This window comes from Salmo salar, chromosome 11 (assembly GCF_965601325.2).
Source record: "Salmo salar chromosome 11, fSalSal1, whole genome shotgun sequence".
Classification (NCBI taxonomy): Eukaryota; Metazoa; Chordata; class Actinopteri; order Salmoniformes; family Salmonidae; genus Salmo; species Salmo salar.
The window spans coordinates 104,303,401-104,375,489 of NC_138301.1; the positions used below are offsets into that span (position 1 = coordinate 104,303,401).

The following is a 72,089-nucleotide window of genomic DNA, read 5'->3' on the forward strand; positions in this document are numbered from 1 at the left end:
TAGTTTATCTAATCTGCTGTGTTACGCTACTACACTTTGTGACTATGGTCAGTAACAGTGTCTATTAAAAGACTCATGTATGGTCATGTGTGAATTGAGAATGGTAGATTAAGTCAGTAGTTCTACATTTTCTACTCAGGGACCTCCAGCTGTTCCAGAGCTAGCACACCTGATTCAATTAGTTAATGAACACAATAATAAAACCTATGGAATTTTAACAATATAATATGGCTTTTGAACCACAACTAAAAACCCTGTATGGTTCTACAAAGAACATTTGAGATTGAGAAAAGTTCTTTATAGAACCATTCTCCGTAAAGGTTCTATAAAGATCTTAAAAAAGGATTCTATATAGCCTCAAAAAGGGTTGTAACCGTAGAAGAAGCCTTTTTTGGGGATATATATAGAACCTTTTTTTTAAAGGTTCTTTGTAGAACCTTAGGAAATAGTTATTTATAGCACCATACATATTCCATTTAAAAACTTATAAGCATGATTCTTTATAGAACCTTCCAAAAAATATTCCATATACCACCAAAAAGGGTTCTGCTTTGGTTACAAGTCAAAGAACCCTTATTTGGCACCATATCGAATAATTCACTTGTAGTGTGTGTTTGGAGGGCAGGGAGCGACTGGTGCTCTGGTGACTGGGCTCATTGTTGTCTTAACAGGATGTTTCACAAAATGGGAACTCAAGAGCTACCGCCATATTGAACTAGTAGCCTACCTGCTTTTTATTAAAATACCGAAGCACCAATCCTTCCCTCTTAGAAAAAAAGGTTATATCTATAATCTTAAATGTTTCTTTGGCTGTCCCCATAGGAAAACCCTTTGAAGAACCCACACTCCACAGAGAGTGTGACAATGTGGCAACATAAGACAGAGTGAGGAAAACCACAAAGTAACATCAGTCTACGTACCTGCTGTGGCACCATGGAGGTTTTGGAAATAAAATTCCACTGGATGATGAGGTCACTGGTTTTCTGCTCAGTGGTAACAAAGGTGCACTGGAGAAGAGCACTTTCACCCTTTGTCACGTTCTCAAACTTTTGGGGAACCGTCACTGTGATTAAATGCCCACAACCTAAAAAAGGGTTAATAAATATATTTATGTACTTTTATTCGGTTTGAATGTTATTCTTTAATATCAGACCCCAAACAATCCAAAACGTGCCCAGAGTCCCATTTGTAAGAGCAAGAGATATGGGTACCAAATCCTTTCACATTACTGAAATATCATTATTATTATTTATTTCATAATACATGAACATGTAACTCACCCATCATGCCGAGCAGCAGCACCATTTTAAGTGTGGAGGACATTTTAAACGAAATGTTGGCTCTTATTTCTGTCTCCTTCAATAAGCCAGTCAAGAGTGGTATTGCTCACACTACCTCAAAATCCCTCACCTTTCCCAGTTCTTACCTATCAACTAAGTTGTAATGGGCAACGCCTAGGTAGAGCGTACTGTACAAGCTTGTGGGGACTCTGTGGTAGTGTACAGGCTAATTTTGTGCCTGTAGACATCATGGGGGTGTTCAAGGTGTGTGCACAGGCTTGTTTTCCTTATCACCTAGACTGGGCGGGAATACTCTCCGACTGTTATTTTTCAAAATGTGGATTTGCATTTCCAAATTAGCGCCATTTGTTCCTACTTCAATCTTTAGACTTACAGGGAGGCCATGATGTCTGTGCTAAAGAATATAGGACACAATTAAGTGTATGTTTTTGCACTTTACACTATCAGATGTTCTCTACATAGTACAGTACAGTATATATTAGTTCTGTTTTCTCCTTTTAGTCTGTTTACCTTATTGCAGTGGCCCACTAGTTATTGACAGTGACATTGACAATTAGTCAGTACTTGGGCTGATGCTCATCTCTCCCTCTTATATGCTCTAAATGTACCTTGTAAGTCATTCTGGGTCAGGGCTTCTGACAAAGGAATTAATGTAATGTAATCTCCACCTGGCCTTTATCTCCTGCCCTGAGAGGGAGTGAGCCAGAGCACTACAATACGCTGCTTATCTCTGGGGAGTTTACTCCCTGCCGTTGGCACTGAGTTATTAATGCCAGTTTCGCCCGTCACTCTGCTCATGCTAAGAGCTCGACACGGCGGTACACTCTTAGAAAAAAAGGTGCTATCTAGAACCTAAAAGGGTTATTCAGCTGTCCCCATAGGAGAACCCTTTTTGATTCTAGGTAGAACCCCTTTGGGATCCATAAAGAACCCTTCATACAAAGGGTTCTACATGGTTCTTGGTAGAACGCTTTTGGGATCCATAAAGAACCCTTCATTTAATTGTGAATAATTATAATAAAGTGACATAAGAAATTAACGATGTGGAAAATGTTGATCAGCAGTGAAAAAGGGGAAGGGGGATGTAGAGGGTGATGTGAAGAATGGAGGTGGATGTAGAGGGAGTGGGAGGGAATCGGCTCATTAGGCACAGAGCTCATATACGTCTTCCAAGGTGTCATACCATGACCATCATCAGGATGTATGAAAAGGATCATCATAAACAGCACATTAAATGTTAGAGCAAAGTGTGTCCATGTTACAGTTACCATGTTACCATGTTACTATGTTACAGTTACCATGTTACAGTTACCATGTTACCATGTTACCATGTTACTATGTTACAGTTACCATGTTACTATGTTACAGTTACCATGTTACCATGTTACTATGTTACAGTTACCATGTTACTATGTTACAGTTACCATGTTACTATGTTACACTTACCATGTTACTATGTTACAGTTACCATGTTACCATGTTACCATGTTACTATGTTACAGTTACCATGTTACCATGTTACTATGTTACAGTTACCATGTTACAGTTACCATGTTACCATGTTACCATGTTACTATGTTACAGTTACCATGTTACTGTGTTGCAGTTACCATGTTACTATGTTACTATGTTACAGTTACCATGTTACCATGTTACTATGTTACAGTTACCATGTTACCATGTTACCATGTTACCATGTTACTATGTTACAGTTACCATGTTACCATGTTACCATGTTACCATGTTACTATGTTACAGTTACCATGTTAGTATGTTACAGTTACCATGTTACAGTTACCATGTTACTATGTTACACTTACCATGTTACCATGTTACCATGTTACTATGTTACCATGTCACAGTTACCATGTTACTATGTTACAGTTACCATGTTACTATGTTTCAGTTACCATGTTACCATGTCACAGTTACCTTGTTACTATGTTACAGTTACCATGGCACTATATTACAGTTACCATGTTACCATGTTACTATGTTACAGTTACCATGTTACTATGTTACAGTTACCATGTTACCATGTTACTATGTTACATGTTACCATGTTACCATGTTACTATATTACAGTTACCATGCTATGTTACTGTTACCATGTTACCATGTTACCATGTTAGTATGTTACAGTTACCATGTCACCATGTTACCATGTTACCATGTTACTATGTTACAGTTACCATGTTACCATGTTACTATGTTACATGTTACCATGTTACCATGTTACTATGTTACAGTTACCATGTTACTATGTTACAGTTACCATGTTACTATGTTACAGTTACCATGTTACTATATTACAGTTACCATGCTACTATGTTACTGTTACCATGTTACCATGTTACTATGTTACAGTTACCATGTCACCATGTTACTATGTTACAGTTACCATGTTACCATGTTACTTTGTTACAGTTATCATGTCTCCATGTTACTATGTTACAGTTACCATGTTCCTATGTTACCATGTTACTATGTTACAGTTCCCATGTTACCATGTTACTATGTTACAGTTACCATGTTACCAAGTTACTATATACAGTTACCATGTTACAGTTACCATGTTACCATGCGACTATGTTACCATGTTACCATGTTACCATGTTACTATGTTACAGTTACCATGTTACCATGTTACTATGTTACAGTTACCATGTTACTATGTTACTATGTTACAGTTACCATGTTACCATGTTACCATGTTACCATGTTACCATGTTACAGTTACCATGTTACCATGTTACCATGTTACTATTTTTACATTTACATTTACGTCATTTAGCAGACGCTCTTATCCAGAGCGACTTACAAATTGGTGCATTCACTTTATGATATCCATGTTACAGTTACCATGTTACCATGTTACCATGTTACCATGTTACAGTTACCATGTTATCATGTTACTGTGTTACAGTTACCATGTTTCTATGTTACAGGTACCATGTTACCATGTTACCATGTTACTGTGTTACAGTTACCATGTTACCATGTTACTATGTTACAGTTACCATGTTACTATGTTAATAGTTACCATGTTACCATGTTACCATGTTACAGTTACCATGTTACTATGTTACCATGTTACAGTTCTGCTGGGTTGTATGAAAATGGATTCTGACCATCGTGAATAAAATCTTATCAAACGGCATGACTAAACACACACAGTAGGTATGCTGAACGAAAAGAAAACAAAAAGGTTAATCATTGACATCTCAAGGGCCTTACTGGTGTGGCCCTGCTAGCTCCTTCTCTAGTCTATGCAAACTGAAACTCAGGAGTATGCGTACACGGTGCTTTGCACTGAATGTGCCATACAGTATGATTACCTGCAAAGGCATGGAGAGAGTGAGGAATGAAAACATTGTTGTTGTTGTTTTTTAATGTTCTTGTTGGAGGTAACTTTTTAATGCCCAACAAAGACTGGATCCCTGTTATAATTACAATAACTGTTTTTCACCAATTAAATCAAAGAACTCAGAGCTACATCCTTCAAACATGTTTTGCCCCATCTGTTGTCTGACTTCTCTATTCTTATCATCTTTCTTTTTCTTTTCAGACCATGGTCAGGAATCCAATGGAATCTGAGAGAATCCCAAGTTCTCGAATGCAAGGAATTCGCATACTCTGAGTTGGTATTCAAAATTTCCCCACAGAGGTTGCAGGGCCTTACCAGCTAGAGACTGCAGGCCCCTCTCAGCTAGAAACTTCTGGGGCCTCCCAGCCAGAGACTACTGGGCCCAGTTACCATGTTACCTGCAGGGCCCTCCAAGCCCGTCCAGGGAATCAAGAACCTCTCCTATGCATTCGTACCTGGGTATAAGGTGGTTGACAGGTCATCAATCAAAAGACGCCATGAAGAGTATGATAATGAAGAGGAAACGTTCCAAAGACAACAGCCTCACATAAAAAACTCCTCACAGATACTTAGTTTAGCCACACAAATCTGACAGAGCTTCATGTAAATGACATGGGCAGACATACCAAATAGGGTATAGCAGATCAAACTAGCTATGTGTTTCAGTCACCGAATCCTGAAGAGAGCCCGTGGCCTTGCTCAATCAGTGATGGAAGCGGAGAAAGACTGTGGTAATATTTACGACTTGGTAACCAGTCTGAGTGGTTACAGCGGCAGTCCTACTGTCATGCCGAGCCTGGCTGTGAAGATGTCCTTACCAGTGGTACCAGCCAATGTGGATCCAGAGGAAGACCCCTGCACGCTGGTCCTACACCCCAAGAAACGCTGGGAGAGGCCCTGTTTGGCTGATGCAGCATATTTAACTAGTTTAATAAAGCTATCTATTAAAACGCTGCTTGTGACCTCTCCTCTCTCTCTCTGTCCATTAATAACATCATAAAAAGAGGCCCTTAACTCTTTCAGGAGTCGTGACGTGGTCTTAAATTCCAACGTGGCCCTTGTTCATATTTGAAACCGCTCTCTTGCACTCATTGATTTTTATGGTCTCTTAAAATGATCCCAATCAACTAAGTGTCAATGTTTAGTGATATGATAAACTATACTGGCTCCCTGAAACGCAGAGAGCAGAAGGGCCTGACTCTTACTGTGCTTTGATGAGAATAGTAGCCTGGAGGACACAGTGTGCAGGTCTGCCCGTAATTATTTATAATCATTTCATATTAGATTTGATTAGGTAACGAAGACGTTGATCTTGGCTGCTGTTGTTGTTCATCCAGAGCGGCTGGTAAGAGATTTGATTTAGCGGCGGTGTAGTTAGATAATCTGCCAACAGAGAGCAGTGTTAGCTGCTGAATGATGAGTAAGAGGGAAGGCCATTTGGGAGATGGAGGTGCTGGGAGCTTGAAGCGAGCGATGACAACAGAGACAAGAGCGCCTCTCTGTCCTCAACACGGCTCACTCCTTGCCCCTCCTCCTATCGTCCCAGCAGCCTTGGGAAAACAGGCCAAACATTTAGCATGACTTCACACTGTCCCTACAGCCACTGAAAATACCATCGTCACAAAATAGAGACGGGACACATTGCAAATTCACATTTGTGACAACACACAACTACACACAACCATGTACAAACTCTCACTAGATTGTTAAAAATAAACATTCAGGACCCCCCCTACTGAAAGCCAAATACAATGCCACTGAAACATCGTCCTGCATTGCTGTCAACTGCAGGGGTGCAATATTGTTTTATTGGAATTATTGTAGTTATTTCGTTTGAAGCAAGCTAAAATAAGAGGAACATAAACAGAGACAGAGTCAGCCTTTCTAGTCTTTTTCCCATCTCTGCTATTCCAAGTGTATTTGTAGAGGTCTCTTTGTATATGCTGAATAAATATGGAAGAGAGCATGAGAAAAGGAGAGCGATATAGAGAAATAAAGAGAGAGGAAGAGAGAGAGAGAGCTAGGGACATGGGAAGAGAAACACATAGACCCAACAGTGCAGCGATGGTCACATTGTATTGGATAAAAGAGCTGTGTCTTAATATTTTATTAGACACATTCCATCTCCACTCCCCCTCATTTCTCCACTCTCTCTGCTCAACCCCAAATCAGACATTTTACATTTTTACAGTCTTTAGCAGACGCTCTTATCCAGAGCAACTTACAGTAGTGAATGCATACATTTCATAGAATTTCATACATTTTTTTTTCTGTGCTGGCCCCCCGTGGGAATCGAACCCACAACCCTGGTGTTGCAAACACCATGCTCTACCAACTGAGCTACAGGGACTCCAAAGGCAAAACATTTCAAAATGGATGGACATCCCTGAGTGAAGTGACCTCTCCCTCTGAGAGACAAGATACACCATGGCCAAAATCAGAACATTGATTCTCCAAAAGAAAAAGCATCAAGGACATGTATTCATAAAGTCACAAGTTAGAAAATAGGTTTTTACTGAGAACATTTTGATCTCTAATTTGATACAAAGGTTATTTGAAAGACCATAGTTACCAACGTGTGTTTTCAATAATTGGGAGTTGGGGATACGACTGTACATATGAAGGTGTCATTTTCTCTCCCACTACTATAGCACATTCCAGAGAAGCATGATGAGTCCTTTGGAAGTCTTGAATATTTCTGGCCTCTAACAAGATATGTCATTCCCTGGAGCAGTTTTCCAAGTCTATTTATAAGTCAACTCAAAAGGACAGCAAAGATCTGTCTCCATGAGATATTTGAATAGATGATGCTCGGTGGCTTTTTCAAGCAAATTGTGAGGACTACTTGCCTTGTGTTTTGTGCTTTACAACAATGCAGGTGAGCTTTACATCAGGGGTAGACTGGGACCAAAACTCGGCCCTGGCATTTCTAACACACCGGACCATTTTCTTTTGTTGAGGCCTCGACACCTCAACACTCCTCAAAGCCCACATCATCAGCCAGATCATTATAATTTTGCAGGGGAAAAAAAACGACGTTTGACACGGCAACTGGGCTAAAAACAGACCAGCCCATTTGGCATTTGTCCGAAATGCCAGATGGCCCGTCCACCCCAGCTTTACATTTTAAGCAAACATCTCCATTCATCACATATGATGGCATGATAGTGTCAGGCCAATGATGACCACAGTTTTTAATTTATTGTCATGATATCATCATCATGTATACAACTATACATTGAGTATACCAAACATTAGGAACACCTTCCTAATACTGAGTTGCATTCGTCGGGGCATGGACTTTATAAGGTGTTGAAAGTGTTCCACAGGGATGCTGGCCCATGTTGACTCCAATGCTTACCACAGTAGTGTCAAGTTGGCTGGATGTCCTTTGGGTGGTTGGCCATTCTTTATACACATGAGAAACTGTTGAGCGTGAAAAACCCAGCAGTGTTGCACTTCTTGACACAAACCGGTGTGCCTGGCACCTACTACCATACCCCATTCAAAGGCACTTACATTTTTTGTCTTGCCCATTCACCCTCTGAATGGCACACATACACAATCCATGTCACAATTCTCTCAAGGCCTAAAAATCTGTCTTTAACCCGACTCCTCCCATTCATTTACACTGATTGAAGTGGATTTAACAAGTGACATCAACAAGGGATCATAGCTTTTCACCTGGATTCACCTGGTCAATCTGTGTCATGGAAAGAGCTGGTGTTCTTAATGTTTGTATGCTCTGTGTATGTATGTCCACCAATGGTAGAACAATAGTTTTTTACATATAATTTTGTAAAAATTGGATATTTCCACTCAACCCCAGACTGTGCAGGGTTATGGTTAGCTTTGGTTATGACACAATAGATCAAAATACATCACTGCAGTAGAAAGTGTAAGCCATGAAGCTAAATCATCCTCTGCTTTCTGACCCTTTTCTGCTTTTTCCCCTCAGTGGAGCAGTCATCAATTTCTGGCCCATGTTAATGCACCCTTTCAATATTTGATGTTTTTATATGGAGTGCTGACAATAGAACATGGAAATGGAGGGCACATTTTGCCGATCTAGTTCAATGGCTCTGTATCCATATTCTTAACAGAGCAAGGCACTCCAATCCTCTGAGTGCTTCTCCTCTACTGGGGCCATTTTCAAAGTTTAGAGGCTCTGTGTGTTTGTGAATGAGAATCTTTGTCTCATGTAAGTATCAATGTGCTATCTTCACAAGACCAGATAGATGACACTGGCCACATGCTCTTTGTCCTCAACAATCTCTCCAAATATCTTCACCACTCCAGATACAACAACACAGGGAACAGGACTCTGCTGCTGTTTAATTATTTGTCATTTTTATTTTATATTATTTATTTTTTATATTTTTCTTCTTAACTTCTTAAAGCATTGTTGGTTAAGGACTTGTAAGTAAGCATTTCACTGTAAGGTCTACACCTGTTGTATTCGGCGCATGTGACAAATAAAACTTGATTTGGAAAATGAACCAGAGAACACAAAATGATCTTAAGGATCGTAGACAACAGTTAGTGCTAGGTGTCTACCTTAAAGTCTCCACCTCTCTTCACACAGAGTTTGATGTTTGGCCAAGATTGGGTATGAGGGGTAAGCTGTGCTATGGCTTGAGTTGAATAAGGGGCAAACATTACACTTCTCAGCAGGAGTCACTTTGTGTCTTTATTCAGGAAATAGGTCATGAATGGAGGTATCCTCTCATTAATGTGTCATGGTTGTAATCTAATTAAAATCTGGTACAAGAAGAAACTCTCTTGTCTTTTCCTTTACTTGTACTCAAGTCTGTCTTCATATCCCGACAGCCCTTATGAGAAAGCAACACACCAACAAATAGGTGTAACCTCCCACGACAGCTTGGAATTGCAACGGTAAAGAACTTATTACATTTTTCAATAGATTTTTTTGCAACTGAGTATTTTATTTACCTTTTGGGGACTAACACAATAAAATAAATTAATCAAAATGTAAATTAAACAATAGATATTAGTCCTCAAAGGGCAAACGAAAAGACACTGTCATTCTTTACTGTATAAGCCTTTATTAGTCAAAAGTCAGTTGTTTGAATGATAACCCTTTTTATACCACATACTTTAACACCTTGTATTTGTAAAAAAACACATTTTGCTCAAACACCTAAAAAAGCTGATTGACACTATAACATTAATTGGCATAGACAAAAAAAGGAAATACGACTTCATATTATAGAAATGTTGATAGAAAACTCATACCCCAAATGAAATAAAACACCTCATTAGATAACTGACCAAAATAAAGCGCTCAATGAGAACAAAACAATTACAGTACAAAAACTAAATCCATTTTACTTCCAGGGCAGGTTGCAAGTAGAAATACATTTTCTTTTTATGAGAAAACCACAACTGCAGTAATAATAACAATCCATAACAAAATGCAACAAAATACAGCCAATTACAAAAAAAATATATAAAAAAATAACAATAATAATACTGATTAAAATCTTTGAAATAGATAAGGGTTGTTGGCCTTTAAATCTGTTTAGCCAATTTTTACAGAATTTTTTCCCTAGCTATTTGTTTTGCAAGTATGTTTTCCCTGGTAAAATCTCCTTGAAAAGGGAGGTATACTGATGTATAATTGGGACTCAGCACAACCTCCTGCAAGTATCATCATAATCAGCAGCAGACCAGAACCCCCCAGTCCAGAGGCAACTCATTTAAGAGAGACGGCTGGGAATACCCACTCAGCATGCAATCCCATGGCTTAAATTCAGATGCTACTGGTGAGCTTCCTTTACATCCTTTGTAGCTGGAGGGTGATTGATGTTAGTGCTAAAGCTAAACTTGATAAAACTACAGTTTGTACTTGGTGTATCGATTCCAAATTGTATGTGCTACACATTAAGTAAAAATGATAGATAGGTACATATTGTTCATGTTAACGATGAATCAGATAATGTACATTCTATTTTTTTGTTTTTCTCCAGTTTTATTGAATGTATAGTTTGCTTTACAGTGTTTTGTCAAGCTGGCTGTAAAACAAGTGCAACTAGAGCATGTAAACACTGGGTCCTTCCTTTCCTGGCTGTGAGAATGAAACTGATGAACAGTGTGGAATAGAAAAATACGAAAATAAACCTCTCCAAACTTAGGTCATGCAAAACAAAACCTTTATATTCTCTTCTTAAAATGTAATTTTTTTAGGCTTTGTTTGCAGAAATATGCCAATGCTATAGAAGCTGTCCATGCCATTAGCAGTGAAGCTAGCTGCTATTATGAACTTCCCTGTTTTTTTTTTCATGCATTAAGAAATATTTAGCGAAAGATAACATATTTACAGTACAATTCACATGTAATTACACATATACACAAGAGGCAAGAAAATTCCCATTGGAATGAGTTCAACAGTTTCTTTTTACCTCCACTACTCCTTGTACATTAATGTGTCAACAAAATAGATGTGGCATAACCAAAATAAATCATCACATGAAAAATGTGTTTCCTCACAGCTTTCAAAAAACATGAACGTGGTTTACATTTCCACATATAGTAGGTGTGAGTTCAATGTAATGAGGATATTTACTGCAAGCATGCAAGGGTTTCCATACGGACCAATCATTAGTGCTTTTTGTAAAATTAAGGAAGTTATGTTTTACTGTATGTTACAGGAAAGAATACCTGTCGTTATGTGTGAAAAGAAAGAAATGCATGAGCTATCTAGTGCATTTAAGTAAAATTCAGATCAAATGGATTATTTGGATTATTTCCAATCAAAAGGGCAAAATCTTCTACTTTTACTTGATATGTTCACTATGCCGTTTAAATGCAAATGCTAAACTACTACATCTTCCCCTAAATTGTTTGTTGAGTTGGATAGCTTTATATATTGTCTTCTTGTTTTTCAAAGCTTTGTATAGTATGCTTTTGTAAGACTTGTTTGGCACTTTAAATAATTGAATTCATTGTATTGCTATTGAAAATTTTCACAAAATGTTTTGGTGAACTCCATCTTGAGGCTATGTAGGCCAGGTGGATTTGTTATTTTGCTCAAGACTTACTTGGCCAATTGGGGGTGGGGAAGTTTATCTACACTGAACAAAAATATAAACGTAACATGTAAAGTGTTTGTCCCATGTTTCATGAACTGAAATAAAAGATCCCAGAAATGTTCCATACGCACAAAAAACATATTTCTCTCAAACGTTGTGCACAAATTTGTTTACATCCCTTTTAGTGAGCATTTATTTTTTGCCAAGATAATCCATCCACCTGACAGGTGTAACATATCAAGAAGCTGATTTAACAGCATGATCATTACACAGGTGCACCTTGTGCTGGGGACAATAAAAGGCCACTCTAAAATGTGCAGTTTTATTACACAACACAATGCCACAGATGTCTCAAGTTTTGAGGGAGCGTGCAATTGGCATGCTGACTGCAGGAATGTCCACCAGAGCTTTTGCCAGAGAATGTAATGTTCATTTCTCTACCATAAGCCGCCTCCAACGTTGTTTTAGAGAATTTGGCAGTAGGTCCAACTGGCTGCACAAATGCAGACCACGTGTATGGCGTTGTTTGGGCGAGCAGTTTGCTGATGTTAACATTGTGAACAGAGTGCCCCATAGTGGCGTTGGGGTTATCGTTTGGGCAGGCATAAGCTATGGACAATGAACACATTTGCATTTTACAGATGGCAATTTGAATACACAGAGATACCGTGACGAGATCATTTTTTAAGGTATCTGTGACTAACAGATGTATATCTGTATTTCCAGTAGATAGATTAGGGCCTAATGCATTTATTTCAATTGACTGATTTCCTTATATGAATGTAACTCAGTAAAATTGTAGAAATTGTTGCATGTTGGGTTTATATTTGTGTCCAGTATAGCATGACGTTTGATATCCAGTGGGCTCCATCCATCCAGCCCTTAACACACCATAGGTGGGAAAAATGTGTAGTACTCGTATTGACCACTGAGAGATGAAAATCAACAGAGCTCAACATTTTATTTACAGGCTGTGGACAATAACAAAATAACAAAAACTGCAAGATGGTGCCAGATCTAGATGCTTTCTGTCTAAGATCTGTTTGGACATCTGGGCCTACTCTGACGATATGATCAGATTTTTCGATGTCTCCAATGAGAAATTAAGGACTGAGCGAACAATATCTTACAGTAAATGCAACATGGCACTGGGTTCATTCTGAATTCTGAAGGCTAAAGCCCATATAATGCCATCTTAACCATGACACAATCCATGTTAAAACCATTAATGGGAATCCTAACGACACTATCAAACCTACATCCTTATATGTGACACCACAGGGGTCGTTTGCCAAAAGGAGATGTATGGTTACAACAACAGTTATGTCATGTTTATGAAGTATTATGTAGACTAATCTGACATAGATCAATAGGGTGCAGAAGCTCCTTCAAATCTGACGCCAGGTTCCTGAGTAACGGCGAGTGACGTCATACTTCGGCCCCCTACAGATTAGTATCATCCACTGATTCTGCTTTAGATTAAACAGAAACTCCCCTTTTTAACTTTTAGTCCCAGTAGCTACTCTGTACTGCTTCATTTTCTGCTGTAGTATAACCTGACACTGCAGGTTAGATTTAGTGCAAACTCTGGTTACTTTCTCTCAAATGTGTTGCAAAGGCTAATCGTCATCGGTGGCACAACTACCACTGTGACAGGTAGAATATTGGAGTGTTATCCAACCATATAGATCCTATTAAAGTATTATAATTCCTAATACTATGCATCCAACTTACTGGGGTTAAAAGTGTCAAGATCCAAGATCCAAGATCTGGTCTCTGCTCCATACTACAGATGTAGGATCTTAATTTGATCACTTTGTTGCAGGAGAACTTTCCTGCAGTGCTTGTAGTGTATTTGAGGTTTAACAAGGCTCCTGAAGTTTGTAATTTCAATTTAGAAATTTCAGACTTGATTTTCCCTTCTGAAAAATGTATCAACCCCTACAAAAATGTCCATTAATTATAATCCACATTATAATTCACATTTCCTGTTGCTGCAGGATTCATTTCCTGCTGTAGCAAACAGACTCAAATTAAGATCCTACATCTGTACGGTCTCTCTCTTTTTCTGTATTTTCTGCACCTCTCTCTCTCTCTCTCTCTCTCTCTCGGCCCCATGGTGCATCCTGTCCTGTGCTAGCCTTCCATGGGGCTTGGCGCTCCCAATTAGAGGTCCATATCCTGCCTGTCTGGTGCCAGCCCGGCCAGGGGACGGAGACGTTGGAGAGAGAAGCTCTTGGAACTTAGGGGAGCCCATCAGTGAGCTCTGAGGAGATTAGTCACTGCAATGTGCAAGGCAGTAACTGTGATGCTCTCAACCTTTTCTCCTCTCCTATCCTCTGGAATGTCCAAAGGACCCCCCATCTCTTTTTTTTGGCTACCTCTGTATCTGATCTGTGACTTTGCTTCCCTCGGTCAACCAGTGCCATTTGATTATCATGCAAACCCAGTAGGTTCTGATTCAACAATGCACTAGATGTTTCAGTCATAACCACGTTTACAATACAACTTTAATGTCCATAGTTACAGCCAACAATGAAAATGTGTCTTCTGCTCTCTTCATTTAAATCTTGGAGGAATCATAAAGGAATTTGTCATTCCCTAGCATGAATATCAAATGCACTGCACTTCATTGCATTGTTGAATCAAAGCAATACTAGTTTAAACATGGAGATAGTCTGTAAATGCCTGTTTTAATGTATGAATGCATTTGCTCTCCTCTTCACTCTAGACAGAACCAAATAACGAAAAAAAAAGGTATTGTTTTTCTCCTGTAAAGGTACAGTTTGGATCAACATGGCATCAACCCTGCAGTGGACATATCATTGGTTAGTGGATCTGAGCCAATGGAAATGAGTGACTTTAAGAGCAAAATAAAAAAATAAAATGGGGATTACAGGCCTTTTTGGTTGTCTCTTTAGTTCATGGCTATTTATCACACATCTTGTCTTGCCTCTAGAAACTTAAAACCCTTTCTTCAGATTCTAATGATGTTTCTGATCTTCTGGGTTTGATCCTCCGTGACATTTGAAGGGTGGGTGGGTCTGCAGTGTTTTCAGAGGTACTGAGTTTTTTTCTAATCCCGCCCCCCTGCTACAACCCTTAAATAAATAGAGTAAATTTGAATTTAAGACAGGCATGTTTCATAGGAACTATAATATCAGTACCCAACATTCTAAGGGTGATTTTTTTTTTTTTTTTTTTTTACAGTGAGAGAGTAGTACAACAACAGGTCACACAATGCGATGAAATGTTGATTTCAATATCAAACAAATAAACAATGGCGATATCTCTTTTTAATGCACAATATTTTTTCTCTCACATCTTTATAGTTGAATAACTTTAAATAATTCACTATAGTTGTCCTTCCTTCCTTACAGAACACAAAGCTGGATATGAGGCAATGAATACTGTATCTACAGATGAATCAAGCACAGGAAGTTAAAGAAAGAGTACAATTATATTTGCCAACTATGTCCTTGAGGATACTGGATGACAAAATGTTCTGTATATGTCTATTTCTCAAACAATGAGTAATTCATACCTGTGACTCTTTTTATAATAATGCACTAACTCTGGAACAAGTGACACTCTCCCAAAAACACAGTATTTTCAAGAAAAAAAAGAATACAATAATCATCATCTTTGTAACCATAATGAAAACACCCCAAAGAACTGCTCTAAAAACAAACATGAGAAGAGAAATTAAGATAAGTTTGCACTGACTCTGGACAGGAACACAGTGGTCTAACATCCCATCCTGATGGGCCCCAATGTAGACCATCATTGTACCAGAGCTGATGTCCCATAAAGAGAACAATTTCACTTGAAAAAATCCAAGGAACGACACATAATCCAAACAAGGTTGCTGTACAGAGTAGAACTGGAGAATTCCTGCATGTTATCCATGGGAGATGGGGGGTAAAGCTGGATATAAGGGACTCTGCCGATGCCTGAACACACAATCCACCTCTGATTTGATGAGCTGCAGTAGAGGACGCTGATTACAGAGTATCAATAAAAAGCCAATGAGACTCTGAGACATCTCTTCTCTCAAGACCTTTCGCTTTCTATTTAGCAAAAATATCATGCAGTCTTTAGTTCCAAAATCCCCCAAACGGATTTGATGGTTGTTTGTTAGTTAGTTAGATGGTTCGTTTGTTTGTTTGTTTCAGGAGAAATTTCAAAGGCTTGAAATGTTTCTCTCGCAATTATTCTTAAACATTCAAGTCATTCTAATAATGCTTTATACAGGAGAAAAGTCCTTCAGATTTACACACACACACACGTGTATATAGAAATATAATATATAGAAATATGCATATACATATGTATCAACTTGTACATGTGTATACATATTTTCAACTGTATCAAAGCCAATTTAATGTGCTCTCAAAATATGGCCCATGATTCCTAGTGGGATGCACATCAATTCACATAGTACAACCAGTAGATTAGGTTGAAAAATCCAAACATGATGGGGAAAAGGACCCGGGACCATTTGTCAATGGTGCTGACATCTGCCAGATTAGGGATTTTCAGCTTGAGCTTGGAGGAGCGCCGTCGTAGCCGACAGTTGGCCCTGCTGCGCATGGCGCTGCGGTCCAGTGAGTGGTGGCTGAAGCCATCACGGGGAGCCATGGGCTTCCTGAACTGGACCCCGGAGCTGTCGAATGACATCACTGAATTCCGGGAGTCACTGACACTACTTCCCACGTCTGACGGCATCACCTCGTTATTCATCTCCAATGTGGTGAGAAGGATGTTCCCATAAGCGTCCACCTTGGAGGACAGAGGAGGGGAGAGAGAGAATGTCAAGGTGAAGCAGAACACGGTGACATTACCCCAAACTGGCCTAATAATAATCTACTCCCTCCCACCCACCCACCCATTTCATTTTCATTTCCAATTTTCAAGCTAAAGCAAATGTAATGATGTGGAAGGAAATGTAATCTTTTCATGCCTCTTTAAAGAATTCTGAATTTATGCACTTTTCCCATTTTCTCCCTTATAGCTGATGCCTTACGGTGCTTTTTCACTGAGAGTAAATTGACACAAATTAATTGCCATCACTCTATCAACCATTTTATCAGACCTCTATTAGGCTGCAGTCCCACAGCTCATGTGATTTCTAAATGCATGTACCCCAACTTTTCTTTGCTCCTCGAGGTACAGATTTCTTCTCTGTGTATATGACCTGAGGGTGTTGGTTTGAAACGGCGTGGCAATGGAGTCCTTGCAATGAAAAAAACATTATTCAACATTAAACGCCTATAAAACACTGACAATTAAGCACATCTTAAAAATACAGAATGCATAAACATAAGGTTAACAAGAACAACTTTGCATAAGCATGGCATGTCATATTTCAGACACAGAGACAAGGGGCTTCATTCAGTCAGAGCGTTTTAGCATTTTCCCCTGAATACTAATGTTTCTGCCTGCATACCCATTAAACTTTGTCAAAAGTGGGTGAATGTTGGTAAAAATGCAACTCCCAGGACAGCACAGTGGTAAGACAGAATCAAAACAAAGACAACAACCCGAGAGGAGAATGGGAATGTAGTTCAATGAACAGCTACAGTATATCTCAATGCCAAAAAACAATGTTCATTAAAATCAAAGAGTCAGTGCTGGAGAAAAAGCAATGGAGGATGGCTGTTGTATATGTATCTGGTGGAGGTAGCATCTTCAGGTTTGTGAAAGTACTGTCTTATGTCAAACCAACATAAAGGAATGCGTATTTTGCAGTCTTGTGATGTCTGTGCTAGGGATTCTCAAAAAAACAAACAATGATTGTTTTATGCTAGGATTCTGATTCTGATACAGAGAGAAAGAAGGAAGCTGAAGATGCAAACCTGTTCCCTCAGGCGCTTCTCTTCGTATCGCGGGCGCTCGTTGTTGGTTTTGTTCAGCCGCTCGTGGATTTTCTTCTGTTGCTGGGGGCCCCGGCCAAAGAACACGTAGTTTACGAAGGCATATTCGAGCAGGGCCAGAAACACAAACACAAAACAGCCCATGAGGTAGACGTCGATGGCTTTCACATACGGGATCTTTGGGAGGGTCTCCCTAAGGTGGGTGTTAATGGTTGTCATGGTGAGCACTGTTGTAACACCTGGAAATTGCAAACACAAACATAAATAGATTGTTATTAGATATAAATCAGTAGTCATCACCATTAAAGTAAAATATTTGGTCCAAAGTGCAAGGTAATGATTTTGAGTAGGAGGTTTGTGCGCCTCTAAATATTGTTTGACAAGTTGCCGCTGCTGGGTAGATTTATAGCTTTCTGTTTTCAATGGAAAGTGCAAATTATGAGTGGTAGTAAAGGCTCGTTTTTGTAAGTGGGAGATGGTCACTAATCTGTTTATGGCGATTCAGAATTGTGCTTTGCGTAGCATTTTGTACTGCAACATGTTAGAGCAAACTTGTGAGAAATGTTGAAGACAACCTTGCCCACTGATTTCACTGAAAAAACATTGTGATGCAGAAACACTGCAGTGGAGATGGAGTCTTACCCAGGGCCACCCGAGCTGCAGAGGCATCGTAGTTGATCCAGAAGGAGACCCAGGAGAGGATGGTGATCAGGATGGAGGGCATGTATGTCTGCAGGATGAAGTAGCCTATGTTCCTTTTAATCCTGAAACTCAACGATAGCCTGGGATAGGAACCTTTCACAGTGAACAAGAGAGAAGGAGAGAGGATGGAGTGATGGAGTGATTGAGAGGGGCAGAGGAAAACACATCAGTGCAGAAAAGGAAGAACCGCTGGCACAATTTATGAGTTCCAAAGTCTGCACTTTGACAATGCGCGGGGTAGTCATTTCTCCATTCATTCAGACTGAGCACTTCATTTCCCCAAAGCAATGGATTCCTTTCCAGGGACAAGTTCGATTCCAATTAAACATGGCAGAAAGTCGCAAGCACAGCAGATTTTTCTGCAAGCCCCCCATCTCAGCAGGCAGCTCCAGCATCCCTCTGAGAATTGTCATGGAGAGCTGCTGTGTTTTTCTCTGTTTAGCACTTTCTCTGTCCTCTAAATATCACCAAAATGGGATTTAAAAAGGCCCGTAATTGGAGAGCATGTCTTCTCACTACTTAAGTGAGGAGGAGGAACCCACATGAGACTGTGATATAGCTAGTGGGGTGAACCTATGGCGCTGAACATTAATGCATGTTGCAGAGAAAAATGTCAGCTCGTTATGATGAGACATTAATTGGTTGCATTGAATGTATTGATTATTCAAACAAGCTCAACAACAAGTTGTTAATGAGAAAGATAGATTCCCCTGTGGCTTTGACTTTCCCCTACTTCAGCTAGAGAGAAATGTTTACCGCTATGAATGCATAACTAATTCCCTCAAGGGAGTTTGTATGACCACTTTATCAAAATGAGAGAAAGGGCCTAAGATAGTCATGATGGTTTTAATTTAAAAGGCAATCGACTGTGTGCTACACACAATGAAAAATGACCCTTTCATCTCCCTGGTCTGGTAAATCTTTTAATGAATCAATATCCGGACATACATATTTTATTCCTTTCTGCTATACCTCGTGAATATAAATAAACAAGTGCACACACAAGGGCAAGACTACTTAAAGAATAGACTACTAAATGAACTCAAGTTAACTGTCACATGGAGATTACTTTAAATATTCTGCAGGAGACGTTCTCTGAACTGTTAAGCAGCTAGTTGGAAGTGCTACCCATTGGAATAACATTAATAACACAAAACAGTGAGTGGAACTGGACTGACAGTTTAACTAATCCTACAAGCAAGCCTACATTATATCATTGTTAAGTTGAAAAATAACTAACATGTACATACAGGACCATTAAAATGTATTTCTGCATATGTCTTAGAATGTATTCTTATGGCATTACTACCCCTTCAGCACAGATATGAGGTGTGGAGGCCTTACCTGTGGTAAACCTGACCTCCCTGGACACCAGGCGAAGTGCTACGATGGAGAACTGAGGAAGCTCCAGCTTGTCCACCCCCGTCACTGCAGTGTCACCTCCGTGCCAGTAGAAAACAATGTCGTCTGTGGTGTACCCATCTGTCTCAGGTTACAGAGAATAGGTGGAGAGGATTTGAGGAGAATGAACAGGTTCAGTACTGGTAGAATATCTCACCTTTGACATTAGGGAAGCAGAATGGACCAAAGCAGAGGAGAATAGGCCTTCAGTCCCTTGGTACTGTATATAACATGGTCACCCACTTAGCTAAACTGTATGACAACAACTCAAATCAAAATGTATTTGTCACATGAGCCGAATAGAACAGGTATAGACTCTACTTTGAAATGCTTACTTATGAGCCCGTTCCCAACAATGCAGAGTTGAAAAGCAAGAATAATTTGCTAAAAATAAAAAATGAAATAGTAACACAATAAAATAACAAACACAGGGCTATATACAAGGAGTACCGGTACTGAGTCAATGTGCAGGGTTACAAGGTAGTTGAGGTAATTGAGATAATGTACATGTAGGTAGGGGTAATAGTGACTAGGTAATCAGGATAGATAATAAACAGAGTAGCAGCAGCGTATGTCAAGAGTGTGAAAGAGTAGGAAAGTGTGTCTATGTGTGAGTGTGTTTGTGTGTGGCGTCAATGTGCATGTATGTGTGTGTTTTGTGTGAGCGTATGTAGTGTATGTGTGTGTGCATGTGTGTGTTGGAGTGTTAGTGTAATATGTTGTGAGTGTGTGGGTAGTCCTGTGATTGTGCATAGAGCTGGTGCAAGAGAGTCAGTGCAAATAAAAAGGGGGTCAATGCAAATAGTCAGGGTAGCCAGTTGATTAACTGTTCAGCAGTCTCTGTTTCCTATAGTCCACAATCAGCTCTTTTGTCTTGCTGACGTTGAGGAAGAGGTTGTTGTCCTGGCACCACACTCCCAGGTCTCTGACTTCCTCCCTGTTGGCGGTCTCATTGTCGTTGGTGATCAGGCCTACACACCGTCGTGTCGTCGGCAAACTTAACAATGGTGTTGTATTCGTTTGCAGCCACACAGTCTTGGGTGAACAGAGTGTACAGGAGGGGACTAAGCACGTACCCCTGACGGGCCCACGTGTTGAGGGTTAGCGTGGCACATGTGTTGTTGCCCACCCTCACCACTTGCCTTTCAAAGCATTTTATGGCTACAGATGTGAGTGCTACGGGGCAATAGTCATTTAGACAGGTTACCTTGGCATTCTTGGGCACAGGGACTATGATGGTCTGCTTGAATCATGTAGGTATTAGAGACTGGATCAGGGAGAGGTTGAAAATGCCAGTGAAGACACTTGCCAGCTGGTCAGCGCATGCTCTGAGTATGCGTCCTGGTAATTTGTCTGGCACTGCAGCCTTGTGAATGCTAAATCTGTTTAAAGGTCTTACTCACATTGGCTACTGAGAGCGTGATCACACAGTCATCCGGAACAGCTGGTGCTCTCATGCATGGTTCAGTGTTGCTAGCCTCAAAGCGAGTTTAGCTTGTCTGGTAGCCTCTCATAACTGGGCAGCTCATGGCTGGGATTCCCTAATCCGTGATAGTTTGCAAGCCCTGCCACATCCAATGAGCATCAGAGCTGGAGTAGTAGGATTCGATCTTAGTCATGTATTGATTCTTTTCCTGTTTGATGGTTTGTCGTAGGCGGGACTTCTTATAATCGTCCGGATTAGTGTCTCACTCCTTGAAAGCGGCAGCTCTAGACTTTAGCACAGTGCGGATGTTGCCTGTATCCATGGCTTCTGGTTGGGATGTGTATGTACGGTCACTGTGGGGACGATGTCGTCGAAGCACTTATTAATGTGGTAAACTCCTCAATACCATCGGATGAACCCCAGAACATATTCCAGTTTGTGCAAGCGAAACAATCCTGTAGCTAGGCATTCGCTTCATCGGTCCACTTCCGTATTGAGTAAGTCACTGGTACTTCCTGTTTGAGTTTTTCATTGTAAGCAGCAATCAGGGGGATAAAGTTATGGCCAGATTAGCCCATAGAAACACACTGAATAACAGATTAATCCATGGAAAAACAGACAGTAAAACATTGAATCAAAAGGAAGTATGTTTTGAACTGTGTGTCCTATATCTGAGAGATATAAAAAAGCTCCGATTTTTATGTTTTATTTTTTTACTGTGGAATTACCTGTATAACATTGACGTGGAAATACCCTATTTACTTCCATTCATTTTTTGGCCCAGTAACGGATTACCTCCATCGTGTCTGTGAGAGTCCCATCTTTCCATAGAGTGGTCATATCAATTTCAAGACCGTTTGGACGCTACAGATGTTATCATGAGAAGACTGATTTTTGAGATGTCTCCTGGTATGACAAACACTGTTGTAGCTCTGCCACCTTCCACCGGAGATGTGGAAGGCCGACATTTGTGGATGTGGTGGATTGAGACGCAGCCCATGCAAAACAGATATCTCTAGCTTAAAGAGACAGACTTTGACGTGGATTTATTTTATTTATTATGCCCCGAATGGAGCCTGAAGTTATTTTAACATTTTATATATATATACAGTATCATCAAGGGGCCCAGCTCATAAGGCCCCTTGATGATGTGAGGCCTGAGGCAATTGCCTCTACTGCCTATGGTGAGTCCACCAGTGTCTCCAGGGATCCCTCACAATGCCAGTGGAATCAGTGAGAAGTATGAGATAGCTTTACAGTGCCTTCGGAAGTATTCAGACCCCTTGACTTTTTCCACATTTTGTTACGTTACAGCCTTATTCTAAAATTGATTAAATCGTTTTTCCCCTCATCAATCTACACACAATACTTCATAATGGCAAAGCAAAAATAGTTTTTTAGAAATGTTTGCACATTTATTACCAATAAAAAACAGAAATACCAAATGTAAAAAATAATTCAGACCCTTTACTCAGTACTTTGTTCAAGCACCTTAGGCAGCGATTACAGCATCGAGTCTTCTTGGGTATGATGCTACAAGCTTTGCACACCTGTATTTGGGGAGTTTCTCCCATTCGTCTCTGCACATCGTGTCAAGCTCTGTCAGGTTGAATTGGGAGCATTGCTGCACAGCTATTTTCAGGTCTCTCCAGAGATGTTCGATCGGGTTCAAGTTGGGCCACTCAAGGACATTCAGAGACTTGTCCTGAAGCCACTCCTGCATTGTCTTGGCTGTGCGCTTAGGGTCGTTGTTCTGTTGGAAGGTGAACCTTCGCCCCAGTCTGAGGTCCTGAGCACTCTGGAGCAGGTTTTCATCAAGTATATATCTGTACTTTGCACCTTTCATCTTTGCCTCGATCCTGACTAGTCTCCCAGTCCCTGCCACTGAAAAACATCCCCACAGCATGATGCTGCCACCACCATGCTTCACCATAGGGATGGGGCCAGGTTTCCTCCAGAAGTGATGCTTGGCATTCAGAGAATCTTATTAGTCATGGTCTGAGAGTCTTTAGGTGCCTTTTGACAAACTCCAAGTGGGCTGTCATATGCCTTTTACTGAGGAGTGGTTTCCGTCTGGCCACTCTACAATAACGGTCTGATTGGTGGAGAGCTGCAGAGATGGTTGTCCTTCTGGAAGTTTCTCCCATCTTCACAGAGGAACTCTAGAGCTCTGTCAGAGTGACCATCGGATTTTTGGTCACCTCCCTGACCACGGCCATTCTCCCCCGATTGCTCGGGCGGCCAGCTCTAGGAAGAGCCTTGGAGGCTACTGTGTTCTTGGGGACCTTCAATGCTGCAGACATTTTTTGGTACCATTCCCCAGATCTGTGCCTCGACACAATCCTGTCTCTGAGCTCTACGGACAATTCCTTCAACCTCATGGCTTGGTTTTTGCTCTGACATGCACTGTCAACTGTGGGACCTTATATAGACAGGTGTGTGCCTTTCCAAATCATGTCCAATCAATTGAATGTTCCACATATTTAGAAGCAAACTGAAAATCATATCAACATGGCATGTATTGTGGACCCTTTACCACAGTGAAGTAGGCTATAAACAGCTGTACCGTTATCCTGAATTTTAATTGTATGCCCTCATAATTTGCGTGGATGAAATTTGGAGACCCAAGCTACAGGCTTCTGTATCAGCCACTATCAGGAGTCACCGTAAGTAATACCCACATACATTTATAACTGTCACTTTAGTGTTAGTGGATCATATTAGGTGTATTCTAGTGAGTTTGTTGACAAAATTCTAATAAAAGGTACACTGTATTTAAAGGGATGGCTTAAGATAAATGTACTGAAAACCCTATTGAATGAAAACTACACAAGAAAAGCTACATCAAAATCCCCTGGGAGTCAAAGCTACATCAGAATCACCTGGGAGTCAAAGCTACATCAGAATCACCCGGGAGTCAAAGCTACATCAGAATCACCAGGGAGTCTAAGCTACATCAGAATCACCAGAGAGTCTAAGCTACATCAGAATCACCCAGGAGTCAAAGCTACATCAGAATCACCTGGGAGTCAAAGCTACATCAGAATCACCCGGGAGTCAAAGCTACATCAGAATCACCAGGGAGTCTATGCTACATCAGAATCACCAGAGAGTCTAAGCTACATCAGAATCACCCAGGAGTCAAAGCTACATCACAATCACCGGGGAGACAAAGCTACATCAGAATCACCCGGGAGTCAAAGCTACATCAGAATCACCAGGGAGTCTATGCTAGAGGGTGAAGTTAGACTGTGTGGAGAATTTTGGTCGAATTACTTGGGTTTCATCTCTCAGTAACACCTCAAGCCTGCAGGCATAACACATTATAATGCAGTTAAAATGCATTGTAAGACTTCTCGTTTCAGAAAATATGTGAATTACACATCTGCAACCCATACTGCAAAAGGTTAAATTCCAAATATGTTTTGTAAATATTGACAGAAACAACAAGAAGTAAACAACATGAAATTCAATAGGCTACTAGAGACATACAGTACCGTATGACAGGTCTAAATGTTGGCTTTTATTTTAAATGTACTTGAGATGAATTTGAAAAAAAACTAACTGTCTGGGATCATGGGCTGTCCCTAGCTGTGTTACCCAGTGAAAGTGTCAGGGTGACATTCCTGCTGAGATCCTTGACAAGCCCAGGCAGGCAGTTGTGAGAGGGGGAGGGGGTGTTACTTAGCCAGAGTGGGGAGGAATGGGGGTGAAGACGTTTGTATTAAGTCCACCTACAGCTTTCGATTTCCAGGGTGCAGTTCTGTTCGTCGAGCGGGTACCTCCTCAAGTCCATCATGCAAGCTGCTGTGGTGGTTATTCTGGAAAAAAAGGAGAGCAGAGACATAGAGTGTGAGAGAAAAGGGGGGTAGAGAGAACCACTGTTACCTTGGTAACCTTTGAGAAATGGTAGCTTAGCCTTGACTGCACCATGTGAATCTTTAAATGAGCAATGTTAGGCAGTTGTCTCGTTTTGAAAAAAAGAAAAAAGGAAATGCAATCATTGGCAGTCTAGTGTTGCATACAGACCTGTCCAAGGTCTATTTCTTAGGAGCGAGGGATGAGAAAGGAAGGGGGAAGGAGAGAAAGATACATGTGGGTTCGTTTCTCATAATCTGGCCAACTGTTTGAGACCTTCCATAATAGCCGTGATTTGTGTGTGATAAATTTACCAGTGCAGCACATTTTAATAATTACATCTGCTCTGTTAAATCATACCAGCTTTCACCTGTTTTCAGGCTTCTGGTTTAAATGAAATACGGAGCTCACTGGTTTGCCTGAATGGAAAAAGTAACTGAGTTACAACTCATCACCCCTGTGTGTTAGATGGACTGCCCATTCACAGAGAGAGTTTGATAGGTACACAGTTTGTGTGTTTGTGTGTTTTAGGAGGCAAGGGAGAGTGGTGGGGAAGTTCACCCTTTACAACAGCCTATTTTACATTTGGGATCCATAATTTAAGATGCCTAAGTCCATGCTGTCTTCCAGGTTGCTGGACAATTCAGCATATAGCAAGAGGCTGGTAGTGTGCAGGCTAATACAAGCCACTACAACTACTGTCAAACACAAGTGTATAGAGTGCAAAAGAAAAACAATGTGGAGTGTTTTCTGCAGGGGCTATACAACCATGATGAAAACAGAACACACAGTTCCATACAGTAAGTCACCTTTTGTGATGACGTATTTTTGACTACCTTCACTTTGTTGTGTTAAGGCATGATGCCGTAGCAAAGGTATTCTGACTCTCCCCAAGGCCCAACACACCATAACCTCATCATCACTCCCCTCCGGCTATATCATAGACAAAGGGCATTTCACTCTGCACTGCATATTGTTTTCTATCTCACAGCTTTACTGTACATGACTCCTGTAAAGCAAAGCTGCAACATGTTGGGTGAAGAAACAAAGCCTGTGACCCCTGGGGCTCCGGCTGCTGTGTTGCTTTGAAAGGGCCCCAAGATGCTCCTCTCCCCCCAGCAGCCCCCCAGTCATCTGGGTGGGTCCCTGTGAGAACCTCACTGCAGACTCACTGTCTGGGCTGGTTCATTGATGAAACTGGGACATTGTGATGATGAGGGATTAGAAGGTTTTTTGTTGCCTTTTTCTGGGGCACAGAATTCTGGATGGGAAGTGCGCCGCCTCCTCCTCCTCCTCACATCCCAGCAAAACAAAATAGCCAGGAATAAGTGGTGTGCTATATTTGTTTGTCTCGTGCAGTACAATAGTGACTACTACATTCGTTCTGTTGCACAATAAAAACAATGTTGTGTCACTGTGTCGTGCCTGCTGAAAGCACTCCAGGTTATACTGTAAGAGAAGCTCACATGTCAATCAATCAAATTAACAGGAAAGTATGAATTTTTATGTCTTCCTGTGAATGGTAAAGGGGTCATGGTCTTTACGATAAGTCATAGAGGCTCACCTCACCCCAAATCTAATGGCACAATCTTAAAATCGGTAAAATTATATTTTCACATTAACAAATAACCTTCAATTCATTACATGTTCATCTCTTTTATCAAAATTAAGAGAACCAATAAATACATTTACTCAATAACATTTAATTTTTCAAATTATCTTTCTCAAAAAGTTTGTATATAGTCCCATAAAATAATCTGTACTCTTAATACCTCCCCACCCCACCCCATTTCTTTTGTTGATTTGAATTAAACATTTGGCAATCCCACTTGCAATTCCCCATGACCCCAGCTTTGAATAGCACTGCCCTACAGTCCCTCTGTACTCTACACAGGATTCTGTCCTCACTTTATGATTCTGTCCTCAATTCATTCCTCCACCTTTTCACCAACTCCCTCTGGGCAGCAGGAGAAGCTGCTACCGCTTCCACCCCTCCATCCCTCCCTCCCCTGCACCCACAGCTGATTCCACCAAGAGACATATTAAGTAAGCATTTACCAGCCCATTAGTTCCCCGTCTCACTTCCAAACATCATCAAACTCTCTCATTAATACGAAAGTCCCCACATTAAAAAATACTACAGTTTTATATATATAGAATACAAACAGTACTTACTATAGAATTATGTAGTAAACTGTAGAATACTATAGTAAACACTACAATATACTACAGACCACAAAAACAGTACAGTAAATACTACAGAAATGTCTGCAAAAACACTGTACTCCGCAAAAACACGACAGTAATTACTATAGTACAGTGCCTTCCGAAAGTATTCACACCCCTTGACTTTTTCCACATTTTGTTGTGTTACAGTCTGAATTTAGATTGGATTCAATTTAGATTGAAATTGTCACTAGCCTACACACAATACCCAATAATGCCAAAGTGGAATTATATATATATATATATTTTTTTACAAATTCATAAAAAATTATAAGTGGAAATGTCTTGAGTCAATAAGTATTCAACCTCTTTGTTATGGCAAGCCTAAATAAGTTCAGGAGTAAAAATGTGCTTAACGAGTCAATAATAAGTTGCATGGTCTCACTCCGTGCGCAGCAACAGTGTTTAACATGATTTTTGAATGACTACCTCATCTCTGTAGCCCACACATACAATTATCTGCAAGGTCACTCAATCAAGCAGTGAATTTCAAACATAGATTCAACCACAAAGACCAGGGAGGTTTTCCAATGCCTTGCAAAGAACCTTTTGGTAGATGGGTAAAAAAAGCAGACATTGAATATGGTGAAGTCATTAATTCAACTTTGGATGGTGTATTCATACAATCAATACACCCAGTCACTACAAAGATACAGGCGTCCTTCCTAAATTGCCGGAGAGGAATTAAACCACTCGGGGATTTCTCCATGAATGAGGCCAATGGTGACTTTAAATCAGTTACAGAGTTCAATGGCTGTGATAGGAGAAAACTGATGATGGATCAACAACACTGTAGTTACTCCCCAATACTAGCCTGAATGACAGATTGAAAATAAGGAAATATTCCAAAACATGCATCCTGTTTGCAATAAGGCACTAAAGTAAAACTGCAAAAAGATATGGCAAAGAAATTAACTTTATGTACTGAAAAGTTTATGTCCTGATTACAAACCTGATTACAAAGACACCTGAAACCCCACCTCTTTAAGGAATACCTGGGATAGGATAAAGTAATCCTTCTAACCCCCCCCCCCCCGAAAAAAAAGATATAGATGTACTATTGTAAAGTGGTTGTTCCACTGGATATCATAAGGTGAATGCACCAATTTGTAAGTCGCTCTGGATAAGAGCGTCTGCTAAATGACGTAAATGTAATGTAAATGTAAATGTTTGGGGCAAATCCAGCACAATACATCACTGAGCACCACTCGTCATATTTTTAAGAATGGTGATGGCTGCATCATGTTATGGGTATACTTGTCATCGGCAAGGACTAGGGAGTTTTTGGGGGGCTAAAAAGAAACAGAATAGAGCTAAGCACAGGCACAATCCTAGAGGAAATGCCTGGTTCACTCTGCTTTCCTACAGACACTGGGAGACAAATTCAACTTTCAGCAGGACAATAACCTAAAACACAAGCCTAAATATACACTGGAGTTGCTTCCCAAAATGTCATTGAATGTTCCTGAGTGGCCTAGTTGCAGTTTGACTTAAATCGGCTTGAAAATCTATGGTAGGCATGAAAATGGCTGTCTAGCAATGATCGACAACCAACTTGACAGAGCATGAAGAATTTTAAAAAGAATAACGTGCAAATATTGTACAATCCAGGTGTGCAAAGCTCTTAGAGATTTACCCAGAAATACTCACAGCTGTAATCGCTGCCAAAGGTGATTCTAACATGTATTGACTCAGGGGGTGAATACTTATGTAATCAAGATATATTAGTGTTTTTCTTTAAATTTTATGTTAGAATTCTTCTTCCACTTTGGCAGTACAGAGTATTTTGTGTAGATCACTGACAGAGAATTACTATTAAATACATTTTCATCCCACCTTGTAACACACATTTTTTGGTAATAAATCAAGGGGTGTGAATACTTTCTGAAGACACTGTATATACTACAGTATTTAATTAGCATATTCCCTGCCTATCCCACTCCCCAATACACCAATTTGTGCCACACATAAGTGAGAATCCTACATGCCAAGTATAGATTGTGTTTGTTACAGGTTATAGAAAAGAGCAGAAGCTCTGAACTATCCGTTCAGACCCCAGTCCTACCTACCTACCTACCTTCCTACCTACAGGTTATGGAAAATTTGCTCTTTTAGTATTTCTTCAGTAAGTTTCCTCAAGGAGAAAGCCTCTACTTCTATGTCAAAGATAATATAACTAAAACACTATAGCAAATACTACAGTGATGTTTGCCAAAAGACTACAATAAATCCAATATTATACCACAGTCCGCAAAAACACTACAGTAAATACTATAGTGTAGTACATTCCGCATAAACACTACATTAATTACTACAATATATACTACAGTTTTCTTTTACTACAGTATTTATACAATAGTTAACTGTAAATACTACACTATACTACAGTAAATACTACACTATTCACTATAGTGTTTTTGCTGACTTTAGTAAAGTCTGCAAAAACACTACAGTGAATACTAGAGTATTTATACCATTGTATCCTATAGTATTTGTTCATGTGGGAATGGAGACGACTGCCATATCTTACAGACACTGATAATGCTATCATTATATTTCATATCAATGGGCATGTGCAAAGTCCCCCATTCTTGAAAATAACTAAATCCTTTTCCAGAGGCTTATCTAAGATATATTTAATATTCTAGACAATAAGGAAAGCACATGACAAGAGCTAAATGCCATCTCCACTGATTGTGCAGTGGAATGAGGTAATAGCAGTGGCATAACATAGTCATGTTGCCATTTCAGCAGCATCTGTGCATTTAGCTGTAAGCTTCCTATAATTAACATTTGCAGCTGAATTTGATTTTAGCTTTGAAACATTTCAAAATGGGACTGCCCTGTGGAACAAATCAACAAACATCAGCATTACATAACCCAAAGAGCACTGACTCTCTGTCTTGTCCTCCAAGGCCTCCATTCACCAGAGACAAATGATGCACCAGAAATAGAGTTAATGGAAATTCATTGATTTAAAAAGTCAAACATGTGCACCATATGTACAGTCAGGTCAATAATTATTGACACCCTTAATAAAGATGTGCAAAAAAGACTGTAAAAAATAAAGTATACAAATACTGAGCTATATTGTATGCTCAAAAAAGGGGGATATTATATTATTTTATACTAATACAATTGCTCAGAGAAAGGGATTTTGTTAAACAAGTAATACAAAAAAATCGAAAAAAAGATAAGGGGCAAAATGATTGCTACCCGTTTTCAGTACTCTAGCGTTCTTCCCTTGTGAGGATAACGACACTGAGCCTTTTTCTAAAATGTTTTAGGAGATTGGAGAACACGTTGGGAGGGATCTTAGACCATTCTGCCGTACAGAATCCTTAATATCCTCCATCTGCGCTTATGAACTGCCCTCTTCAATTCTAACCACAGGTTTTCAATGGGGTTCATGTCTGGAGAATGATATGGCCATTGAAAAATTTAGATTTTGTGTTCAATTAACCATTTTGATTACAGCTTGGTGTTATTGTCTTGCTGGAAGATCCGCTTGCGGCCAAGTGTCAGGCTCCTTGCAGAGTCAACCAGGTTTTGGGCTAAAATGTCCTGGTATTTGGCAAAGTTAATGATGCCATTGACCTTAACAAGGGCCCCAGCACCAGTAGAAGAAAAAAAAACATAACATCAAAGATCCACCACCACATTTTACTGCAGGTATGATGTACTTTCTGCGTATGGTTCTGTTTTCAACACCAAACCCACCACTGGTGTGTGGGACCAAAGAGCTACATTTAAATTTCGTCTGACCATAGCACCGGTTCCAATCCAAGTGCCAATGGCATTTATTAAACTCCAGGCAGTGCTATGGTCAGATGACATGAAAAACAGAAGCACATGCAAAAAAGTACCTCATACCTACAGCAAGAGAGCAAACAAAGGATATCAAGGATCTGGAAAGATTCTGTACGGCAGAATGGTCGAAGATCCCTCCCAACGTGTTCTCCAATCTCCTAAAACATTTTAGAAAAAGGCTCAGTGTCGTTATCCTCACAAGGGAAGAACGCTAGAGTACTGAAAACGGGTAGCAATCATTTTGCCCCCTTTATCTTTTTTAGATTTTTTTTGTATTACTTGTTAAGCAAAATCCCTTTCTCTGAGCAATTGTATTAGTATAAAATAATTAAATATGCCAATTTTTTGAGCATACAATATAGCTCAGTATTTGTATAATTTATTTTATACAGTATTTTTTGCTCTTTATGGACCTGACTGTATACACTATGTCAGATATTAGCATGTCATGTCATTGTCAAGGCAGGCTATAACTATTTACAATTGAATTCTGGCTTCAGCACTTCAGCAAAATAATTCAAGTTAGTTGTGTTTTCATCAGTGATTCTCTGGACTGTTAATTTCTTGGAAGGAAGGAAGGAAGGAACGTTAAAAGGCGGGAGGGTCGTGATACTATTTAGACACAGACCCATTTCCTCCCATGCCTCACTGTTCCCAAGGTCTCTTCCAGTCCTGTCTTACAGGCCAGGCTTTAACCACTTTAGGTACAGTAGAATTCCAATGAAAGTTAGCTTTACCTGAGTCCATATAACACGGTGCCATCAGGATGCAGTCGAATCATACGGTTCTTTACTGTCACACCATGCAGAAAGGACTTCTTGTCGTTAAGGAAGTAGGTGTCTGGGAGCCACAGCTGGTCCGCCACGCGGTTATCCAGAGTCAGGTTGAGGGGCAGCTCAGCGTATGCCAAACGCTTGTCTCGCCAACTTTGCTGGAAATACATTGTGATGGTATAATCCTGTGAAAAAGGGGAGACAGCACTGTCAGATTGAGAAGAACTAGTTGTTATGCATGAACAAAAGCTCCAACTATGCGAAGTACAAGTTACTCCTACTGTACTTGCCCTATCCAACTCCAAGCTCCAACTATGGGAAGTACAAGTTACCCCTACTGTACTCGCCCTATCCAACTCCAAGCTCCAACTATGGGAAGTACAAGTTACTCCTACTGTACTCGCCCTATCCAACTCCAAGCTCCAACTATGGGAAGTACAAGTTACCCCTACTGTACTTGCCATATCCAACTCCAAGCTCCAACTATGGGAAGTACAAGTTACTCCTACTGTACTTGCCCTATCCAACTCCAAGCTCCAACTATGGGAAGTACAAGTTACCCCTACTGTACTTGCCCTATCCAACTCCAAGCTCCAACTATGGGAAGTACAAGTTACCCCTACTGTACTTGCCCTATCCAACTCCAAGCTCCAACTATGGGAAGTACAAGTTACTCCTACTGTACTTGCCCTATCCAACTCCAAGCTCCAACTATGGGAAGTACAAGTTACTCCTACTGTACTTGCCCTATCCAACTCCAAGCTCCAACTATGGAAAGTACAAGTTACCCCTACTGTACTTGCCCTATCCAACTCCAAGCTCCAACTATGCGAAGTACAAGTTACCCCTACTGTACTTGCCCTATCCAACTCCAAGCTCCAACTATGGGAAGTACAAGTTACTCCTACTGTACTCGCCCTATCCAACTCCAAGCTCCAACTATGGGAAGTACAAGTTACTCCTACTGTACTTGCCCTATCCAACTCCAAGCTCCAACTATGGGAAGTACAAGTTACTCCTACTGTACTTGCCCTATCCAACTCCAAGCTCCAACTATGGGAAGTACAAGTTACCCCTACTGTACTTGCCCTATCCGACTCCATGCTCCAACTATGGGAAGTACAAGTTACCCCTACTGTACTTGCCATATCCAACTCCAAGCTCCAACTATGGGAAGTACAAGTTACCCCTACTGTACTTGCCCTATCCAACTCCATGCTCCAACTATGGGAAGTACAAGTTACTCCTACTGTACTTGCCCTATCCAACTCCAAGCTCCAACTATGGGAAGTACAAGTTACTCCTACTGTACTTGCCCTATCCAACTCCAAGCTCCAACTATGGGAAGTACAAGTTACTCCTACTGTACTTGCCCTATCCAACTCCAAGCTCCAACTATGGGAAGTACAAGTTACTCCTACTGTACTTGCCCTATCCAACTCCAAGCTCCAACTATGGGAAGTACAAGTTACTCCTACTGTACTTGCCCTATCCAACTCCAAGCTCCAACTATGGGAAGTACAAGTTACCCCTACTGTACTTGCCCTATCCAACTCCAAGCTCCAACTATGCGAAGTACAAGTTACCCCTACTGTACTTGCCCTATCCAACTCCAAGCTCCAACTATGGAAAGTACAAGTTACTCCTACTGTACTCGCCCTATCCAACTCCAAGCTCCAACTATGGGAAGTACAAGTTACCCCTACTGTACTTGCCCTATCCAACTCCAAGCTCCAACTATGGGAAGTACAAGTTACCCCTACTGTACTTGCCCTATCCAACTCCAAGCTCCAACTATGGGAAGTACAAGTTACCCCTACTGTACTTGCCCTATCCGACTCCATGCTCCAACTATGGGAAGTACAAGTTACCCCTACTGTACTTGCCATATCCAACTCCAAGCTCCAACTATGGGAAGTACAAGTTACCCCTACTGTACTCGCCCTATCCAACTCCAAGCTCCAACTATGGGAAGTACAAGTTACCCCTACTGTACTCGCCCTATCCAACTCCAAGCTCCAACTATGGGAAGTACAAGTTACCCCTACTGTACTTGCCCTATCCAACTCCAAGCTCCAACTATGGGAAGTACAAGTTACCCCTACTGTACTTGCCCTATCCAACTCCAAGCTCCAACTATGGGAAGTACAAGTTACCCCTACTGTACTTGCCCTATCCGACACCATACACATACTACCATTACATGTATTATCATAATCATTATGTGCACAGAATATCAGAAAGCGCTAACAGTGATTTTCTAGGATACAATGGAACCATAATGAAAGGAAAGACTTACAGGGAAGTGATTTAAAGGCCAAGTTAAGATTAATACGTCCTCCGATGACAGTACAGTCCTTCTGAATATTGCATGATAAATGCTGCCAATTATTCTGGGAACCTCAGTGTCCCGAAATCTCAATATAATTGTCTTAAAATACAAGTGAACCATAATGTACGTCACATATTATAAGCGGACTGAGAGCTAATCTGAGTAGTTATTCAGCTGGACATGACCTACATTCTCTCAGTCTTACCCTATGAAAAGGCTAGTCCATATCTTCCATAAGATTATATATATTTGCAGCATCCTGAAAAAATAGAATTAAATAAAAAAATCAATTTTCATGAAATATTTGTTTTTACATGGCTTTTGTCTGATTGCAATTTTTTGGGGTGAAATTTGTTATTCTTTTGCTATGACTATGTTGGCTTGCTGACAAAGTACAAAAATGAACAGCTAAAATAGACAAGTTATGGTGTTAGGCATAACACACATGTTGAGATTATCAAGAGTTTTCCAAGTTGACAAATGTCATATTGTTTTCTGTCTGTCTTTGTTCACCAGAAGTTTGTTCAACCTTTTCAGCTTTGAACTTGATGCTGCCTTCTCAAATGTCCAGGGAAACCAAAATAACATACAACATAAGCTAAAACTTGCTGTGTCTTTAAAAACACAGGGGTACAAAATACATCTCTACAATAACTTCAAGATGAATAAATCAAAGGGCCTCACTTGCATGTGCTTAAAAATAAAGAAAACAGCTAGATACATTAGTGACTACCTCTAACAAATTAAACATGATATCTGCTGTCACTTGAAACTGGATGAAAATCCTCTTGTGACCCCAAATGGCACTGTTGTAGGGAGAACAAACCCAAAACCCAACAGCAAAGCTCTTCTGGCTTGTGGGTGGAGTGAACTCTGAGTGTGACTGTGCCACACTAAATACAATTATATTTTTTTAAATACAAGGGAGAGGAGAGCGACAGAATGATGTCATTGCTGAGACACCAGCCATATTGTCTTCTTTAAGGATGCACAAGACTGTGCCTGATTTCTCACTGCTCTCTAATGAACACAAGTTAAGGCGTAATATAATCAAGCAAAACAGATGCACAACATGTCTATGGTTATCTAATGTTGGCAAGGGCAAATATGACTGATTGAAATGGTATTGCGTTGCAAACACTCAAAGACCCTTGGATCCTTTCTTGATTTCTTGATACTGTAACACGGCTATAGTCTCTTGCACATTGTTAGATCATCTTTATGTGGTCAGATGATATTATTATATTATTTTGTGAATAATCAAGAAATCAGGAAAGGTTCCAAGGGTCATTTAATTAGTTCAATTTGAGTGTTTGCAACTAGGTACCTGTAAGGTTCAGCTTTTCTTTTCTTAGTCAACCTTGTGTCCTTTTTCTTTGTGTTTTTAAACGTAGCCCTGTTTCTTTGTGTTTTTAAACGTAGCCCTGTTTCTTTGTGTTTTTAAACGTAGCCCTGTTTCTTTGTGTTTTTAAACGTAGCCCTGTTTCTTTGTGTTTTTAAACGTAGCCCTGTTTCTTTGTGTTCTAGAACGTAGCCCTGTTTCTTTGTGTTCTAGAACGTAGCCCTGTTTCTTTGTGTTCTAGAACATAGCCCTGTCTTTCATTTTTGTTCATTTATTTCACCTGAGTTCGTTTCTCACCTGGTCTCATCAGCTCCCTATTTAGTTCAGTTCTTTCTGTTTATATGGTTGTGAGGTACTGTTTGTTTTTGACTGCCTACCTGTGTTTGACTATTGCCCGCCTGTGACCATGATTCCTGCCTTCTGCGAAGGCTTAATAAACATCTGCCGCGCTCTGCGTGTGAATCTACACCTCTTTCTCCTGAGTATTCATTACAGTACCCTTATAAATAAGAATTGACACATTGAGTTGATGTTCTGTATGGACAGTGCTACTGTAAGAGAAGGTTTTGTAACTCACCATGTTCACTTCTGAGATGGAGTCAATGCTAGCGATGTTGATGCTCATTCCTACGATGACTGGGGCACCTGAGGGAACACAGGAGGCCGTGCAGTCACACACAAACTCACACAGATTATTTACACTGAGCCAGAAATACACTTTTGGCCTCTGTTTTAAAAATAACGTAGGAAAACAAATTCTCTTCACATGGTGGGTTATCTCAGTGAATTATCATGATATTACTGCATGTACCATGATATAACTATTTTTTGGGTGATGCATTATGCATGAAACTAGAACTGGACATTTATGATGTGGGAGAGAGTATCAGTGAATCAAACATTCTCTGAAACCTGTGGGAACAAGCCTCATATGAGCAGGAGTAGGCCATTGATGGTAGCGAGATAGACAAGAGGAGACACAGGAAGAAAGCATGAAGGAAACAGACCAGCATTACTTAAACCTTGAACCCATTTACCTTTCTCATACAGTATGTGCAAAGTGACCAAAAGGGCGGCAGAATAAAGTGCCACAAAAAGACTAAAATGCAGAGGCAAATGAATCGTAACATCCAATTTTTGGGAGGAAAGAGTGTCTCTTTAGGGTCATTGTGTTTAAACAGCCATATAAAATCGGACTAAATCTTTCTTTAATCTTCATAAAATTTGAATCTATATGACATTCAGGTACACCATGCTAATTTCACGCTCAATATTCTCGCCCCCCTCAAATCATGTAATCGTATTATCTCATCCTACCGCTTTCTCCTTACAAGAAACTGAAACATTAAAGTGAAAGGGATGTCAAAGTGTGTTGATATTCAGCAATGTCAAAGAGAATAATTAAAGGAAATGTTCCTTCAGTTTTAGTTACATTCAGATATAACTGGCCTTCAGTATAAAGTGGCCTGGATTCTATAACGGACTGTAGATCTGTGTTGAGTCGGTTAAAATAACAAATTAAAACGGCATTATGTGCGTGCACCTGTGGGCCTAGTCATAGTACTAGCAAGGCTTACAATTATCCACATATACTGTATACTCAACTACTGTGTATGACTCATTTACTCAATTTGGCCTTTGTCTTAGTAGTGAGGAGTTAGTCAGCCCTGTACAGAGCCTTGCCCCGAGGAGTGCTTTAACCTTCGTTAAAATCAAGGATATTAGAAGAAACCGGTTGAGAGACCTTTGCTCCCATAACAAATAGCAGTTGTCATTGTGTATTCGTTAAAGCTAATGTTGAATCTTTGGGTTTAAGAAGTGCTGTGCTGAACATGTGACTGCAGGGCGTGAGAAGAGTGCACATCTTGTGTATAATCTTGTGTTCAATTAATAATTGGTTTGAAAATGTGTGCATATTTAACATAAATTCAGATAGCCTAGCGGTTAAGAGCTCTTGGGCCAAAAGGTCACTGGTTCGAATCCCCGAGCTGACTAGGTGAAAAGTCTGTCAATGTATGCTTAAGCAAGGCACTTAACCCTAATTTCTCTGGATAAGTGTGTCTGCTAAATGACTAAATTGTACTTTAAGAGCTCTCTGTCTAGAAGATGAGGGCATGTGTAGGCAATTGTTTTGGAAAACTGCAGAAACATACTGACAGTACTCACACTAAAAATATATTCTGAATGTCACTTAACTTGTGAATATCTCTGGATAGGAGCATCTGCTTAATCAATGAACATACATGAGGATACAGTTTATCTACATACAGTAAGTTGGTGTTAGAAACAGAATGTAGCTAAATCTGTAACCTGACCTTAAAATGGATAGGCCTACATGTAAAAAATGTAAATAAAGAAGGCATTTTAAACGTTCTAGAAGTTGGGCTATTTCATACTGTAGGTTTTTCACGTTCATGACATCTGGCGATAACTCATGCAGCGCCAACTTTGGAGCTCAAAGCAAGGACACCCCCCTCCCCTCACCCCAAATGTTCACTCCTTGATCTGTAAAAAACCCAAAATCTCTGCACAAGGGAAATGTGCCACCCTCAAAATGAATTCAGTAGCCATTTCCCAATTGGCAGAACACTGAATCATGATGATCAGGTGAAAGAGAAATGAAGTGTAAGCACAAAAACAATGACCAGATGCACACATAAAAAGCTGAGAGTAACATCCAAACTTTAGTTGCGGGACTTCTCCAAAGCTTCCCCTTTTTTCTAGTAGTGGCCAGGGAAGAACCATCTCAACCACTGGGTTCAATGCAAGTTATTACAACAGTATGATTTAGGTAAACTACTATTTCCTTGAGCTAAGAGTGATGTAAGTAAAAGAGGTATACAGCTAGCGTGTGTAGCTATGTAAATGTCATGTACCGTGCACTAACAAATAAGCAGATAAGCAGTTACAGTAAGGACCTAAACAATCAATTGAAAAACATGTTTTACTTCAACATCTGTTTCAATGATCTTTCGTTATCGTTCACACAATTGAGAGCTTCCAAAGTAGCCAATATGGTCCAGTAAATTAATTATTTGATATAAGAAAAAATCTGCACAGACCAGTGCTTGGGAGAGTTGCTTGAACAGTTACCTGGGCATTGTCTACTTCATCAGGTGTGTTTTGCTCACAGAGTCACAGATTTGCTTATGAGAAACAAGCTCCCTGCAGGCTTTTGAAATGGCTGGCTTGCCACCAACAGCAATGTTTTTTTAGTTGCATTAATATTTCAGAGGGGGTTTAGACACAACAGGACAAGTGCTGCAACGTTGGGCATTGAACAAAATAATCTCTCAAACTACACCAGGCAAAGGAGACCCATCCAGCAAAAGGTGTTCCATCTTCCCTCCAGAGAAACGACACACAGACAAAGAAACAGAGAGAGGACTGTGGGAAAGATGTACCTAAGAATATGGCTACTGTAACTGCATCTCAGAATGCCTTTCAATTCATTTCCTTTCAATTTGTGCTCATTTTTCAAGGGAGTGAAATTAATCTTGAAAACAGGGATTTTCAGAGTCTGTGTAAAATCCCTTATTGTTGTTTATGTGTACTCTCTTTCCTTCCTTCAAATAATCTGCAGATGACTCCCGGTCCAGCCTACTCAGGAACGATCTGACAATTACCATGTTTCTCAAAATACTGGCACTGAAATATTAACCAGCACAGCACTTGACTTAGAGTGCACATCTCTCCTCTTTTTTTGTAATCCTATTTTCTTTCCCCCTCTTCTCCAACTCCAGCTGCCATGACAAGGCAGTCCACATCTCTCTTCAATGCCCTGCAGCTTTGTCATATTCCCTGACCCATCTCTTTCTGAGAAAAAAAAACAGAAAATGTGGGGCCATTTTCCATTGCGCTTTGTGAAGGCAACCAGTAACAATTTTCCCCAGAGATGTCAAAGTACATTCGTTTGCTGGTTGTAAACAGAAAGCACCAGGATCTCTCTCTCTCTTACTGCATATGTTGTACTCTGCTTCAACGAAACAGAGGGATCCACTTTGCCACAGTGGCTTTCTCAAAATAAAAGCACTTACCTGCAGATGCACTTTTGCGAGCTGTAAGGAAATATCGCTTCAGCAACAGCAGCCTGAGCGGCTCAGATATGTCTGCTTTTATCAATTCACGTGTTCTCATTGGAACACATTTCAGAAAATGTGGTATCTGAAAATAGAACAAGCAGGATATTAAATCAGATAATTATGTGTTAGTGTGTGGGTGTGTGCATCCATTTGTTCGTGCTTGTGTGTCTGTGTGTGCTAATGTGTGTGTGTGAGTGAGATGGGGATATAGCAATGTCCAGAGCCAAACCCAAACTACTATTAGCAATTATCCCAGCAGAGTGTGTCAGCACTTTCCACTGCTTTCCCAATAAGCCGCATCTAAGCCACTGACTGCTGTGACCTGATGCTGTTCGCCGACATCAAACTCTGACCTGATCTCCCAGAGTAGGGACTACTTCCAGCTGAGTCTCATAACTAGCCGGGTATTGACGTGGCACATTAAAGGAATGTGGAGTATAGAAAAGAGCCTTTAAAAAAAGTCAGGCTTGAATCCAACTCCGCGTCCAGCATCCAGGCACTTCATCTCCTGATCTTTGATTGTCTGCCAGTCTCCTCTCTCCCCTCTGATCTCAGCACATTCCCCCTGCCAAGGAGGGCACAGCCCTCTTAGGAACCAAACAAATTCTACCACTTGGCCATAGTCTTAAATTAAATCTTGAACAGAAGAAGAATGGATATTCTTAATCCATGGTTTACAGTTGTTTATCCCAGAGTCTTTGATAGTGGCTGTGAGTATCTGATGCAGCTATTGGCATAGGTGGGTGTGGTCCCTATGGCAAGAAGCATAGTAAGTGCACTGCCTGTAACTCAGTTTAAATTCGTCACCACTGAGGTTAGTATCGATGCGAATGCAGACACAGACAACAACATTAAAATGTTTAGCAATCCTGTCAGCAACATTGAAAAAAGCATGAGTACTTTTAAAAATGTGTCTATTTTCACTAACATACAATGATAAAACAGGAAGAAAACATTAGCACTAAATTCCTGTGTCTGCCACTGAACAGGAATCATCTATGGACAGCACCAGTGAATGAGAAAAACCTGTTTGTTTGTCAATGGAGCTGCTGCATTGTAGACCCCTCCAAGCCCTAGCACACAGATTCCTCACACCTCTCTGCCTTTCTCTGTTTGACATTTTGCCTCTACTCTCTCTACTTATGTTGTGCTCTTGGGCTTCTCTGAGCAGATCCACTGCTTCCTCAAAACTTCAGTTATTTTCCTCAATTTTTACACTCAGCAGCCTGATGGCCCCATCATCTGTGTCCATATTTAAATGTCAAAGGTGAAGCAGGTGGCATCATGGAGTGCCTGGGCTTTATTAACCCTTTACTCTCGTGGGAATTGACCTATATGGATAGGGCTAAATTGAAATGTTTCTTATGGAAGAAATGTGCAAAACATATGCACAACCACAGTAGCAATTGAAAGGAAAGAGTTTAGAGATAATGGGAAAAGTATTAGACTAAAGGTGAGGACACAACAGTTCACCTGACACAAGACTGAATCCAAACATTACACAGTTGATTTTATTAGCATTGGGATACATTTTGCCACATTTGTCGATAACAAAATCTGAAAAGACTCTGGATACATTTGGTAACTTGATGAGACTATTCCTGGAAAATATGGGGTAGGTGACAAAGACAAATAAAATGGATTGTGGCCACACTGTTCCTAAGTAATTTCAATGCACTTTTATGACTAAAAGAAGAGTCTTCAACTATAAAGTGCTTTTTTTTAGCTTTCCTAGCTGTGCTGTTGAGAAACTAGAGCAAGCACACTTATAGTTGTTTAATTTGGAATACAACCCTGTATCCCCGCCATCACACAATTACTGTTGTTGTTTACACAATCCAAAAACGGACCATTATAAATCACAATCTGGGTCAGGTGGGCATCATTTGAAAGCTTGTTCTATTGCCAACATGACGAGCTAAGTCACTTTAATAACTCTACCTACATGTACATATTACCTCGTCTAACCGGTGCCCCCCCCCCCCCCCCACATTGACTCTGTACCGTTACCCCCTGGTATATAGTCTCGCTATTGTTATTTTACTGCTGCTCTTTAATTACTTGTTAGTTTAATTCCTTATTCTTATCCATATTTTTTTTTTAACTGCATTGTTGGTTAGAGGCTCGTAAGTAAGCATTTCACTGTAAGGTCTACACCTGTTGTATTCGGCGCATGTGACGAACACCATTTGATTTGAAGTTATAAAATATGATCTGACAGTGTTAGTCTTTCACAAGGCAATTCAGAGCAACAGATCATAGTTGTGGTGCATTCAGGTCTGTGTACAACGGCAAATAAACAAACATAGTCTCATTCTGTTCAGAACAAGCTAGACTATGACGCCATGTCATCTTGTAACTAAACTGTACATCAAACACAGTGATCAATAATAGTTGACACTGTATATGACATGAGTTTCATGATTTGGAAATGTGAAGTGCACATTTGGACTCACGGGAGGGATGGAGGCAACTTCTTGTCGTGCGCGGTGTTCAAGTTCAGAACAGCTGTCAGTCAATATCCATACAGAGCTGTGAAGCACAGAGCCAGAGCTCTGACGTCATGTATAGGATGATACTGTACAGCCACAACGTTCCAATTTAGGATATTATCAGTGCCCAAATCTAACATTTTCAACCTGCATATGGGTAGGAATGTAAAGGGTTAAACAGAGGGCTCTGTCCCTGGAATACCTCAGGTGGATGGGGCCGTTTAGACTGGCTCCCTCTTCAGGGACAACAATCCCTTCTCAGTATGTTTTTATCCCTGATGCGGCAGTGTTTTCTGTCATACAGGTAAGGACAATAATAATGATCTGAAATTGCACAACAGTAGGAGGTTGGGGACGGAGAAGGAATCCCTTGCCGTAGGTACAGTATATCTGCATGCTAGAAAAAGAGCTGGTTTCGCAGTAGCTCAGGTAAGATTTATGATCCTAATTATCTAAGTAGGGCTGGGGCCAGTGGTGGAGCTGGAATGCATGTTGGTGATACGAAATTAGAACCTCAGGACCTACACGTGTCAGTACAAAGCCCACACCTCCCACTACGCCCTGAATACACTCACAACGTTCATTTGCTTTGACTCCATTTGTAGGCCGATATGTGCATTTGCGAGGCACAACAAAAAAGAAACCAAGCCAAGCGTCAAGCAGTGCTGCTCCCTAAATTCCCTTTCTCCTCTGTGTCTCACTCACTCAATTGCATTCTGACCGCTCCCTCTACAACGAGTGTGCACACAAGCTCCCATTAGGCCTACAGAAATAAAGGCCTATAAAACATATCTAACTGATGGGATACACAAGCTCCCATTAGGCCTACAGAAATAAAGGCCTATAAAACATATCTAACTGATGAGATACACAAGCTCCCATTAGGCCTACAGAAATAAATGCCTATAAAAACATATCTATCTGATGAGATACACAACTACATTACTTGCCAAATGACGACAGTTCATGACAAATGCAAAATGGACTGGTAGATTGAAGTAGGGAATTATTGGATCCCGTCTATTTTCCGCTAAGGCTACTTTGCGAACTGCTAGTGCCATTTAGAATTGGTTAGCCTAGGGCTAGGCTATAACCCTCCTAAACATAGACACTAGCAGTTCGCAAAGTTCACTGAATATAGGAAAAAACATTTGCTTGATAAAGATGAAGAGCTTATTTTCATTAGAATCATGAAGCCTAGGCCTAGTCACCAAACAGATGTTGTGGCCATAATTCATCATCATGCAGTGTCCAATGTGGAATTATCCATTTAGACAATTCCAAAGAATAGGCAGAATAAACTAAATGAAACGTCTGTATATGGAAAATAACCCTGAAAACATTGTCTTTCAACTCGCCAAATTGAGCCACGTTTCAAATGATCACTCTTTGGGAATAACTGTTCCACTAGCAACGTTGAAATGTTCTGATATATTTTATTCTGTTATATTACATCACGTTTTTTAATATAAAATAGGAGTGTCTTGACTGTGATAGGGGCTCAGGAAATAAGAGTGTCTTGTCTGCAAAATGAACAAAACAAGGATATGCCATTACATAGACATAGGCTTTAAGCAAAATCCACTGCCTTTTTGAAGACTGTGTTCTATAATATAACCAGTTGATATTACAGTTTCAATGAATCAATCTTAAATTACACAAAAAAAATAATTGCGTGAATATACTGTATATGGGGCAATTTAGCAATTAGGATTTGTTATCTGTAATGGTTATGATAAATTAGGCATTGTTGTGCACTGTTAGCATATAGATAAATGTGCCATTTTTTTTCTGGCCTTGTGTGCAAAAATGATTGTGGCATAACCAAAAATATAAATTCCGTGTGAAGAAACAGTGTAGAATTGAAGGAAATGGTTAAAAATATATAAATAATTACTGTATATATATATATATATATATATATATATATAAATATCTTTTTTTTGGCACCCCCACTTTCAGACAAAGTCAGGAGCCCATGGGTACATACACATACAGTACACATACAGTACACATACAGTACACACCCATGAAGTGCCTTCTACTGGCTTCTCTCTGCCTTTCTACCATCTGTTTTTCTGTTGATCACCAGAAAAGAACTGTGTTGTATAATGCCTTACAAGGAATACAACTATACATAGCGGATTACTTTGAAAGGTGTCATCTCACTGCTATTTGTCAGGTGGTGTCTGCAGTAGTAGTCTTTCTAGATGATCAGGATGTTGATGTTGTTGCCCTTTGGCTTTGTGCCCATTTCATGTTACTCTGGTGTAATTGCATTACTTGTGAGGTTTGTGTCGATCATGTTATTCCATGGATGCAGTCAATTAAACACTGAAAACACATTTGCTGGATAACGCCATTGCACAAAAAATACCACTCTGCCTCTGATATAAAAAACGAATAATTGACTCATTGCTTAGCAACAGAGGGTTCCATGGCAACTGCGAAGCATTCTCACTATAACATTACAAGGGAAGCACGGTGCTTTACATACATTGTGTTGAATTTGCACTCACTTTTGTGTTCAATGGCCACTGCTGTCATGAAAGCTCCTTCTTGAGACAATAAACCAATAAACCTGCATGCTGTGTTGCCATGCAATGCTTTTTATGCATCAAATGTATGACTTTGTAGTTGTGTGCCAACATGCATACCAGTGGAGGCTGCTGAGGGGAGGAATGGCTCATAATAACGGCTGGAATGGAGTCAACGGAAAGGTATCAACCACATGGAAACCACGTGTTTGATGAGTTTGATGCCATTCTATTGACTCCATTCCAGCCATTATTATGAGCCGTCCTCCCCTCAGCAGCCTCCACTGATGCATACTCTTCCCGAGACATAGGCCAAGGGATTGAATATCCATCATACCTGATATTTGTCATCCTCAATAGATTGTTGACATTTCCAACATGTGTAGCTGGAAGCTATGAGTCATAATTAAGGGTTGGCTCATTACGCTTTAATAGTCATCAGAAACAGCCACACTATCAAGAGTACTGTGGAGACGAACAATGGAATCGTATATAATTAGTCCACATCGTCATTTGTCATTGTGGTTATTATCATGATATATTGGTTAATATTATTAGTAGTAGCAGTAGTGACAGTCGATGCAGTAGTGGAAGCAGAGGTGTATTGGTATTGACAGCTGTGCTACATAAGTGGAGTTCTCAATGTATACCTATTTACACGCTGGAAAGCATGTCTTCAAATGACTCTCCCTCATACAATGTTCATTGCTTTCCTCAACCACTTATGGTAACAGAACCTCCCATCACCAACACACCTGTCGTTGAGAAGCCCCTGATTGGCAAGCTACAGGTGTAGGATCTTAATTAGATTACCCTGTTGTTTCAGGAAAGTTCCTGCACAACAGGCCAAATTAAGATCCTGCATCTGTAGTTTAATCTGGGTCTGGGAAAGCCGACCAATGACTGCATTAGTAAACCAAAATACTTCATTGTCTCATCAGAGCCACAGAGATCAGACATACAATTAACGTTACTAATGCTAATGAAATAGCCTTCTGAGTTGACATGATCGTGGATGGATGAAGGGAAATCATTCCACTAGTTATATAGTGACGTCAGACATAGAGGGCACAGTGAAGACAGAGTACATAAGAAAGAGAGAGGGAGAGGGAGAAAGAGGGACAGAGCATGCAGAAGGACACCGGCCCCATCCAACAAAACTATCCAATGACTCCAGAAAGCTGAGTTTCAGTAATGAGATGGGCTTTTGAACATGCTTCCTGGAATTGGGGCTGGTGGCATCAATCTCTGGGTGCCGTAAATGGCATTTCTTTCCTTGTTTATCTATCTAAACAATTGGATAGCCGCATCCTGCCCTTGGCCGGTCCCTCCCGACCCGCTCAAGTACACATCTCCCATCAATCACTGGGGGTGCAAAAAGGGCGTCACTGGGGGCATGAGGAGGGGAGTCGAAAAGGAGAAAAATGCCCTGCGTGCAAGATGCCTTGACAGTGTGCGACTTTTGGTTTCTGTACTTCGCAGTCCGCTGGGATGCATTTGGGTGTAATTTCCATCAGCGCTTCTTTTCTCTCTCCAGTTCAAAGTTGCTGAAATTGAAGATGAAGCAACTTTCATCGCCTGCATGCCATCCCTCACACCCTGCCCCCCATCCCTGCCCCCTACACCCTGGCCCCATCCCTGCTCCCCACCCATGCCCCCCATCAATGCCCCCCACCCATGCCCCCCACCCATGCCCCCCATGCCCCCCACCCATGCCCCCATCAATGCCCCCCATCCCTGCCCCCGAGCCATGCCCCCCATCCCTGCCCCCCCATCCCTGCCCCCCAGCCATGCCCCCCACATCCCTTTTCACCTTCTACTCCCTCTGCAATAAATCATTTGCTGTTCTCTCTTCAACAGGATAGATATCAATCCTGTACACCCGAACGTCCATCCTGCTGTTCTGACAACTCACTCCTGTTTTGTGCTGAATGGGAATTCATTCTGCACTGTTACAGTCGGCCCATCATTTAACATGTGGAGACACACCAAGAACAGATAGCCTCCAACATGCTAGAGGTGTTGGGTGAAATTTAGATCGGAGCATCATGGGAAAATCTGTATAAAACATTTACGGGCTGTTACCGATATATGAAGTTTGTACGGATGGGCTCGTATGCATTAAATACGAGTCATGTTTATAATGGACACCCTGCAAAGCACAGGAATCACTCTCTCTCCACACTGTATGTAAAGAGTAAGTGTTCTGTGTGAGCCATTCTGCTTTCATAAACAGACTTGAGGGGGCGTGTTTTATGTGATACTGCTACAGATAATTTAGCAAAGAAGATGAACAACAGCTATTATGATAGCTAGGCCTCGCCTTCTCAGATGGAAGACACGATTGAATCTCATGAACAACTTTTGCATTCGGTCAGTGAGATGTACATAAATACTGTACTGTACTGAGCATCAACGTCACTGCAATGACTGTGCTGTTTCATGACTACATTTACTGCTCTGCCATTACAAATGAGATCAGGCTGCAGCTGGGACTCATTTGGGCTCAATGGGGAATGAGATCAGTAAAAAGAGGGTTGCGTGAGAAGGAGGGGGACTGACTGGTGGCCGTGCTCTGATGCCATGGCTGAGGGGTGAACTGGCACTGAGAGTGTTAGAGTGTTGGAGTGTGTGCCTGGGTCACCCATAGTGGGAGCCCAGGTGCTTATGGTTATGGCTGAATGACGCATCTCAGACTCCTACTCCACATGGCTGGAGGCCCTAACTGTACTCCACACTGTACAGGATCCTGGAACTCGTCCTTGGACTGGAACCAATAACACTAATGGCCAGGAGCTTTACAGTAGACTGAGACCAACCCCCAATTCAGGAGCATTACAGTAGACTGAGACCAACCCCCAATTCAGGAGCTTTACAGTAGACTGAGACCAACCCCCAATTCAGGAGCTTTACAGTAGACTGAGACCAACCCCCAATTCAGGAGCTTTACAGTAGACTGGGACCACCCCCCAATTCAGGAGCTTTACAGAGACTGAGACCAACCCCCAATTCAGGAGCTTTACAGTAGACTGAGACCAACCCCCAATTCAGGAGCTTTACAGTAGACTGAGACCAACCCCCAATTCAGGAGCTTTACAGTAGACTGAGACCAACCCCCAATTCAGGAGACAGTAGACTGAGACCAACCCCAAATTCAGGAGCTTTACAGTAGACTGGGACCACCCCCCAATTCAGGAGCTTTACAGTAGACTGAGACCAACCCCCAATTCAGGAGCTTTACAGTAGACTGAGACCAACCCCCAATTCAGGAGCTTTACAGTAGACTGGGACCAACCCCCAATTCAGGAGCTTTACAGTAGACTGGGACCAACCCCCAATTCAAGAGCTTTACAGTAGACTGAGACCAACCCCCAATTCAGAAGCTTTACAGTAGACTGGGACCACCCCCCAATTCAGGAGCTTTACAGTAGACTGGGCCCACCCCCCAGGACAGGAGCTTTACAGTAGACTGGGACCAACCCCCAATTCAGGAGCTTTACAGTAGACTGAGACCAACCCCCAATTCAAGAGCTTTACAGTAGACTGAGACCAACCCCCAATTCAGAAGCTTTACAGTAGACTGGGACCACCCCCCAATTCAGGAGCTTTACAGTAGACTGGGCCCACCCCCCAGGACAGGAGCTTTACAGTAGACTGGGACCAACCCCCAATTCAGGAGCTTTACAGTAGACAGACCTACCCCCAGGACAGGAGCTTTACAGTAGACTGAGACCAACCCCCAATTCAGGAGCTTTACAGTAGACTGAGACCAACCCCCAATTCAGGAGCTTTACAGTAGACTGGGACCAACCCCCAATTCAGGAGCTTTACAGTAGACTGGGACCAACCCCCAATTCAGGAGCTTTCCAGTAGATTGAGACCAACCCCCAGGACAGGAGCTTTACAGTAGACTGAGACCAACCCCCAATTCAGGAGCTTTACAGTAGACTGAGACCAACCCCTAATTCAGGAGCTTTACAGTAGACTGGGACCAACACCCAATTCAGGAGCTTTACAGTAGACTGGGACCACCCCCCAATTCAGGAGCTTTACAGTAGACTGAGACCAACCCCCAATTCAGGAGCTTTACAGTAGACTGAGACCAACCCCCAATTCTGGAGCTTTACAGTAGACTGGGACCAACCCCCAATTCAGGAGCTTTACAGTAGACTGGGACCAATCCCCAATTCAAGAGCTTTACAGTAGACTGAGACCAACCCCCAATTCAGAAGCTTTACAGTAGACTGGGACCACCCCCCAATTCAGGAGCTTTACAGTAGACTGGGCCCACCTCCCAGGACAGGAGCTTTACAGTAGACTGGGACCAACCCCCAATTCAGGAGCTTTACAGTAGACTGGGACCAACCCCCAATTCAAGAGCTTTACAGTAGACTGAGACCAACCCCCAATTCAGAAGCTTTACAGTAGACTGGGACCACCCCCCAATTCAGGAGCTTTACAGTAGACTGGGCCCACCCCCCAGGACAGGAGCTTTACAGTAGACTGGGACCAACCCCCAATTCAGGAGCTTTACAGTAGACTGAGACCAACCCCCAGGACAGGAGCTTTACAGTAGACTGAGACCAACCCCCAATTCAGGAGCTTTACAGTAGACTGAGACCAACCCCCAATTCAGGAGCTTTACAGTAGACTGAGACCAACCCCCAATTCAGGAGCTTTACAGTAGACTGGGACCAACCCCCAATACAGGAGCTTTACAGTAGACTGAGACCAACCCCCAATTCAGGAGCTTTACAGTAGACTGGGACCAACCCCCAATTCAGGAGCTTTACAGTAGACTGGGACCAACCCCCAATTCAAGAGCTTTACAGTAGACTGGGACCACCCCCCAATTCAGGAGCTTTACAGTAGACTGGGCCCACCCCCCAGGACATCAGCTTTACAGTAGACTGGGACCAACCCCCAATTCAGGAGCTTTACAGTAGACTGAGACCAACCCCCAGGACAGGAGCTTTACAGTAGACTGGGACCACCCCCCAGGACAGGAGCTTTACAGTAGACTGGGACCACCCCCCAGGACAGGAGCTTTACAGTAGACTGGGACCAACCCCCAGGACAGGAGCTTTACAGTAGACTGAGACCAACCCCCAGGACAGGAGCGTTACAGTAGACTGAGACCAACCCCCAGAACATCAGCTTTACAGTAGACTGAGACCAACCCCCAGGACATCAGCTTTACAGTAGACTGAGACCAACCCCCAGGACATCAGCTTTACAGTAGACTGAGACCAACCCCCAGGACATCAGCTTTACAGTAGACTGAGACCAACCCCCAGGACATCAGCTTTACAGTAGACTGGGACCAACCCCCAGGACATCAGTTTTACAGTAGACTGGGACCAACCCCCAGGAGAGGAGCTTTACAGTAGACTGAGACCAACCCCCAGGACATCAGCTTTACAGTAGACTGGGACCAACCCCCAGGACAGGAGCTTTACAGTAGACTGAGACCAACCCCCAGGACATCAGCTTTACAGTAGACTGGGACCAACCCCCAGGACAGGAGCTTTACAGTAGACTGAGACCAACCCCCAGGACAGGAGCTTTACAGTAGACTGAGACCAACCCCCAGGACATCAGCTTTACAGTAGACTGAGACCAACCCCCAGGACATCAGCTTTACAGTAGACTGAGACCAACCCCCAGGACATCAGCTTTACAGTAGACTGAGACCAACCCCCAGGACATCAGCTTTACAGTAGACTGAGACCAACCCCCAGGACATCAGCTTTACAGTAGACTGAGACCAACCCCCAGGACATCAGCTTTACAGTAGACTGAGACCAACCCCCAGGACATCAGCTTTACAGTAGACTGAGACCAACCCCCAGGACATCAGCTTTACAGTAGACTGAGACCAACCCCCAGGACAGGTTTCGGGGAGTCATCGAAGAAGGTTTGTTACATGGCAGCTTGTGAATCTGGCTCCACAGGAGGGCCAGCCGGGCAACAGAGGCACCTACACAGGAAGAGAGCGTGTCATCCCCACAACCTTTCAGTTGTAGGGATGAAAACTAAGAATGGGCATGCTGACAAATACGACATAGTAACCCCCTTGGGCCTGTACTGAACTTCCACTAAATATCACAGTCTTTCATGCCATATTGTCATTATTTGTCTAAAGACAATGCATCTCCATTTTATATAACTTTCATTCCAATGTCTGCTCTCATATATGAAGGTAACCTACCTACCTCCCCCACCAACACACACACACACACACACACACACACACACACACACACACACACACACACACACACACACACACACACACACACACACACACACACACACACACACACACACACACACACACACACACACACACACACACACACACACACACAGGGATGCCTAGCTCTGGGCCCAGGGGTGAGAGGGGCATGTTCACAGCACCAGTGATATGTCACCTCCATTTCAAGCATTGTTAGCGGTGGAATCCTAGACGAGCGGTGATGACAGCTAGATTTAAAGTACGTTCTCCTGGGGGGAGGGGTGTGGGACGAAGGGGACTGCTAAGCTGGGCACTCTCGCCGCTTGGCACTGACTCGGCCGGGGCTTCGCTTTTTGTTTTGCGACTCTTGTGAGAGATCATTACACTGAATTCCCCTCTGTAAGATCCAGAGCACCGCACACCTACCAAATCAATGGCGGTGGGAGAGACAAGAGGCAGAGACACAGGCAGAGGCAGAGCCATGCTCCGGTCTCCCCGCCCCCTCATCCACAGCCAAGCACCAACACGGCCCACAGAAAGGACATCCAACAGCATCATTAGACAGCTGTAGAGAACAAACTAGCACTCTAAACAGAGATTCACAACAGAAAGAGATAACACAACATGAGAGAGACAATTTATCTCGAAGCAACCCACAATATCCATGTGTGGCAGCATAGCAGCATGGTCTTTAACAAAATCAAGTATTCACTGAGAGGTCAACTATTAGCAAAGTGATAAAGAAAATGACTTATTGAAAGTACAGTATTGGAAGAACAGGTATTGTGGTTTAGTTAACCCACGAAACAACAATCACCAGAGGATAGAGAACAATGTGTGATGCCCTCATACTACAAAACAGGGCTCATTGTAGCAGTCATCTCCCTTACTATGACAGCATTACACAATACCTTCCATTTTGTTACATTTTATAATATAAATGCTATATAGGTTGCATTTGGCATGTATAATGCGCAATAACTATTAATACAATACGAATACATCCATGTGCTTTATACTGCCTAATAAATGATTCATGCTTTATAAAGGTGTCTCATATGTCTTACAGATGCATGGTGGGAAGGGACCAGGAGGACCCAGAAGCCCTGGGTCAGTGTTGTTCTGTGGACTGGCCACCCCTGTCTGTGGCTAGGGCTGTTAAATCACATCTCTAACGAGTTCTGCTCCCCTCAGGCTGCCATTTGTCTGAGACAGGTCCATCCCACTTATATATAGGTCCTGCAATGGAAATTGCCATATAAATCAGATGCGTATGGCCCACCTTGTTTAAGTTCTTAATTCAACCTTGAGATAATAGTACACAGTTGTCTACAGTATATGGAAGCATGAAGTATAGTACGGCAACACATTTCTATAAACACACACATATTACTACAACAGACTAAGCTGCTCAACAACCTCCAGCTAAACCCTGCAGCAGAATCAAGTTGACAAAACATGCTACAGCAGAGAAATGCCATATCCATTCCTACATACAATTACACAGAAGGCTGTCAGCATGTAATGATATTGAAGATGGACATGTAGACAGAGTGAGATACAACTGCGATAATTCCCCCTTTTAAAAACAAATTTGCCTATAAATTACTTGACAAAGCTTTTAAAAGTAACTGCCAATGGCGCTCAAATGGTAGAGGATGTAGCTAACATAGAGAAAAACACTTACTGGTACATTTACAGACCACTGGTTTTTATTAGATTTCACACAGTCCGTTGAGGCCACTTAAAACTCCCAATGGTGAGCAGCTCAAAGATAATGTAATTAGGGGTTTTCAGTTCATGGTGTCATTTCTATGGGCTCTCCCTATTTAACCATCGCCTTAATTATTCAGCACTTATTTCCTGATATGACCACCTGACCACTGTGATCACATGATGGTTTGGCAGACTGGACAACCTTGTTTGGAATTTTTTTCAAGACAAAATGATTATAATGAACTAATAAGTGGTCATCATGTTATAATTGACTATGAGACAATGTCAAGCTTTCGAATTTGGATGGACTTTGAATTATGATTTTATTTTTTGGTCCTGTCCTCAATGAAGATCACAACATTTAAAAAATACTACAGGTCTAATGGTTTGTCAGAAGTCATGGCTGCCTAACAGTATTGAACTTGCATTGTGTGTCTTATCATAACATATTTTAAAACCACCAAAAGACAACATGTACTGTACTTCAGCAGCTACAGTAGCATTCTATCCCCATGATTAAGGTGGACTGAAAAGTGAGATATAGCCATCTGGGATGTACTCTTTAGATTCCAATCTTGGTGGTAGCCGACTAGGATAGAGATCTCAGTACAAAATGATCCTCTGATGCAAAGAGATAGGCAGCCTCTCATTCAGTCGGAGCTTGCTTGTGAGTGCGTACGTGAGTGTGCGTGCATGCGTGCGTATGTGTATGTGTGTGTGTCTGTGTGTGTCTGTGTGCTTGTGTGCGTACGTGTATGCATGTTCTGTTCTTCCCTGCATGAGTGGCGTGTGTGTGACGGAGAGAGTGGTCAGGAGTGTGTATGAGGGAGTGTGTATGCATGCATGTATTTATGTGAGAGAGGGAAAGAGACGGAATGGTGACTAAGATGGGGATGAAAAGGGTTAGAATTAGACTGTTAGTTCTGTGTGTGTGTGTGAGAGAGAGAGAGAGAGAGAGAGAGAGAGAGAGAGAGAGAGAGAGAGAGAGAGAGAGAGAGAGGGAGAGGAGGGAGGGAGGGAGAGGGAGAGAGAGAGAGAGAGAGAGAGAGAGAGAGAGAGAGAGAGAGAGAGAGAGAGAGAGAGAGAGAGAGAGAGAGAGAGAGAAAGCGTGCCTGCATTTATGTGGGAGGGGCTTTAGTACTGTCCACATGCTCCCAGCGCTGTGACTTCCCTACATTGACAGAGGGATGGTGACGTGTCCTCACATCGTTGAAATTAAAACAAATTAAAGTGCAACACATTAGTCACTGTTGAAACCATACCACATCTTTCTTACAGACCCTATTTTCAAACCACAAAACTAAAGGGGCGAAAATCCCACTTGTGTATCCTGGCCTTGGGTTTTCATATCCTGGCCTTGCGTATCCAGGAAACTGCTTCCCTTTTCTGTTTTACTAAGTAAACTTTGGGACATGTTCTGTATGAGATGACCTTAAATGGTCTCTGTCATCATGAGACCGCCCATGTGTGGGGTCACATGGGGCTGTCTTTGTTGAAAGGCCTGGCTCCAAATGAGAAACCACAATCTCGTAAAAATCAAGGTTGTTGAAAGCTGACATGATAATAGAGGTTGTAAATCAAGCCTTTATAGAAGGTAATCACTTTAGTGGCAGCAACGCTGAGACAATAGCTGATTCCATTTCATTTTTATAGTGGGAATTTTATATAAATCCATACAATATCTGTCCATAAGTGCATAAAAACATGTGTTCAATTAGAGATGGCAGTGTACTTTATGATTTAAGAGATTCTTGTCTAAATGTAAAACAGCAGTTGACAATGGCCTACATTTGCATATTGACTACACAACAGCATTTACGGGTGAGTGAAAACAAACAGCCCATGGGCTTGGTAGCATTTTAAAAGGCAATGAAGAGGCTTGAAACAACACAAATAAACAACATTTCTAAAATGCACTTCACTTTCTACTCTAAGAAGAGACAGAGACAAGAGATGATTACCATCATAAACTCTCTCTCTCTATCACGTTATTTCATTTCCTTCTCTACATATTTCTTCCTATTGTCAAGTAACATTAGCCAAAGCCAAATCAAGAAATGTTTACAGAAATATAGCATTACAATGAATTTAATGCCATCTATAAACCAACCACTGACCTTACCACCATGGCCATCATCAAGCACTTTGATGTATTATTTTCCTGTGCTGTTTGTCTGTCTAGTTACCTCAATGCATAATCAGATTCAACAGAGCACCAGGGTGGTTTGGATTCTGCTTAGCAAAGGCTCTTTCTCAGTCAGACAGTACATGACATCCATGGGCTATTTGTTGAGAAGTAAGAGCCAAAGCCAATCATCTACACAAAAAAAATTAAAGGAGTACAATTGTTTTATTTATTTAGGAAAGTCAGTTAAGAACAAATTCTTATTTACAATGACGGCCTACAGCTGCCAAACCCTCCCCTAATCCGGACGACGCTGGGCCAATTGTGAGTCTCCCGATGGGACTCCCGATCACAGCCAGCTGTGACACAGCCTGGGATTGAACCAAGGTCTGTAGTGACACCTCTAGCACTGTTGTGCTGTGCCTTAGACCGCTGCACCACTCGGGAAGTCAGATGAGAAAAATACAAGGCATCACCATCAGCAACTAACCCAACACTGAATACTACAGGAACATATCAGAGGAGAGTACAGTGAGTTGGAAAAGCTGTCTTTATTGTTTCATTACAGATGTACAATATCATCCGTATGATTTTTCTAGGCTGTGTCACAATACTATTTTAGCATACTGTGGTCTCACCATTTTGCTTACCTTGCTAATCATACTCTGGACTGTATGTAAATAAACTGCAAAATTGGACCCAGATACGGATAGAGAAAAGTCACAGTAGCCCTTCAGCCCTACAGTTGTCATTCACACTACAACATAAAGGTTTACTAGTTTGTCCTTAAACAAAAGCATAGAGAATGAAATCCCATTGATATGATCCCCCTGAGTAGTGGAGGGAGGTGGTTGTTGGGGTGGTGGTGGGGGGATAGTGTGTGAAAGCCTGGCGTTGGGTTGTGTTGACCATTTTAGGGCTCTGTCAGTTGAATTCCAGTTTGGCTCAGAGATCAATGAAGAGGAGAGAGGACAGGGGGCTGTGTGGAGCGAGTGCCGCCTGGGCTTTTCATACGGAGCTACCAGAGTTAAGGCCACCACACATCTACTGGTTCCCACGGCAGCACCCTGGGCAACCGTTTAAACTACAGCCTCAAACCTCAACAAGGATAGTGTTCTAGGCCAATTTACTCTATTCTGGTTTGGGCTTGGAGTTCTCTATTCTGGTTCAGACTTACAGCACAATAGCCACACTGTCAGAGTCCAGCATGGGGCACCAGTTAAAAGGCAGGCCAAGTTCTTTTGGCTCTCCGGAGATGAAGTTGATCAGCAGTTCTGTCAGAAAAGAAGTGGCTGACTGATGATGGAGTTATCAGGATGTGATGGACTACAGCTCCCTGGCCTGAGGCAGCCGTGGCTGGAGGAAGAGGCGCTGCCACTGCCTGCCCGGGACACTCAGACTAACAACTTAGTGTACCAAAGTGTGGAGGAGCAATAGGAACTGACTAGGGCTGCAAAGCAGGGATAGAGCTGGACGAGAAAAAGCTTCCTGCACTGTTTTTATGGTGATCTCAAGTGTAGACCATTAAGCAAAGCATCATTCAAAGGTTCTGCTCCCACTAATGACCAGCAGGCTAAATGAGAGAGAGAGAGAGAGAGAGAGAGAGAGAGAGAGAGAGAGAGAGAGAGAGAGAGAGAGAGAGAGAGAGAGAGAGAATGAGAGAGAGAGAATGAGAGAGAATGAGAGAGAGAGAGAGAGAGAGAGGGAGAAAGGGAGAGGGTGAAGGAGAGAGAGAGAGAGGGAGTGAGCGATTGAGTGAAAGAGGGAGCGAGCGAGAGAGAGAGAGGGAGAAAGGGAGAGAGAATGAAGGAGAGAGAGAGACTAGTGTTTCAACCCATTATGTTGTTCTCTATGGTTATAACAGTATACTAGACCCTACTATTAATTGCTTTTGGCACAAGCTGCATCAAAGCCTCTTTCTGAAGTTTGTTGTCATTTTCTATTCCAAAGACTTTGTGTACATGCACAACCCTTGGTTCACAATCCTTCAATATAGAAACATAGTGTTAGACTGGTTCTCTATGCGTGTGCCCCACTTCTAGAGAAGTATCCATCTTCCATATGTGGTGATGAATAGATGCATAGCAATGAGATGGTTGCAGTCACCTCAAAGCATCTGCCTTTGCTGTTCCAAAGGCTAACATTTCAACTGGGTTCAGGAAAATAACGACCAATAGCCTACATCGTTGATGAAGGGGAGTGGGTATTCAGTTTCAAGCACAGCACAGGTACAGTATATCTCACATACCTCCAAAATCAGGCCTTAGACGGATGTCATACCCCTTCAGCAACTTGTCCACGGTGGCCTTGGCCACAGATATTCCAGTTTGTCCAGTGGAGGTGCTGAGGAAAGACATCACAGTTTTAAGACCCTGTCAGGAGCCTTGAGTGGAAACTCAACTTGAAGCTCAGTTAGCCGACTTTTGAATATGTTTCAAAATACACTTGCAGCCTTCAACGTGCTCAATATTCAATACCAAACCTAAAAGATGATTTCAACATTTCTAATTGGTAAGCCTGTTGTCTTGAGGGGATCTGAATTAGGCTACACCTGACTGCTAAAGATTCCCTTCTTATTCACCTCTATCATATCTAAATGCATGTCAGTGTCAGTAGGACCATGAGAAAACAGAAGTATTTTGAGATAATAGCTCTAATTAAACGAAAGGCCTGATATGTTAGTTGTTAACACTGAATAACATGAGATGTTAGTTGTTAACACTGAATAACAATGTAATTAACCACACGATTAATGAGGCAATAACAAGTATGAAATCAAAGAGCAGATTTTGTCGATGCTTGTATGCGCGTGTGAAGTGTAATTAATGCGAACTTCCAGTATATTACCTGTCACGAAAGGCCTCTATGAAATCGAAATGGCAAAATGGAAGACCCAGTTTGGGGCCCCCTCTACTTGATTAGCGGGTGAATGTTGTCAGTCTCTTTAAAAATAATGCATTGTAGCCCAGCTGGGAATATACCATGATAACGTGGTGAATATAGAGCTTATTTTTATCGGCCTACATGTATGTGTTCATTTACACTGAACATGATAAAGCCTATATTGGTCAAGAAATCGTCCATCTATAGCTAAGCCTACTTCACCATCTCCCCTAGGGCGGTTACAGGTGCTCAAAATACGCAATATTGAAGAACTGAAGAGTAGTATGAATATTGAATTTAAAAGGTTTAATCTAATTTAAAAACTCCTTATGTGTTGAAGTGATGATGACCTAATTTAAATGACTGACAGGCGTTTTGGTTTGATTTACTCCTGCTGATCAATTATGAATCGGTAGTAAGCCTATACAGTCTATAGTTAATATTCATGTCTTACATGAAGGTAAGGACGTGGCTTACATTCCTATGGCAACATCCATTAAACAGCTAGTCATGCTGATTGATCAATGATATGGCTAATTTAATGGACCCAGCCTTAATACTGCCTAATTATCGGGTATGTTCAGTATGACTATCTATTTAATAGGATTGATACTCGCCCCAGCCAATTAGCCGCTATTTACCATTTGGATCAAGGAGTGCATTTTACAATAGACAGCATGCACGCGCACCTTTTGCTCCCACACACAGGCGCGTGCGCCGCAGAAAAGGGTTTCGTATAAGTGCAATATGAGTAATGTCGCCTTAATGTCGGTGCCGTGAAAAACTGGTTTCAGTGTGTTTTTAGCTTCCTATACGGCAGCTTTATGATAAGCCTTTGCTCTTATGGAAATACATCTTAGAATGCTATCTTACCTTTGAGCAAAGCAAACGAAGGACAGAGCCGCCAAAGCAGAGAAAATTCCACATAATTTATCTTCTTGAGGACCCAACATTTCCACAAATCCTTATATAGTTTCAATAATCCAACCGCCTGTGGTCCAAAGAAAAATGTGAAAATAAAGTTTTAAAAAAGCAATTCAAAGAAATTGCTGAAAAAAAAGATATGATACATTTGGTCATGTAATGGCTTTATAAAAAAACATGCGTGTGTTTAAACCTCGTAATTGGTACCAGCTGTTTTCCCAAGCTATGGAAATCCGTGCAGGTCACAGACCCCCTCAACCAACACCAGAAGATCCGACATCTTGCTCAAAACTGCCAACAGAAGACTTTCAAAAAAGTGATAACAAGTCGTCTTCCTTAAAAACTAAAAAGTCCGGCAAAAATGAGAGACGATTGATAAAGAACAGCAGCGCCTTGTTGATTAAATTGGCAGTTGCAATTTCCCAGTCCAAACATGCGGAATTAACATGATTCCAGCGGTGCTACGGCTCTAGAGATTGTTCCACAATATAGGCTATGATGTGTTTAAGGATTTGTTTTAGCTGTAAACGTTGCGGGGTGAGGGGCAGCGGAGGGTAAAAAAAATGACAAATGAAATCTTCATTCCCTTTTTGTTGCTGATGATGATGTAGAGTTGCTTCTCTCAACTCAAAGTCACTGAAGAAAAAAAAATGCACAGAAAAAATGCACTGGGCAATATCTAATGCAGACGTCAGGGCAAGCTATATCACCCCTCTGGTGAAAAAAAATAGATCCCGAGAAATATGGATGACCCGTCATATATATCGGCCAATGCATGTATCACAACATCGGATTTAATGTCAAATAGGAAAACCCATTGAAAAGCCCAGTCACCTCCGTTGTCCAACCTTATCTCTCGATTGAATACCTTAACATGTTTCGCTCATCTTCTCCCCGAAGCGGAGAGCAAATAATGACACAGATCGAGAAACACCCGCAAGAGCATTGTTGGTGAAAACAAGTGTTGAAATTCCCTTGTAGCCTACACTATTTCGTGGGAAATAAGTTCTGCCTAATGCATTGTATAAAATGCTCATGTTTAATGAAATAAAACAAATCTAAAATCGAAGGAGAAATTTCAGCAGCAGCCTATCCACTGAATCGCCAATGAATGAAGAGATATGATGCCCATATGATTATATTCCCCCTGCAACCCATTAGGATGCTGCGAGTGTGTCCCGATGCGTTTTCATGCATTTATACCACTTTACCACATATTTGAACACACAGCAACACTCATAGGCTACTCACTGAAGGAAACACACACACATACACACTCGTGCAGCCACTTGAGCATCAATACTTTTAATAGCATGAAACAATTGTATAAAGTATTTATTTGAATGATAATCATATCATTACTCATATGCACATCACATGCTACAATCGGACAATATGTATTTTATACAGAATAGTAGGCTTTCTGCAGGGATCTTATGTGCTGTCCAGTTGCTAAGCAACCCAGCAACCACTGATGCAGTTGTGGTGTTTTGAAGGCTATGTGCAAAGGCTCATTTAAAGGACCACTGCCACTACGGTGTGGTCTCTGGGACAGAGGGGGAGACTTTGACTGATGTATAGGCCCATGTGTGAACCATACTTCCAAATATTAACATATTTCTGAACTAACAATTAGGGTTCAGTGATGTGATGGGTCAGGAATACCTTATGAATGATATTTTCATTTAATTACATCTTGTTATCTTTGTCAGTGTTTTAACAGAGACAAACTTGTTTTCCCACTGCGCAGTAATTCACTTATTTGGCCTCCCCTGCGTTTTAGAGATGACTGAACTCGCTGCGATGGCTACAGTTTCAGTCACCTTTTTGTCTCAGCTTGTTTTCAAACCTCACCACACTCTTGTGTTTTGTCAGAGTTTTAACAGAGACAAACTCATTTTTTGACTGCACAATAACTAAACTAGTTGGCCTCCCCTGTTATGGCTACCAAACAGTTTATAACTCCCCACCTCATCATCATCATCATCATCAACATCATCATGACAGTAACATGGTGTAATACATGGGGGGAGCGTTGAAATAGAACAAAAATAATAGAACAAACGTACTGTAACTTATTGTGCACACCAAGTAGGACAAGAGTTTGTATTGAACCTCTGTGCTAGCGAGACACTCTGTCAGTGGTGCTGGATTGACTGATATTGAGGTCAAACCAGCAACTATTTGGGCTTTCTAGGCATCATCAACTTGATTGGTGATGATAAAGTACACATGTTAAAACAGCTAAACAATATCAGTGGACAGCTCAGGTGGCTGGTGGCACCTTCATTGGGGAGAACGAGCTCGTGGTAATGACTGGAGTGGAATCAGTGGAATGGTATCAAATACATCAAACACATGGTTTCCAGGTGTTTGATGTCATTCCATTTGCTCCGTTTCGGACATTATTATGAGACGTCCTCCCCTCAGCAGCCTCCTGTGGTGGACTGCGCATTGTCAGATGTGTCAATAGCTGACGCAGATCTTAATTAGCAGCAAAGCCTTTGTACACTTAGGCCGCCCTTAATCCATTGGCAATATATCTGGAAACATTTCAGTCATTTTTCATTTCAGCCTCTACATTTACATTTTAAAAGTTAATTATATTTGTTGCATGAACAATTTCATTCAACTATACAGTCTTGAAGAGACCAAGATGTTGAATATGTATATTGTTTATAATTCCATTTAATTTATTCATTTTCCTATATGATTGTAAAAATATCAACTTAAGAGTCACTCTTGAAGAAAAAGAGAGAGAGAGAGAGAGAGAGAGCGAAAGAAGGCAAGGTAGTTATTTTTCCTGACCCAACGAACAAAGCCAAGCCTGCTGTTTAGACATGCATCACTGAAATGCATTGTTGGCAACACACTTTTACATTGTAAAACATCACACATTTTGGTTGTTGAATCTCAACATTTTTGTGTCAAACATTTTCAACAAGTGTTTTATTACATTTAGGCCTATGAGTTTCTTACTACTGTATGTGCTGGTATATGGTTAGGGTTGGCATATAGTAGACTAGATGCGTTAAAAATAAAATATTCTTGTCACTTTGTTACACACTATTCCATGATATCTTGCAAGGAGATGATTAGTTCATTGAACATTATATTTTTCCTGAACCAACAAAAAATATGAAAAGGTGGAAAATAACTATTTAAAATTCATTTAAATTGATTTTCATTTTATGTCCTTTCAGACAACCCTTAACAGGTCTTCAGCAGGCTGGGTTGTGTTGTGGCAGAGGAAGGTCGAGGGTCAGCATCGCTGGAGTGCTAGAATGTGGAAAGAGTGAGAGAGCATCTCACACAATGTGGCAGACGGATCCCCCTGGGCAACGTCTCTGGGGGACACAAAATCAACGCTTCTGTCCACTTGTCTTTTCTCGCAAGCCCATCCATGCAGGCTGGAACCCTGGGCTCCGGGGTCACCTGACCACAGCACCTGGCTCTTATTGGCTTCTGTGGTAGGGCCATCCAAGCCTCGAGATATGTATGCTCTCTGCTCTTTTTCTCCTTCTCTCACATGTTGCATAAGGCATGTGAGTTACTGGGTCACCCCAGTCCTCCGATATAAATAGTATCACATTCTTAATGCATTGCGGCCTTCCAGTTACTTGCTCTCTCTTTTTCTCTTGTTATTCATCTGTTCCAAACATTCAAATCACACCAAAACAACACAAACAAGATCTTAATGAAATATTGAAGCTGTGGAATCACCTAACTACTGTAGGTAGATTATGTGTGGTTTTCTGCTTTACCACCCTGTGGAGAGAGGAATAACGTAATATTCCTCTCTCTGTGTTTTGCTAATTGCACTTAAAATTTAGCCTAGGCATAATGACATACATAAAACCACGTTGCACTTCTCTCTCAACATCTCCTTTACTGTGGTGTGTTCATCTAGAAACTATTAAATTGCAATGTTTCCATGGGATTAGCGGTGGTGACTTTGTCACAAGAGAAAAAGGTCCGATGGTGCTGAAGAGAACAAACAATTTATGGCGGCGATCAGAGATTCAGCACCATGGACGGCGCCACAATGGGACTCCCGAAGTTCAGCACCACAAGATAATGGACAGCGATGCCTAAGCCCAGCCAAGAATCCCTGGAAATAAATACAGGAACACCTAATCAGGAAGGAAGAAGCAAGAAGAACGAAGGGGAAGGCATCCCATGAACTTTGATCTGTTTTCTAGCCTGTGTCATCCATATTGCTTTCCAACGTTAATCTTTTGAATGGTAAAGAATAGGGAAAACATTTCCTCCATCATTTTTTAAAGGCCCAATGCAGCCGTTTTCATGTCAATATCAAATAATTTCTGGGTAACAATAATGTACCTTACCTTAATAGTACCTTAATAGTTTTACATTAAAATGGTCAAATGGCAAGAACAATTGCTTTCTAGTAAAAACAATTTCTCATTAAGAATTTTGCTAGGACTGTCTGGGTGTGGTCTGAGTGAGGGACCTAATTGGAGGGGAATAACTGGAGGGATGGTAACCTGAAAACTAGATGTTATCTCTTTGTTATTGGTCTATTAACTTATACCACCTGGTGGTATGTCACCTGGCAAGCCAAAACACCACCCATGCAAAACCTGCTGATTAGAAGGTCCTGTAAACTAAATTGTATTTTCAACCAGCAACTATGAGGAAATAACACTGTACAGTATGATACATAACACAGGCAAAACTGAATTTTGACTGCACTGTGTCTTTAACTAGGCAACATCTACATGCTACTCCATCTCATTCCTTACAGAGAGGTCCCTTGATCATGCTTGATAAAAAATAGGGGGCATTTCTACAGACTGTCTTTGATTAGCTAAAAAGCTATAATTTTCTTCTATTTACAAAAAACAGCCCAGATAAACTTGTGTTCATCTTCTCTTTCAAGCCACTCAATGGTTCCTGTGATACATCTGTTTTAGCAGGGTCACATTGGCCCGATAAAGGTATAGGCAGGGTGACATTGGCCCGATAGAGGTATAGGCAGGGTGACATTGGCCCGATAGAGGTATAGGCAGGGTGACATTGGCCCGATAAAGGTATAGGCAGGGTGACATTGGCCCGATAAAGGTATAGGCAGGGTGACATTGGCCCGATAGAGGTATAGGCAGGGTGACATTGGCCCGATAGAGCGATAGATAGATGAATAGGCAGGGTCACATTGACCTGATAGAGGTATAGGCAGGGTGACATTGGCCCGATAGAGGAATAGGCAGGGTGACATTGGCCCGATAAAGGTATAGGCAGGGTGACATTGGCCAGATAAAGGTATAGGCAGGGTGACATTGGCCCGATAGAGGAATAGGTAGGGTGACATTGGCCAGATAGCGGGATAGGCAGGGTGACATTGGCCCAATAGAGGGATAGGCAAGGTCACATTGTTGTGTAAAGGGCTCTAGTCCATCTCTCCAGGGTTAGACCGTCATTTGTCTTACTGTTTTCTCTCCTCCATAAGGAACAGAGAGTTCCAGTAGACCTCTATGGAGCAACAGGGATTGAAACAGGGATTGAAAAACACTGCTTTTTCTCAAGTCACACCTGACAACTAGCGCCTGGGCGGAAGAAAGAGAGTAATGTGAAAATCAATGGTTGTATAATTGATGTATGCTCTGGGCTTTCTGCTCAGGGTATTATCTCACTGATGAGTTTCCACATGCACTCACTGACCCCGCTAGTCTCTCCCTGGTCCCTGTTGCAAGGCCTGATGGGACATGAGGGGTTCAGTTCACTTTATTTAGATAGAACAGAAATCGTAAAGGCCAGAAATAAACAATGTGTTGTACTGTAGGCCAACCCTGTGACAGCCACAGCCAGCTGAATCCCCCCATAGGGGTCTTCTGCTCTAAAGGGGACTTCATTGTAACTGTGACCTTAAAACATGCTTTGAAGAGGTTTCGAATCAGGTCATTTGTTTGAGTGCTATAAATGCAATGGTACGGCAAAATGTGTAGTGCAAATAAAGAGGAACTGAAGCAAAATGATAGAGAGAAATTACTTTAGACTTGATCTTGTCTGTATGTACTTTGACTGCTGCAAAATGAAATGCCTTTTGAGGACTGAGTCTGAATAATAACATTACAATTCAAAATAAATGACCACAGTGACACATTTCCACAGTGTATTTTAACAGTGTTATTTAATACATGCTATGAGATGCTACTTGGACATCAAATGTCATGTACAGTACTGTGAATAGTCTTAATGAGCCAAACAATGTCACTCGTTTGGGGGTTCCCATCCACGTATATCCACTGCCATTAAAAGCTGCACTGACAAACATTTAACACAGCCATTTAGGTCACATCATTGGATTACATATAGTTATAGTCGGTACGCTGTTACTGTCATTACGTTAGGCTAATGTTGGTCAGAGAGAGAGAGAGAGAGAGAGGGAGTTAAGGGGCAGATGAAAGAAAATACAGTAGATCGGAACCAAATGGATGAGCAAGTTTTGACAAAGCATGAACAGAAAGGGTAATGAACGAAATCGCCAGGGAGAACAACAAATAAAAACGCTGGGTGCATCCAATCATGCGTTATGAGGCCTTCAGATCTCACCGCATTAGTTTGTGCAACTACCATGGTAACTAACTCATTAGTTTGTTCAATTACCATGCTATCTAACTCATTAGTTTGTTCAATTACCATGCTATCTAACTCATTAGTTTGTTCGATTACCATGCTATCTAACTCATTAGTTTGTTCAATTACCATGCTATCTAACTCATTAGTTTGTTCAATTACCATGCTATCTAACTCATTAGTTTGTTCAATTACCATGCTATCTAACTCATTAGTTTGTTCAATTACCATGCTATCTAACTCATTAGTTTGTTCGATTACCATGCTATCTAACTCATTAGTTTGTTCAATTACCATGCTATCTAACTCATTAGTTTGTTCAATTACCATGCTATCTAACTCATTAGTTTGTTCAATTACCATGCTATCTAACTCATTAGTTTGTTCAATTACCATGCTATCGCACTCATTAGTTTGTTCAATTACCATGCTATCGCACTCATTAGTTTGTTCAATTACCATGCTATCGCACTCATTAGTTTGTTCAATTACCATGCTATCGCACTCATTAGTTTGTTCAATTACCATGCTATCTAACTCATTAGTTTGTTCAATTACCATGCTATCTAACTCATTAGTTTGTTCAATTACCATGCTATCGCCCTCATTAGTTTGTTCAATTACCATGCTATCGCACTCATTAGTTTGTTCAATTACCATGCTATCGCACTCATTAGTTTGTTCAATTACCATGCTATCTAACTCATTAGTTTGTTCAATTACCATGCTATTGCACTCATTAGTTTGTTCAATTACCATGCTATCTAACTCATTAGTTTGTTCAATTACCATGCTATCTAACTCATTAGTTTGTTCAATTACCATGCTATCTAACTCATTAGTTTGTTCAATTACCATGCTATCTAACTCATTAGTTTGTTCAATTACCATGCTATCTAACTCATTAGTTTGTTCAATTACCATGCTATCTAACTCATTAGTTTGTTCAATTACCATGCTATCTAACTCATTTGTTTGTTCAATTACCATGCTATCTAACTCATTAGTTTGTTCAACTAACATGCTAACTAACATGCTATCTAACTCATTAGTTTGTTCAATTACCATGCTATCTAACTCATTAGTTTGTTCAATTACCATGCTATCTAACTCATTAGTTTGTTCAATTACCATGCTATCTAACTCATTAGTTTGTTCAATTACCATGCTATTGCACTCATTAGTTTGTTCAATTACCATGCTATCTAACTCATTAGTTTGTTCAATTACCATGCTATCTAACTCATTAGTTTGTTCAACTAACATGCTAACTAACATGCTATCTAACTCATTGGGAGGCTCCTGGGTGGCGCAGTGGTCTAAGGCACTGCATCTCAGTGCAAGAGGTGACACTTCAGTCCAGGCTGAATCACATCCGGCCGTGATTAGGAGTCCCATAGGGCGGCGCACAATTGGTCCGTGTTGGCCGAGGTAGGCCGTCATTGTAAATAAGAATTTGTTCTTAACTGACTTGCCTAGTTAAAGAAAGGTTAAACAGTTATTAGTTTGTTGAACTACCATGCTATATAACTCATATATTTATTTAACTACCATGTTATCTAACTCATTAATTTATAAAACTACCATGCTAACTCATTAATTTATTCAACTACCATGCTATCTAATTAATTTGTTGAACTACCATGCTATCTCACTCATTAGTTTGTTCAACTACCATGCTATCTAACTATTTTCAATAGGCTCCAAATGGGAGCACAAAAAACATGCAGTCATTAAAAATGATATTTTTATATACTTTTTGATTGTGTAACATTTCGTCCTTACAAATACTGGAACAGCAATGAGGCCAATACATTGCAATGTTGTCAATGGGGTGGCAGGGTAGCCTAGTGGTTAGAGCGTTGGACTAATAATTGAAAGGTTGCAAGTTCAAATCCCCAAGCTGACAAGCTACAAACCTGTCATTAACCCAGGCATTTAGCAGTCATTGAAAATAAGAATTTGTTCTTAACTGACATGCCTAGTTAAATGAAGGAAAACTGAAGAAACATACAGTATATGTCAGGCACACAGAATACCTAAAGTATGTGCTGGTGCCACCACAGGCTCCCTCCAGACACCATTTAGTCTACCTGTACTTCCCCATACCTGCCTGACCCACAGGCCCAGCTCCCTCCAGACACCATTTAGTCTACCTGTACTTCCCCATACCTGCCTGACCCACAGGCCCAGCTCCCTCCAGACACCATTTAGTCTACCTGTACTTCCCCATACCTGCCTTACCCACAGGCCCAGCTCCCTCCAGACACCATTTAGTCTACCTGTACTTCCCCATACCTGCCTGACCCACAGGCCCAGCTCCCTCCAGACACCATTTAGTCTACCTGTACTTCCCCATACCTGCCTGACCCACAGGCCCAGCTCCCTCCAGACACCATTTAGTCTACCTGTACTTCCCCATACCTGCCTGACCCACAGGCCCAGCTCCCTCCAGACACCATTTAGTCTACCTGTACTTCCCCATACCTGCCTGACCCACAGGCCCAGCTCCCTCCAGACACCATTTAGTCTACCTGTACTTCCCCATACCTGCCTGACCCACAGGCCCAGCTCCCTCCAGACACCATTTAGTCTACTTGTACTTCCCCATACCTGCCTGACCCACAGGCCCAGCTCCCTCCAGACACCATTTAGTCTACCTGTACTTCCCCATACCTGCCTGACCCACAGGCCCAGCTCCCTCCAGACACCATTTAGTCTACCTGTACTTCCCCATACCTGCCTGACCCACAGGCCCAGCTCCCTCCAGACACCATTTAGTCTACCTGTACTTCCCCATACCTGCCTGACCCACAGGCCCAGCTCCCTCCAAGCAGCTCACTACCTGGCCTCAAACACTCAGCTGTCCTCTGTGCCAGGACACTGCACATCTCACAGCATCACATGACATGTGACCTACTCCAGAAATGAGCTAGGACAGCCTAACATTTGATTCTTGTTAGTGACAGAGAATGAGTAAGACAATGCAAACGTGCAGAATGGTATGTCTGTGGGGTCTTCCCTTTACTCAACCCGTTCCCTATCAATTTATTAACCTTTCATTATACAGACATGACACCCATTAACTCAAAATACATAAATAATTAAGTGTTTGTAAAGGGCAAACAGAAGGAAAATCTTTGCAATGGTCCATCATTATTTAACCATGTTCAGAGAAGTCAATGTGGTGTCGATGGAGCAAATTTTTTGCACAATGGTATAAGTACAAAGTCAAGTAATGTTAAGTTACTTCACACACATGCGCACAGGCTCAAGCGCCAAATCTCATGTGTACACACACACACACCTCACTGGCTATTGACCCAGATGAACAGGCAGGGGACTGCTGCACAATCATCAGTGAAGTGACAGGTGTGTGTGTGGGTACATACCTATCTGCGTGGGTGCCTGTGATTTCTTTGGAAATATTTTTCTCTCCCTCGCTCTCTCAGTCTCTCTCTCCTCTCTCCTCTCTCTCTCTCTCTCTCTGTCTCACTCCTCTCTCTCTCTGCTTCTCTCTTCTCTCAATTCAATTTAAGGGCTTTACTCTCTCTGCCCCCCCTCGCTCTCGTCCCTCCTCTCTCTCTCAGCTCTCTCCCTCTCTCTCTCGCCTCCCTCTCTCCCTCCTCTCCTCTCTCCCCTCTCTCTGTCTCTATCCCTCTCTCCCTCTCTTTCCCTCTCTCTCTCCTTCTCTCTCCCTCTCTGTCTCTATCCCTCTCTCTCAGTCTCTCCTCTTTCTCTCTCAGTCTTTCTCCATCTCTCCTCTCAGTCTCTCCTCTCTCTCTCTCGGACTCTCTCCTCTCAGTCCCTCTCCATCTCTCTCCCTCTCAGTCTCTCTCCTCTCTCTCTGTCTCTCTCCTATCTCTCTGTCTCTCTCCCTCTCTCAGTCTCTCTCTCTCCTCCCTCTCTCAGTCTCTCACCCCTCTCTGTCTCAGTCTCTCTCTCTCTTCTCTCTCTCTCTCGGTCTCTCTCTCTGTCTCTCTCCGTCTCACTCCTCTCTCTCTCTGCTTCTCTCTTCTCTCAATTCAATTTAAGGGCTTTACTCTCTCTCAGTCTCTCTCCCTCCTCTCTCTCTCTCTCTTTCAGTCTTTCTCCCTCTCTCTCTCAGTCTCTCCCTCTCTCTCCCTCTCTCTCTCCTTCTCTCTCGCAGTCTCTATCCCTCTCTCTCTGTCTCTCCTCTTTCTCTCTGTCTTTCTCCCTCTCTCCTCTCAGTCTCTCCTCTCTCTCTCGGACTCTCTCCTCTCAGTCCCTCTCTCTCTCTCTCCTATCTCTCTCTCTCCTCCCTCTCTCAGTCTCTCACCCCTCTCTCTCTGTCTCACTCCTCTCTCTCTGTTTCTCTCTTCTCTCAATTCAATTCAATTTAAGGGCTTTACTCTCTCTCAGTCTCTCTCCTCTCTCTCTCTCTTGCTAAGTCCCTCTTTCTTGCTAAGTCTCTCTATCTCCCTCTCTCTCTCAGTCTCTCTCCTCTCTCTGTCTTTCTCCCTCTATCTCTCAGTCTCTTTCCTCTCTCTCTCTCAGTCTCACTCCTCTCTCTCTCAGTTCTCTCTCTGTCTCTTTCTCAGTCTCTCTTCTCTTGCTCTCGTTGACAAGCTGAATTTCAGCCAGCCCTTGTTTAGTATACATGCTGAGCTCTAACTGTGATGTGAACCTGACTTAAAGGGGCAATGAGCTACATCTGGACACCCTCTTAACCCTCTGTTCACAGCTGGCATGTTTAACACACTGTTGGTCTTGATGCACATTTCACAAGGGATGGATCAGCCATGTTAAATAAAGACAATTCTAATGGATTTCCTTTCAATCACATTTAGACTAAAGATAGTTATCATACTCTCATTCCAGCTCAAGCTTGATTTTGAACAAATTCATCAAGGTGTTTATATGCTAATATAATGTAAATTGATGAAAACAATGGAAATCAGCAATGTGTCATGTCCAAAAATTAAGCATGTATCAAATGTACTAGAATGTATCAAATGTACTAGAATGTATCAAATGTACAAGAATGTATCAAATGTACTAGAATATATCAAATGTGAGAAGGCTTCTGTAAATAGAACCTTCCCTGCCTATTGTTTGCCTAACTGTATTCTTGCAAGAAAGGGTTAATGAATTCCTCTCACAGATAGATATTGCCATGGAAACAGCTGCTGACTGCTTGCAGCTTGTATTCGGTACACACAGGAGGAAAAAAACAATGGTGCTGGAGGTATTTTAAAATTCAGTGAGCATAGGCTTTCCAGCAGACATAACTGCATTTAAGAAGAAGAAAAAAACTCAGAAGCATCAGCCACATGAGTGACTACCTCCCCCCCCTCTCCATTTCTGTCTCGTTCAGATTCAGAGGTGTGCGACTGCGACTGGAGCTGCATGTGGGGATAACCATGGAGATACCCAAAGTGCATTCACAATACGAGGTCCAGGCAGTGGAGAAGTAGGTGGGACATAATGCTTTGTTCTATATTCTGTGGGCATACTATAGGCTGTGGAATTACAGCGTTCATACACATGGCCAATAATAACAGAATACTTGATAGATAAATGAATTCACGGGCTATGAGGGAGACGTTAGGGAATGTGCCTGGCGGTCAGAGTGAGTGAAGAGGGGCGGAGAGATGGGGCGGAGAGATGGAGGGCTGTGATGACGTTCACACCCTCTCTCTCCCCCCCTCTCTCTCCCCCTCCCTCTCTCCCCCCTCTCTCCCCCCTCTCTCTCCCCCCTCTCTCTCCCCCTCTCTCTTCCCCCCCTCTATCCCCCCTCTCTCCCCCCCCCTCTCTCCCTTCTTCTCTCTCACACTCATGCATGCACACACGCACGGGCACACACACACAGACACATTTTTTGTTGTTATTCTTTACTTTGATGGATACTCCTAATGGTTCCATTATAAATAAACAATAGTGGCTACATAAATCTCATCTGAATAAAAAGAGTCCAGAGTTGACAGTCCTGAGTGGATTTTGAAAGTCTTGAATGTGTGTTTCCTGTGCCATAGATCACATCAAGTGAATACAAAAGAAACATGAGGACTGTACAATGGAGATGAGAGACAGAAATCAGACCTGCACATAACCATCTAACCTGGTACAGGCAGAAGAACACATGTTTTCAACTTTAAGTGCCAAAGGCATGTTAATCATATCTAGTGCTTCCCAAATGGACTTTTATGCTTCAATCTGCAAATCTGGCCCTATAGTTTTTACAGCATTCAACGTTGGTACAGTACTTACAGCAATATAAATGTATTTGGAATCATAAATATTTTGAGATGAATTTAAAAGCTTTTTAGGTCCATAGGGACTGGTACTGTCGTGGCAAAGCATGGGTTTGTGGGTGAGGGGACAGAGCACAGTGTGTGTAAAAACCCATCCCTCTGGTGAATTGCAGAACTCCATGAGACAGGGCTTTCTGTCCATAAGTGAGGACTGAAGGTGTTGGGGTTAGCGTCCGCACCTTACTATCCCCTATTCTAACCCTGACCCACGGAATTCCCTCTGTGGCCCAAACACGTTCCTAACATTCCACCACATTCCTAACATTCCACCACATTCCTAACCATTCTCCACGTTCCTAACATTCCACCACATTCCTAACATTCCACCACATTCCTAACCATTCTCCACTTTCCTAACATTCCACCACATTCCTAACATTCCTCCACTTTCCTAACATTCCACCACATTCCTGACATTCCCCCACTTTCCTAACCTTCCACCACATTCCTAACCTTCCACCACATTCCTAAACTTCCTCCACTTTCCTAACATTCCACCACATTCCTGACATTCCACCACATTCCTAACATTCCTCCACTTTCCTAACATTCCTCCACTTTCCTAACATTCCACCACATTCCTGATATTCCCCCACTTTCCTAACCTTCCACCACATTCCTAACCTTCCACCACATTCCTAACCTTCAACCACCTCTCTTTCTAAAATGATCATCCAAAATTGTTGCAACCCCTATTCTATTACTAGCGTATTCAAACTCTCTTTCGCATCATCTGAGATCCACAAAGATTGGA

The 72,089-nt window shown here is 41.6% G+C and overlaps 2 protein-coding genes across 2 annotated transcripts in view; both read right to left on the minus strand.

Moving 5' to 3' along the window:
• The window catches only part of LOC106563400 (V-set and immunoglobulin domain-containing protein 1), a 4,270-nt gene extending 2,753 nt beyond the window's left edge, over positions 1 to 1,517 (minus strand). The window contains exons 1-2 of the mRNA XM_014128926.3: positions 1,281 to 1,517; positions 921 to 1,084 (exon numbers count right to left, since the gene is read on the minus strand). Coding sequence (XP_013984401.1) covers positions 921 to 1,084; positions 1,281 to 1,323 — 207 coding nt within the window. The 5' untranslated portion in view covers positions 1,324 to 1,517. The remainder of the gene's footprint in view (positions 1 to 920; positions 1,085 to 1,280) is intronic.
• A 7,828-nt stretch (positions 1,518 to 9,345) lies between these two features.
• On the minus strand, positions 9,346 to 59,584 carry LOC106563397 (gamma-aminobutyric acid receptor subunit beta-4). Its single transcript, XM_014128913.3, has 10 exons — positions 58,413 to 59,584; positions 56,905 to 56,999; positions 36,044 to 36,111; positions 31,757 to 31,977; positions 24,864 to 24,946; positions 19,643 to 19,780; positions 18,239 to 18,391; positions 17,579 to 17,835; positions 16,866 to 16,955; positions 9,346 to 16,502 (listed from the first exon to the last, which is right to left on the minus strand). The coding sequence occupies exons 1-10, from the start codon at positions 58,490 to 58,492 to the stop codon at positions 16,149 to 16,151; spliced, it is 1,539 nt and encodes a 512-aa protein (XP_013984388.1). The 5' UTR covers positions 58,493 to 59,584; the 3' UTR covers positions 9,346 to 16,148.
• Positions 59,585 to 72,089: the final 12,505 nt, after the last annotated feature.

Bases quoted from the DNA above. Each gene is read 5' to 3' on its own strand.
- LOC106563397 (XM_014128913.3), bottom strand. From the start codon at position 58,492: ATGTTGGGTCCTCAAGAAGATAAATTATGTGGAATTTTCTCTGCTTTG. The intron at 57,000-58,412 runs GTAAGATAGCAT...GTCTTTCCTCAG, and splicing joins TTCGTTTGCTTTGCTCAAAG to CACCTCCACTGGACAAACTG. The intron at 16,956-17,578 runs GTTTGCATCTTC...TTTCATTGCAAG, and splicing joins AGAAGCGCCTGAGGGAACAG to GACTCCATTGCCACGCCGTT.